At 37.7% G+C, this 72,089-nt stretch overlaps 3 protein-coding genes across 4 annotated transcripts in view; 2 read left to right on the forward strand and 1 right to left on the reverse strand.

The window, feature by feature from the left end:
- Positions 1-4,896, reverse strand: part of LOC104241724 (autophagy-related protein 18f-like) — a 7,780-nt gene extending 2,884 nt beyond the window's left edge. Inside the window, exons 1-4 of one of the 2 annotated variants that reach the window (XM_070150521.1) lie at positions 3,888-3,970; positions 3,624-3,786; positions 447-911; positions 1-371 (exon numbers count right to left, since the gene is read on the reverse strand). The exon at positions 1-371 is cut by the window's left edge and continues 58 nt beyond it. In XM_070150521.1, the coding sequence (XP_070006622.1) occupies positions 1-371; positions 447-689 (614 nt within the window). In that variant the 5' untranslated portion in view covers positions 690-911; positions 3,624-3,786; positions 3,888-3,970. Of the gene's footprint in view, positions 372-446; positions 912-3,623; positions 3,787-3,887 lie in introns of both variants that reach the window. The other variant, XM_070150520.1, reaches the window with a different exon arrangement.
- Positions 4,897-8,648: 3,752 nt separating this feature from the next.
- On the forward strand, positions 8,649-11,386 carry LOC138873327 (uncharacterized). Its single transcript, XM_070151781.1, has 5 exons — positions 8,649-8,685; positions 9,508-9,696; positions 10,108-10,468; positions 10,552-10,702; positions 10,901-11,386. The coding sequence occupies exons 1-5, from the start codon at positions 8,649-8,651 to the stop codon at positions 11,384-11,386; spliced, it is 1,224 nt and encodes a 407-aa protein (XP_070007882.1).
- Positions 11,387-26,123: 14,737 nt separating this feature from the next.
- LOC138873328 (uncharacterized) lies at positions 26,124-26,672 on the forward strand. Its single transcript, XM_070151782.1, has one exon. It carries the CDS (start codon positions 26,124-26,126, stop codon positions 26,670-26,672), a length of 549 nt encoding a protein of 182 aa, XP_070007883.1.
- The last annotated feature ends 45,417 nt before the right edge of the window (positions 26,673-72,089 follow it).

Below are 72,089 nucleotides of genomic sequence, written 5' to 3' on the forward strand. Positions count from 1 at the left end.
CGAGCATTCACAGACTGAGAACTAGTACCATCTGGTCGCAGTTCAGAATAGTACCTCGACAGCTTCTTGTACCCGATGTCGCCTAGAGTCACAATACCAGCAGCAAGTTGCTTGCTTGATTCCTTTGCATAATGAGCAACAAGGCTCCCATTTGGAGCTGGACTTGGGAAACTAGCAGAAGGAGTAAGGTGCTGTGGATTGACTCGACCAGAATTCGAGACTGAAACTGGGTTTCCACTATAAGCTATCCACCTGGGACCTACTGCGAGAGGTCCCACACCTATGTTTCCAGGAGCAGGAAACCCCGTGACAACAGGATTGGTGACAATAGTATATTCCCTCTCTAGAGTTGCAGCATCAAAACAGTGTATCTGCATAAAAGCAATGTAATCCTTATGTCTAGCCAGATAAACCTGAGTAAAACTTTGTGACATCATGTCACATACCTGAGCTGCTTGTAAGATTGCAATCACTCGGGAGCTGCACCTTACCAAGTGAACAACTGATCTGAACTTCAACTGATGCACGTAAGAGTGAGATCTCAGGGAATAAAACCAAACAACAGTAGGCAGAAAAGTGGCACTTGCTTGGTTATGATAATGTTGGAAGGTTCCATTATGAGGAGTTCCTATGCCCTCCCCACTGTTACTACCACCAGAAAAAGATCCATCGGCACAAAGTATCAACATTGGGCGACTAACAGAAAATTTGTCGTCAGGAATCTTCGATGCTATTAGTTTCGGTAACACTTGCACAAAAGAAACAGGACCATCATGCCTGGAAACTAAGTTGCACACATTATCACCATCTTCAACATCCCAAACTTGGAAGCCATAACGACACCCCAGGAGCAAAATTTGCCGAGTTGTGCCTCTCTCACATTCCAACTTGTCAAACCCGGCCCAGAGAACCTGTGTGTGGTAGAAGAGGAATATGAGATACGCTACATTTCCCTTCGCAATAGCATCAAAGTTCCGACCTTATTCACATAGTAATGCAATGAATGTCTTTTAGCACAAGCAACAAAAATATTTGAACTAATATCATAAAATACTATCTAAAAATTAGATGTCCAACAACCTACTTAATACATACATATAAGTGTGTGTGTGTGGGGGGGGGGGGGGGGGAAGGTTATATGCATGTATGTGCAGTTTGACCAAATCAAACAACCCAAGTAAATATTTGCTAGCTTTCAGTATTAGGATAATTGCTCTGGAAATCTTATGGCCCCTTAGCCATATCTTTGAAACCGGATTCAAATTTACAACTGCACAAAAAAAGAATCACAAGTTAATGTTAATTCCTCAACTTATCAAGGTATCAACCTGATCTACACTTAATACTTGAGAATCAGCTCATCAGAAGACAATCATCAGTCTTTTCAGCCTTAAAATAAAGCAACCAATAGTTGTATAAATCCCTCTGATATTCTTCGAGCTTATCACCAACTAGAATTGCCCCAAGAAGGCCCCAGACTTGTAATTAAATCTTCCTTCCAGAGCATCCTGACTCCAGGGGCGAGGGGCAAACTCAGGATTCTTAAAGGATGGGTTCACCACTAGTTTGATTTTATATATAAAAAAAATAAAAAAAAATAGATGAGCTCAACAAGGATCTATCCCTGGTCCCCAGGGAAAATTTTCAACTACTTAACCAGTGAACCAACACAACAAATCTAATCAAGGGTTCACAAAGGTAGTACTTAGACAAATTATATGAATTATACATATAATATACACAATTTTTGTCGAAGACCACGGGTTCGGGTGAACCAAACCCTAAAGCTTTTCCAACAGCAGCATCTAATTTTTAATGTCCAACCTTGCAACTGCCTTCTGAAGTTCGGCATATGTGCCAAAGAACTGCTATACAATTATATTATTGTCCACGAATACCTCTTTTTCTTTTTGTTCTACACATGGAAGGCGAGCCTTGAAGCAACGATAAATTATTTTTGCGTGACCTACAGGTCAAGAGTCCGTGGAATCAGCCACTGACACGCTTGCTTCAGGGTAGGCTTCCTACATTACACCCTCTAGGAGTGCGGCCCTTTCGCGGATCTTGCATGAATGTGGGATGCTTCGTGCACCAAGCAGCCCTTTTTGTTCTACCGACAAAAGCATCTTTGTAATTTGAAGTTAAGTGGAGGGAACGGAAACGTTTGTTTGGACGGAAATTCACCAGCTACAGGCACCAAAACACAAGTCCCTAGCTTGTAATGCAATAAATTACATAGCCGTAGGCGATTTACCTTTCCTTTTGGACTATAAACCTCCATTACTTATCAAAGAAATAAAGCATTAAACCTACATTACTTCGAACTTCTGATTGCCCCAGATGACATAAGCTTTTTCTTTTTTTGCATGGGGTGAGGGAAGTCGGTTAAATTTTTGCATTTATTGGTTAAATCTTTTCATAAAAGCACGTTTAAAGTTTAAAGTCCATGAAGATCTCCTATAATTAAGGCCATAGATCTCCGGCTCCCACTTTCTTTCATTAATGCCATATCTCTTTCACGCACTCTTCCACCCTCCCTGCGCCCCAAAACTTCTCTAAGGTTGGCCAAACTTTCACTACCTTTATTTGACCCAACACTCGAGCCCACTCAAATTACAAGGACATGGTAACATGATTTTTGTGCCATCTGTCTTCAGACCTCCATTCTCTACATATGATTAACACTCCCATTTTTTTGGGTTAAAAAAATATGATTAACACTCCCATTCGTAGTATTAAAGTTCAAGCAACATTAACATGCATTTAAATTCTTAAGTGCAACACTAGTATGCCACATATGGTATGATTCGAGAAATCTGGATACACGACAATGGCAAAAAAATAAAAAGAAAAAAGGTCCAATTATGCATAAGGATCATTCATGTAGAAACAATAACCAGACAAAACCCACGCGGGATCTTAGACCAACACGACAAAACGGAAGTTAGCAGTCCAGAAATAAAGTAAAAAATCAGTAACTTTAACGAACTGTACGAAAAAGCCAAAACACCACATTAAATGAAAAAGGTTATATGCCGTCACATTGCATGAAATCCAAAAAACACTACAAGAACAAAATCTCTGGTATTTTTAGCATGCTTTTCAAAACGAGATAAGAAGAACCCGACAAACTCATTCATGAGTCCCAACTCCCATGATACTATATCGAAGAAAAGGTCATTTCGCAATTATGAATATCCCCTGATCACAAATGCATCCAGAAAATAGTATTCCTAATTCAATAAGCATGCCCGATCAAACAGGTCTCTCCCAAAGAACCTAATGCTACACATATACCAGTTAAGATATGCATATCCTTTCTTTTTTTTATAAGTAAAAGAGGCCATTAGATATGCATATATACACAATATACGGCAAATCAAAAGTGTATTTGCCATTGGAGAGAGAAAGAGAGCATGATAAACTAAATAGGAATGATAGCAGATCAGTCAATGTGGAAGTATCTCACTTCCCCTGCTGATCCATATAATTATGATACATTTCTCTTACTTATATTCACTCTCGCTGTGGCAACAAGAAAAAGTTCACATGATATGCAACCTAAAAAGCTTAACCGACATAAGTTCTACTTGGGAGCTAAATTTTGTGCAAAGAATACTAACCACAAAAGAGGGGAAGAATACACCGTAGCCTGTAAAGTAAACCGATTTTTTGTCATTTTTAGCTGTTACTCTTCAAGGTAAAATTAGTATAACATTCAAAAGCATTAAGGAGTTGCAACCAGAACTGCATTAACCAACTGCTTCCAGAATTCATGACATTCAACTGTAAATATACAAGTAGCAACCCCTGGTTAACAAGTATATAAGTTTCAATCTTTTTACACCTACAAACTACAAAAGGGCATAGGAACACGGGAATAGCACCTGATCATGGCTGGACTCATTATCCCTCTCCACGATGGCCGAAGCAGCTGAAGCGGCTGACTTAACTGTGGAAGCAACAGTTGAGGCACCAGAGGATACAATCTTAGAGAGAGCTCGAAATGAACTCGGGAAAACACCATGCTTGCCCCTCCCTGACCTAGGCACTACTCCACCTTCAAGAGGTGGTTTTTGGTCATCATTCCTCATTCCCATGCCCCAGACCACAAGGGCAAAACAAATACAACAACACTAAAATCAAAAACAACCCTCTGATTCTTGAATCTTCTATTTTCTACTCTTCTGATCATAACCCTTAAGCTTGTTCCTATATATCACCACTTCTTGATAAGCCCTAGGGAAAAAAACGTTACATGGGAAAAGTCTTAAACTTTCATCTCACAGCTGTCTTCGTGTTTTGCTTCCAACACAGGAAAAATCCAAACCCCACAACTGAAAAATCACCGCTTCTTCAAATCACAACAGAATAGCACAAAATAGCTATTGAATCCCAATCTGTCTTCTTCTAAACTTCCTTTACTTTGCAATAAAGAACACAACTACCAAACCCCACAAAATAAAGATAAAAATCAAAACTTTAAACTTCTAGTAAAACACAACAACAAATTTTTCAAAAACTTTCTTTGTTGTATTATGTACTTGACAAATCTTTATCTACCTGTACATCAAATTCATGAATCAAATATATATTTTTTTTTACAATGAATTCACAAAGAATATGTACAAAATTGGATCAGATGACCCTGAAAATTGAATTTTTAGGCTTTCAGTACTTGAGCAGAAACAGAAATAGATTCCTAACTCATATACAAATTTTGTACGTATATGCATACATATTAAGCGTATGAAGAAAGATTTGAAGGATCGGATAATAATGAAGAAAAGATGATTGAAGAAATTATAAAGTCTCTCTCTTTACGTCTCTCTTTCTCTCTCTAATATATAAGTTATATTAAATGCTTTATTTTCTTTCTTTTTTAAAAAAATTTTGTTTTCTTTTTTCAATTGCTAAAGCGTGAGAAATTTGATATGTATTCAACGGAAGAAACCTCCCTTCACGTTTTCGTCCGTCGTCAGTCCTTTTCACCGCCGGTAGCTGCTGTAATAGCAGTAAAAAGTTTACCTCAGTAAAAAGATAACGGTAACGGTAACTTGGGGAGAACGCAAAAGTGCATAGAAAAGTCTTTGTCCTTGCATTTTCCTTGCTTTGACCAACTTGAAAAAATATAGGCCATTGATCATTCGAAATGATGAATCTCATCCGTCAATTCAAAATGAGCATTTTACTAATTGCAATATAACTTCGCAGTCGTAAGTTTGAATAATTACTTCAATGTATATACTTAATTATAAAGAAATGCCACTGCCGTGGGCCAAGAGATATAATTATTTACTACGGTCTAAATAGAAGAGCTCGATTTCAAAGACTTGGTCATACCTCGAGCTCGAGTTCAAAAGCTTGAAGTAAGAATCGAGCCTTGTCGGGATATGCGCACCTCGAGAAGCAAATCGAAGGTCCGTCGTGGCCTGCCACGAGGGCAGTACAATTTCGATGGCACTCAAGAAAGAGCAGGAATTTCTCAAGGACACGTGAATCAAGGCATAAATTAACGGATAAGATTTGTACGAAATGGTACACGTCCGTACTAGGTTGTTATACACCTGTATCAATAGAATTCTTTACCACAATTAGGAATGTCGTACATATTGGGGTTTTCTCCTCCTATATAAAGGGAACCTCAATCATTTGTAAATGGGATATCTCATTCACTGCAATAGAATTTTCTATCTGCTTTTCTCGTTTACTGTGCTCCACAATTGTTCTTCAACCTTATTGTTTTTACTTTATTTCTCTTAACTTACCTCGAGGCCCCCAAGATAATCGAGCTCGAGGTCCTTATTGCTCTAACAACACTGGTTTGGTTCATCAATTCTTCTTACTTAAATCTAATATTACTTGTATATTCACTAGTATTGAAATAAATCACATATCTTTAAAACCACAAATCATATTTAATTATTACTCACATTTTTCAAGGTAAACAGTAGCCATGTAGACTTGAAATATATGCGAATGAATGTGTTAGATTATAATATTTTATGTACTCGCGGTCATATATTTCATAGCCATATAGATTTGTAGGAGTGAGGGCGTAAATTTGCAATATTTTGTATGTTCGCATATATTTCAGGGTGCATTACTGTTAGGAAAAGAACTACTAATATATTCTTATGTAACATTATAAAATGAAAATATGTCACAATTTACAAATAATGTGCAAGATTCACATGTATATACTCGCAAGATGATGTTTGATTAACTAAACAACCTCTTAAGTGTTGGAAAAAAGTTAATAATTTTACGATTGTGAGAAAAACTGCAATAAATATTGATTATTTTCTTATTTTGCAAAAAGTACTATAAGTTACTACTTAACAATAGCTTAGTGATATAAAATTTTAAGAAACATCTTCCTAAGATACTACAGTATATTTTTTTCATTTATGTCATGCTTCCACGTATATGAGTAAATACACACAGTAATATTTATGTAATCAAAAGTGAAATTTAACTTTAACTTAATGAGTAAGTTGTGTGTAAGTTGCAAATAAGTCTATGCTTTTGTGTCGTGTTCAATAAAAAATTGTACAACTCATATAATGGGAAGTACTACAACCATTTTACAACATTTTAATTGGTTTATATTTAGAGTTATGTACCACACTTTAGAGCAAAAGAAACTTGACTCGCAAATGGTTGTCAAACGATACTAGTAGTAATTTGCAGTATTAGTATAATGACTACGTGACTTCACTCAACTCGTCAAAAAATTAAGTAATGTAGTAATTCCATTATAGTCTTACTATATATGCTATTTCAAGTTGAATTGTGCACCTAACTAACATTTATTGTATATCATTCTCAGTGGCGAAACCAGGAATTTACTCAAGGCTGTTCAAATTTGAAAGAAGTGAAAAAAAATCTTCGAGAAAGAGTGTACAATATATGTTATATACTTCTAAAGTCTAATATTTTACCTATATACGTAGTATAATTTTCCGACGAAGGGTGGTCAACACATGTAGCTTCGCCCATGATCATTCCCCATAGAAGACCATTTAATGGCAGTTTTCCTAGTTCCAACTATCAACGACAACAATAGACTTTATATTCATGGGAAGGATATACTTCTTCAAGAAGTGAAATACTTTTTCAAAAAGGTATCAAATTGTTTTAAATTTCAATGTTTTCCAACATCAATAAAAGAGAAATTACCTTTTACAGATTCTTTGGATGGTCGTTGCGTATATCATAATGTATTATTTTTATACCTTTTACGTGGAGAGGTAGAGGGCGGCATAAGAAGTATTGGGAGAGGTGATCAGACAGGACATGACGAGACTTCAGATTTTCGTGGACATGGCCCTCAATAGAAAGTTGTGGAGGTCGAGTATTAGGGTTGTAGGTTAGGAGACAGTTGAGTCTCTTTCTACTTCGTACCTATGTGAGACTAGTCTGATAGGATTTTAGTCTTCGACTGTCAGTGGCTGATGTAATGCCTTACTATCCTTTCGTTTTTCATAGTCGTGTCTTTTTTACTGGCTATCGCTTTTGCATTTCATCTATTTTCTGATCTTTATGATGTTGTCATTATTCATATAGTCTCTATTGGTGATACTGATGAAATTCGTCTTCTTGAGCCGAGGGTGATCTTCGGAAACAACCTCTCTATTCCCTCTCGGGTTAGGGGTAAGGTTTGCGTACACAGTACCCTCTCCAAACCCCATTTATGGGATTTTACTGGGTCGTTATTGTTGTACTTTATAATTTGTGTCATAAAAAGTTGTCTCATATTCATGGTGCTTGCTTGAATATTCCCTTATTCTTTGAAGTTATTTTGGATTAATTTATACAATGATTCATTAATGTTGGGTACATTAGAAAGAAATATATATATATATATATATATATATATATATATATATATATATATATATATAGATTAAGATTGCTGTTTGATTTATGAGAATGAATAATTATTATATCTTACAATAAAAATTCTCACACATGTTTCAGTTGATATAAGATAAATCAATTTGTTTGATTCTTGCTGAACATATACCGACATATGACAAATGTATATTTACCTCTAACAGATTGAATGAATTGTAGTTGTATTTCATGTGAAAATTTCCCAAAATTGATAAACCCAAAACAAAAAGACCAACTCTATTTGGTTTGGTTCGATTTGTATATTTTATTAATTAACTGATATCTCTAGTAAGTTTGCTTTTGGAAAAATCAAATTAAACCATGGCTATCCCTACTCCAAAGTAGAAGACATTTCTAACAATTAACTCCTAATGTAAGTAAAATTAATTGTAATTACAACTTTGCCCGACATGAAATGCACTGACGAAGAGTAAAAAAAAAAAGGTATACTAAAATTTCGTGTTAGAAATTTGTGTTCGTATTTTTTACCCTTGAAAAATCAAGTTAAACTATATTTCCATTGAATTTAATTGTAAATTTGTGATTTTGCCACTCTTAAGTCTTAACCCTAGTTATGATAAAATAAAATAAATCCTTTACTATTAAAAACCAATTCCTATTAGAATTCGTAATCAAAACACTCCTAAAAATAAAATCCTACTCCTACATATACATAGATTAGAAAAGCACACTGCACATCTATAAAAGCACTCAGTTTAACGACAACAATTGTACTTTGCTGCAGTACAATGGCAACTATTACTAATTTTTTCCTAGCAGATATATGTATTGGAAAAAAACTGAATCTAAATATTGAAGATGACATGTCATGACACATGGATTGGTCAAAAGGTCAAAACACAATAAATAGCCAAGAGGTATGGGAGACAACAAATATGAGGAGAAGAAAACAACATAGGTGTGGACCGTTACTCAAATAGGTACGAGTCTCATACCTATTCGAGTCATTTAAAGACCGAAGATCGGAAGAAGTTGAAGATACGAATCTGATGACGTAAAAGAGTCTAAATACAGTATTAAATATCAGATACGTTAGAGAATTTGAATTAAATAGAAATGATTGTGTAACGTTTCTTTTAATGTCATTTATTGCTCATAATTGCCTCATTAAGACAAAGACATTACATCTTCTCCTAGAATCAACTATAAAAGGAGAAGGACTCAACATTTGTAAGGACAAGAAATATTATTGAAATTACACTAAAATACAAAATTACTTATTACTTTGTTATTCTCAAAAGTCTTTTATTATTTTCGTCTCCAGATTATCAGTAACCCGAATTTCTTTATATTTCTAAGCTTTGACCAAAGACTCAGATTTTTGGTTAAGCAAATTGGTTCTGTTACCGGGAATCTGATAATCTTCTCTTTTAAGCTACATTCCAGCCGTTGTTATCATCATGTCAAACAACAATAACAGTGAAAACACCTTGGGAAACCATGAAAATCAAATCCATCAAAATCAAGGAGATTTACAGAACATTGACGTGGTTCCCTCCCCTCAAAATTCACCACGTCAATCTCGTGAAGGCACTCCTGCTCCTGAATCTCGTGTTGATCAACAAGAGCAATCTGAACATTTTGAAGGTGTAGATGAAGCTTTACAAAAAGTAATTGATGCACGGGTTAACAAAGTTCTTCAGGCTCTAGTTAGTCGATTACCTGTTGCACCACCCATACCTACACCTAATAATAATACATTGGAGAATCCTCGTTCTGGCCTTGTTAATTCTGGAAATGGAGGAACCCCCAGTGAACCACAGGAAGAAGAACCAGGTAATTCAAATAATTCTCATTTGCAAAATTTAGTATTAACTTTGCAGAAACGGCTTAAGGAATAAAATGAGCGCATCGAGCAAATCCCTGGAGTTCCCCCTGTAATTAAAGGAGTGGATGTGGATAAATACACACAACAACCTTGGAAACCAAGCGCTGCTCCCCTTCCAATCCCTAAAAAGTTCAAAATGCCTGACATCTCAAAATATGATGGCACAACAGACCCACGTGATCACGTAACTGCATTTACAACAGGCGTGAAAGGCAATGACTTGACCAAACAAGAAATTGAATCAGTACTGGTCAAGAAATTTGGAGAAACACTCACCAAGGGCGCATTAACCTGGTATTCTCTTTTACCCGAAAATTCTATTAATTCTTTTGCTGAGCTTGCAGATTCTTTTATTAAAGCACACTCGGGAGCTCAAAAGGTTGAGAAAAGAATGGAGGATATTTTCAAAATCAAGCAAGGCGACTCCGAGTTGCTCAGGGATTTTGTTGATAGATTCCAACGTGAAAGAATGACTTTACCTCATATACCTGATAACTGGGGTGCAATAGCTTTTGCAAGCAACTTAAATGACAAAAGCTCAGAAGCCACGAGAAGACTTAAAGAAAGCCTTCGAGAGTTTCCTGCAACCACGTGGAATGACGTTTATAACAGGTATAGTACGAAGTTGCGAATTGAGGAAGATACCGTACCTCAGTTTCGTCATGAAGAGAGGAGCAATTCCAGGAGATCAGAAACCGAAAAAAGATCAGGTAAAAATAGGTACGATCCATATATGGGACCTATAGGGAAAGACTCACGTCAAAGCAGGATAGTCAACGATATGATCAAAAATCGAGGAACAGGGAATCTGGTTCTTCATCAAGGTTCAGAAATGACCGAAACCGACAAGAGTCACGAGATAATGACAGTAGTTTAAAGGCAAGGTTCGGCGGATATAACTTTAATGTCACTACCTTGAAGCTCGTAGCTGTTTTGAGGAGCATGGGAGATAAGGTACGATGGCCAAAAGAGATGTGGTCAAATCCAAATAGACGCAATCCAGACCATTGGTGCGAATTCCACAATGATCACGGGCACAAAACTTCAGAATGTAGATTCTTACAAAGTGAAGTGGATCCTCTATTGAAACAAGGGTATCTCACTGAGTTATTTAGTGAGAAAGGTAAGCAAGCCTATATAAAAAATATGCAGGAGCCACCAAAGCCCCCTTCACCCAAGAGAACCGTGAATGTTATAAGTGGGGGTGAAGATATTAACGGTATAACATATACGGCTTCCAACAAAGTTTCTAAAGTAACGATAACGCACGGGAAACGGGTACGACGGGTTTTAGAAAACGAAAGTATTTCTTTTGATGATGCGGATACCGAAGGAGTAATGACTCCACATAACGACGCACTGGTAATATCTTTACTTGTATATGATACTAATGTAAAACGAGTTTTGATTGATCCAGGAAGTTCCGTGAATATTATACTATTAAGGGTATTACGTGAAATGCAAGCTGAAGACAAAATGATACCTAAGGTGCATACCCTATCTGGGTTCGACAATTCAAGCGTGGTAACAAAAGGAGAGGTAATTCTAACAACCTTTGCTGCAGGTGTTATTAAAGAAACTAAATTTCAGGTAGTAGATATGGAAATGACTTACAATATGATCATGGGGAGACCTTGAATCCATGATATGAATGTTGTCCCATCAACTCTACATCAAGTTATTAAATTCCCATCACCGTGGGAAATTTGCCAAATTCGTGGGGATCAGCAGACAGCCAGAAGTATCAACGCTGTAACAGATACGAGCACTGTAAATAAAGAAAAATAGCAATTACAGGAAACAGTTGAAGGTATCAAGAATCAAACCTCAACCGAACAAGAAAAGACAGATTTAGACTCGAGACCTGATACAATTCAGGAACCTGAAGAGAATGAAGATATCAAAACAACAATTGAAGAGCTCGAGGCTGTGATATTATTTGAGCAATGTCCTGAACGGAAGGTTTATGTTTGAGCCAATTTAAGCTCAGACATGTGAGGTATGTTGATTGAATTTTTAAAAGCTAACGTGGACTGTTTTGCTTGGTCCCATGCTGATATGATAGGGATACCACCAGATGTGATGACTCACAAACTAAATGAAGACCCATCCTTCACAGCAGTAAAGCAAAAGAAAAGAAAGCAAGGAGCTTTAAAAAATCAGGTGATTCAAGATGAGGTCCAAAAGCTATTAAAAATTGGGTCAATATGCGAGGTAAAGTATCCTAATTGGTTAGCAAACACAGTTGTTGTACCTAAGAAAAACGGTAAGTGGCGGGTTTGCGTGGATTATACAGATCTTAACAAAGCCTGCCCAAAATATTCTTTCCCTTTACCGCATATAGATCAGTTAATTGATGCAACTGCAGGACATAAACTTTTGAGTTTTTTAGATGCATATTCGGGGTACAACCAAATTAAAATGGACCCCAGTGACGAAGAAAAAACTTCTTTCATCACAGACAGGGGGACTTACTGTTATAAAGTAATGCCCTTTGGTCTCAAAAATGCTGGAGCAACCTATCAAAGGTTGGTCACCAAAATATTCCAAGAACATTTAGGAAAAACCATGGAGGTATATATAGACGATATGCTCGTCAAAACCCAACATTCTCATGATCATATTTCTCATTTATCTGTTACATTTGAAATTTTACGAAAATTTAATATGGAACTCAATCCAGAAAAATGTGCATTTGGGGTTGCCTCAGGCAAATTTTTGGGCTTTCTCGTTTCTAACCGTGGTATTGAGGTAAATCCTTCTCAGATCAAAGCAATAGAGGAGATCCCTGATATCCTTACAAGTAAAAAAGAAGTCCAAAGGTTAACGGGAAGAATTGCAGCCTTGGGGGGATTTATTCCCAAATCTTCAGAAAAATGCTTTAAATTTTTCTCCGCACTCAAAAAACAAGATCATTTTGAATGGAACGAAGATTGCCAACAAGCCCTTAGAAATTTAAAAGCTTACTTGTCAAATCCACCACTATTGGCAAAACCAAAAGAAAGAGAAAATCTACTCATCTATTTGGTCGTGTCAGAAGTTGCGGTAAGTGCTGTTTTAGTCCGTGAGGACCAAGGAAAACAATCTCCTATCTATTGTGTAAGCAAGTCTTTATTAGATGCTGAAACACGATATCCACAACTAGAAAAATTAGCATTAGCTTTGATCATGGCGTCTAGAAAATTAAGACCTTATTTTTAATGTCATCCCATTGTTGTAGTTACTGCTTTTCCATTACGAAACATTTTGCATAAACGTGAATTGTCAGGGAGGTTAGCAAAATGGGCTATAGAATTAAGTGAATATGAAATCATTTATCAACCTAGGACTGCTATAAAATCTCAAGTATTAGCCGATTTCGTAGCTGATTTTAGCCAAGGGATGCATTTAGAAGCAGAAAAAGAATTACAAGTTTTTAATGGTGCAAACCCGGGGACTTGGATTTTATTCACTGATGGTTCATCTAATGTAAAAAGAGCAGGCCTAGGAATAGTTCTCATACCACCTACGGGTGAGACTATTAGATAGGCTATAAAATGTCATTCTATAACTAACAATGAAGCAGAGTATGAGGCTGTAATTGCAGGTCTAGAATTGGCACGAGAACTCAGCATAACACAAATTATAATCAAGAGTGATTCTCAACTCGTGGTCAATCAAATGCTGGGGATTTATACAGCTAGGGAGACACGAATGCAAGAATATCTCGAAAAGGTATGGGAACTAATAAAGCAATTCCAAACTTGGAAAGTAATGCAGATCCCAAGAGATGAGAATGTGGAGGCAGATGTTTTAGCTAATCTCGCATCTACAGCAGACGTAGCAAACGACGCAAATGCTTCAGTCGTACATTTATTTCATTCCGTTCTCGAACCTGATAAGAACGAGGTAAATTTTAATCATTTAACATGGGATTGGAGAAACGAAATTATTGTTTTTTTATAGCGCGGAACCGTGCCTGCTGACAAAAGAAAAGCTTATGCACTTCGCAAAAAAGCTACTCGTTACTGTTTACATGAAGGAAATCTTTATCGAAAGATGTTCGGTGGGCCATTAGCAAGGTGTCTCGGACCTTCCCAAATAGAATATGTGATGAGAGAAGTACATGAAGGACATTGTGGAAATCACGCAAGAGGAAGGTCGCTGGTAAAAACGCTGATTCGAGCAGGGTATTATTGGCCTAAAATGGAAGAAGAAGCAAACGGCTTCGTGTCCAAGTGTGATAAATGTCAAAGATACGGCAATAATATGCATAGACCAGCTGAGCTATTGCACCCTGTTATAGCCCCGTGGCCCTTTATGAAATGGGGAATGGATATCGTAGGTCCATTGCCACAAGCAAAAGGTCAGGTGAAATTTCTACTTGTACTTATAGATTATTTTACTAAATGGGTAGAAGCAGGAGCATTTAAACATGTGCGAGAGAAGGAAGTTAAAGACTTCATTTGGAGAAATATAATATGTCGTTTTGGAGCACCAAAGGAAATTGTGTGTGACAACGGTCCGCAATTCATAGGATCTCAAATCACTAAATTTTTTCAAAGTTGGCAAATTAAAAGGATAACATCTACACCATACCATTCAGTGGGTAATGGACAAGCGGAATCCACAAACAAGGTCATTATCAACAACTTGAAGAAAAGGTTACAGGATTAAAAATTAATTGGCATGAGGTATTACCTGGAGTATTATAGGCTTATCGTACAACGACAAAAACAAGCACGGGAGAAACACCATTTTCAATTGTTTATGGTGCGGAGGCTTTAATTCCAGTTGAAATAGGAGAACCGAGCACACGGTACGTTCAAGCAACGGAGGAATCAAATGGTGAAGAGATGCGGGTGAATCTTGATTTGCTCAAAGGAAGAAGAGAAGCTGCATTAATAGGGATGGCAGCACAAAAGCAAGTAATTGAACGGTATTATAACAGGAAAGCACGCCTCAGATTCTTTAAAATTGGGGACTTCATGCTTAAAAAGGTGTTCCAATCTACAAAAGCTGCTAATTCAGGAAAGTTAAGTCCAACATGGGAAGGACCCTACAGAGTTCGTGACATTGCGGAAAAAGGAGCATACGAGTTGGAGATAATGGATGGCAAGGTTCAACCCTCGCATTGGAATGCTGTCCACCTAAAGCGATATTATTTCTGAGAAAGTACCTACGATCAGGTATCGATGTATTAGAATTTTTTTTTGAATTGTTAAAATTTTACTAACGATTTTAGATGCGAGGCAAAAACCCTAACTCGTGCCAAATGATGAGTCATGACCTGCACGGCAAAATGGAATATTCTAAAATTCCCAGCCCATGGTTACAAATTAATCTGATGGAAATACATACAGGTTAGGCAGTCTTCATCTTTAATCGCACCTCCGAGTCCCGTATGTTTTTCTGTTTTCAGGAAAAATGACCAAATTGTGAAAAACAAACAAGTGCTCGAGACTTCATACTTCAGCGCTCAAACACTTGGGAGACTGCACATTGTACACAAATATGTGCGGTAAGACGGATACGTAAATTGAAACAAGTATCGAGCAGAAGTTACGGAACCTCAGCATTCATCATTGTGTTCTTTCCTATCAAAACAAAGAAAGATGCAAAACATTCATCGTAGTGTTCTTTCCCATGAGAACAACGGAATCACCTTTCAAACCCTTCCTAATACATTAAGATAGGGTCATGACTATGTATTGAAACAGGTTATAAGGAAAAACCTTGTTGAATAGTATTTACTTTATAAAAATCTGTTGCAAGAAAAACAGTTACGAGAAAGTTATAGATGTATCTCAATACATGTAATATTCAAAAACTTGTCCAAGTTCATGAATAAAAACTTGTCAAAGTTGTTTCAAACAAAACATGTGTGTTCATATTTCTTTCATCGTATTATGACACCATTATGAAGTTGAGACGTCTTCTTCATTAAGTATTGATATATAAAAGGGCCTTCTTTTATAAACCTCATGTTAATAAGTCATGAGCAAAAGGCGTCTTATGACACCATTATGAAGTTGAGACGTCTTATGACACTATTATGAAGTTGAGACGTCTTATGCTTTAGAATCATAAAGCATTTTCAAAGGATAAAAATGCTAAACTATTCTATAAGTCCTAAGTAGATAAGGAAAAGGCAAGAATAGAGCACATTGAAGTACTAACAAACTTCTTGATATAATTAAAAAGACTAAGTAAGAACTTAGTCAACAAAAAGTTTATACAAGTGTCCCATTATGATAACTAGGGACTTTCACCAAAAAATCCCTTAAAAAAATAACTAAGGTATAAAACCATCATCCAACAAAGAAAGTAAAAACAAAGTCTGGAAATTTAACTAGTCACTGAAGGGGTTGGCACATCAGAAGTTGCAATATTAATTTCACTTTCAGAAACAGCCACAGGCGCGGTGACAACTTCTGAAGAAGCATCAACAGGAGCGGTTTCAGCTGGGCTTGAAGTATTAGGTTCAACGAGGGAGCAAGAGTCACGGAAGTTTCAGCTTCCATAGACTGAGTCGTAGAAATTTTACCCTCGGAAGCTGGAATTGCAACATCTTCAACTTCAACTGCCACAGCAACGACTTCGTCATTTATAGGTTCCTTAGCCACGGGAGCTTCAATTGTCGGAGAAGGAAAGTCAAATAATTGTTGAGTTCTTTCAATGGTCTCTAAAACTTTGGCCAACTCTGAGTCTAAGTCAAAGTTTTCTTGACTGGCCTCCATTAAAGCATCACGACGAGAGTTTAAGAAAGCCCAACTCACCTCTAAATCAAACTTCTCCTCAAGAAGTCCATACTCTCTTTACCACATAGCAAGATCATTCTTTAACACTTGATGTTCAGCTAAATGAGAATCAAGGGAAGCTTCAAGGGAGGCATGGGAACTTTCTAAGGCATGTACTTTGTCAGAGGAGATCTTTAAATCAGCTTGAACTTGAGTCAAGTTCTGCACTAATTCTCCTGCATATTCTTCTTTCTTGTCCAAGAGTGCCTTAAGTTCTCTGATTTCTTCACTTAACTTTGATAATTGTTCTGAAAAGCAACATTTAAGGCGCTCCTTGTCTTTTTCAAATTGACTTGAAGAAGCTTTGGCAACTGCTAGCTCAGAAGTCAGACTTCGCTTTTGCTGCTCCAGGTGATTTCTACTCTCTTGCAATTCTTCTATGGTTCCCTGAGCATTCTCAAACTGCTCTTTCCAATTATCTGCTTCTAGCTGGGCTCTCTTGGCTATTTCCTCAGCCTCATGGATAGACTTTTCAGACTCATGAGTTTTCTTTTTCAGAAGGGAAATTCTTCTCATCAATTTTGTACCAATAAGGTTAGCCTACAGTGACAACTCGTAGAAATAAGAATTTAGAGATAAAAAAAAAGCTTGTTAGTAAGTAGAGAAAAAAAATACCTTCAAAGTAGAATGAACTATGTCATTCATCAGAGTTAAGCAACTGTGACTGCTCATCTTCTTCTTCTCAATATCTCCAATCAAAGGCCTAAGCCAGGCATCTGCTCCACCAGACTTCCTTAAAAGACTGTTATTAGCAGGAACTTCAAGTGTAACGCTCCTCATAGCCAAGATTCTGCTACTGGAACCCTCCTCTGCATGTTGAACAGAGGGAGGGGGAGCTATAAAAGGAGGAGCGGTAGAAGAAGTGAAAATAACAGGAGTCAAAGGACTCGAAACAGGTAAGGAAGCAGAGACAGGCAAGGGAGCAGAAATAGATAAGGGAGCAGGAACATATAGAATGGGCAAGGAAGCACTTGAAACCAACGGAGGAATAGAAGGAATGAGAACAGAGGAAGAAAAAGGAACTTCATCTAAAACTGGACCTAGTTCTCCACTTTCAAAACCACCAACAAAGAGGCATTAAATAGACTCGTTGGTGTCCCTCGGAGTGGTTTCATCATCAGAAGGAATGCGAACAGGTTCGATATGAGAGGCACAGACAGGAGTAACTTCAGCTTCATCCTCGGAAACGATGCGTCTCCTAACTCTTGGTCTAGCTATTAAAGAGGTGTCTTCATCTTCATCATTCTCAGAATCCTCTTATACAACTTTCCTCTTTGATAGCGTAGCTTGAGTTCTCTCCAAAGAGAGTGAAGTACCAGAAGAGGCTCGAAGGGCAATAGCTACTTCAGCTGTCATTCCTCGAATAGCAAATCCTGACAAAAAGAAGGATGAAAAAAGTTAGAAACAAGAAGGGACTTAACATACAAAAAAAGCATAAAGAGATGCATACCGTGAGTTTTCACTTTCCAACCATGTAAATTGGAAATGGATTTCCAAGCTCTTGCCTCCATAGGCACGACTTTCAAGATTGAATCTACCCAACCACAAAAATTAGGAACGAGTTCCATATCTCCCATAGTTGCTATAGAAAAGCAAAAAGAGACGAATTAGAAAAGAAATTGAAATTCTTAAAGATAGGTACGGTAAGTAAAAAAAAACTTACGTGCAAAGTTCCACTTCTCAGGGAAGGGGATATTTGTTTCACCCACCAAATCAACTGTGCGAACAGCAACATAACGAGTGTACCACCCACGATCCTTGTCATCTTCAGGGCTTACCAAGACCCTTTTACTTCTTGCAGTTAAAGTAAAAACCCCATGGCGGAATAATTTGGGGTGGTAAAGATGAATAAGGTAGGGAAAGTTAAAGCTACATTGGCTTTTACAGACAAATATCTCAAACAAGCCACTGCTCTCCATACAAGGGGCCAATTTGTCCCAAACAAATTTTGAAAAAGCGACAGAAATCAAGTATAACTGGGTCAATAGCAGGAATAAATCCCAAAGTGAAGGGATAAGTATAAACAAAAGAAAATCCAATCCTAAAGGAAGATATTCTTTGGTTTGGATTAGGGATCACTATACGAAGATCACTTCTCCCGTTGCAATCTTTTCGAATAATAGAAATCAAAGGTTCAGTGATTAGAGAAGGAAAAGTGTCAGCTTTCTCTAAATTAGCAACTTGATCACGAAGAGATTTCCTATCATTCTCAAAGGACAAGTCATTGGGTACTATTTCCTCAACTAAAGGCTCTTGAAGAGGCTCAGAAAGTTCTTTACCTTTAGAAGAGGATTTCTTAGTGATAGAACCTCTAGAAATAGTGCTAAAACTAGAAGAAGGAGTGATGGAACCAGAGGAACCACCATGAACGGATCCTAGGCTACGAAGCCTGCCATCTCTACCCCTTCTATGTTTTACAGGGGCGTTGGGGAAGCTATCAAGAATTGGGATTCTCTTAGGGTTAGGATTCGGAGATGCCATTGCAGAGAAAGGATGAACTAAAGGAGAAAGGAACAAAAGTAAAGAGTAAAGTATCTGTTAAGGGTTTATGAAGAAGAAGACAAATGGAAAAAGGTTAAATATGTGTATAATAGCAACCGTCAAACAAAGAAGCGTAATGATGGAAAGCCTATAATATAGGCAACTATCACTTCGTAAATAGAGAGGATGAAGAAGCCTTGGAAAAAGGCTGTAGAATTGCATACATATCAGAAGGTGACACGTGTGCAGAGCATTAAATAGAAAAGACAACTGAAGCGTCAGTACTGACATAGCATTGATTACGGCGAAAATTCCTTTTTCTTGAAAATTCACTTCCCAAATATTTAATTGATAAATAAATGAAAAGTGGGGGAGACTATCTGTATTGGAAAAAAACTGAATTTAAATATTGAAGATGACGTGTCATGACACATGCACTGGTCAAAAGGTCAAAACGCAATAAATAGCCAAGAGGCACGGGAGATAACAGATATGAGGAGAAGAAAACAACATAGGTGTGGACCGTTACTCAAATAGGTACGAGTCTCGTACCTATTCGAGTTATTTAAAGACCGAAGATCAGAAGAAGTTGAAGATACGAATCTGATGACGTAAAAGAGTCTAAATACAGTATTAAATATCAGATACGTTAGAGAATTTGAATTAAATAGAAATGATTGTGTAACGTTTCTTTTAATGTCATTTATTGCTCATAATTGCCTCATTGAGACAAAGACATTACATCTTCTCCTAGAATCAACTATAAAAGGAGAAGGACTCAACATCTGTAAGGACAAGAAATATTATTGAGATTACACTGAAATACAAAATTACTTATTACTTTGTTATTCTCAAAAGTCTTTTATTATTTTCGTCTTCAGATTATCAGTAACCCAAATTTCTTTATATTTCTAAGCTTTGACCGAAGACTTAGATTTTTGGTTAAACAATATAGAGGAAAGGTCCCAAGCTGATATAGAGGAAACTGTTGTTCTCGAATTAGTACAGAGAAATAATATTGCGCCAAATCTTTCTGCAATTGTTGGGACTGCAGTTACGTTGCTGCAAAACTTATAACTTCAGCTGGTGGTCTCTCGTCGTTGGCGAAAATGCATGCCTGCTTGTAATTATATCTTGAATCTTATTAAGGAAGCAAGTCTGTATACTGCTGGCAACAAAATCTCTATATGCGGCTCCTGTAGAGAGGAGACCGGACTGGAATATTTGGAAAGTATCTTAGGGAAGACATCCGTATAAAGATAGAGAAATGGCAAGATCAGGTCTCATGTTCCACTCTGCTCGGATAATTTAATTTCCTGATTTTATCTTGCGCGAGTAGTTTCTTAGGGATTTGATTTTAAATAGTGATCTATAATTAGATATAACTTGTTGTATAATGCTTTATGTTTATGTGAGGCGAAGAAATACTGATTTTATACCGGACGAGTTGTATTTAGTTGTTACATTTTTTATTTTATTTTATTTTGCCAATGAGACATAATGCTTGTTCTCATCTTAGACTACAAACGTTCCTGATTCTATTGCAAATTAAAATAATTCTATTAAACTGCATTTTTTTAGTATGTTTTTTTTTTTTTTTTTGTAAGGGGATCCCTAACATGAATCAGCTAAGTGGAGCAATTTTATTTTGTTAAAAATAACAAAAGGAAAGAAACACGGAAAAGAAGAGGGGACATTAAGGCTTTCCCTACTTATAAAAAAAAGAAGTTTGATATTACTCTTAGCATTCTCTCTTCCTTTAGTTTTTGGTTTTACATTCTTAATGTTACTAGTTTTAGGGTACCCGCTTTGCGCGTGTATCCTATATCAATAAATACATTATTTTAAAAAAAACATAACGTGTTTGACTTATAAAATAAAATTAACGAAAAATATATAAATTCCTGAAAATGACGAATATTGATCCCATTATGCTAGCTTAATAAAAAAAAAAGAAGTCTTCCTCGTAAAAGCCCTCAACTGAAAATAAAAAAAAATACTTGTATTAACAAAAAAAAATTAACATATAAAAAAATTTACAAAATAAATTTCTCTGTTTGTGAATGAAGAGGTTGGTGTTATTGATAACGGACAATGTAACGACTAATGACTAACATTGACTTAATATTATATAGGGAGTTGTCAAAACTTGTTTATAATATATTTGTATTGCACTATTTCATTTGTATTACTTCAAGTTTACAGTTTTACCAGTTTGTAGTACTATACTATAGTCAATTTTACTAGATTTTCTGATTTGTTTCACCATTAATGCTTTTCTTATCAAAGCAAATTATGTATCCTAAGAGGTTTGTCAGCTTAAAAATCATTTTATATATATGAATTTAAAAATTTACTAAATTAAATTATTTTGCTAATTATTTAATTCAAAGACTTAATTATTTATTCTCAGTATTAAAGAAGTACTTTATTTTTGTTGATTCAAGTTCGTCATTGACTTAAATGCAATTATAATATTATCCAATAAGAATTATGTTAACGAAGCGTAAAAAAATAATTTGAATATATGCATAAAGCTAACGTCTACTCTTGGATAGTCTATTTTGACTATATAAAGTCTTTAGGTGAATTCAATTCTTGAATATTAGGAATTAATAATATTTCAAATAAGAAAAAATTATTAATTTATATTTTAGTTGATTGAAATTCCTAAATATTAGTTACACAATTAAATTACAATTATACTTTTATCTAATATGAAATATATTTTAACACATAAAAAGTTGAACGACATTGCGATAGAGACTTTGTGCTTTTAATATGTGCGTGTATTCCGTTTCCAAAAAATCATATTTTAAAAAAATTAGCTAATTACTTTATTAACAATTACGTTTGAGTTATAAAATAAGTTGAAGAAAAACGTGTGAGTTCTTGAAAATGATGATTGTTGATCCTATTTAGCAACTTATTAAATGAAGAAACAATAATAATAAGTCCTCACATCAATATTCTCAGCTTAATATTTATAATTTAATCACTACAATTTTATAAGTTATCATACTTTCTTTTTACTTTTATCAAGAACACATAAATTCTTAAAAATTTAATAGTTTCTAGAAACTTTTTGAAAATTATATATTCTTAAGTTTATTCTTAAACATATCCACAAGGCCTTTTAACTGACAACAAATCTTTTTTTTTCTCGCAAGAAAAATGTAAATTATTGTATTTTTTACCAATAATAAATATTATAAAATTGTAAAACAACTAAAGAAAAAACAAATAAATTTTGAGAATTTGGCCAAACAAGCTCTACGTTGGAGAGATAAGGGCGTCAAATATTATCAATGAGAATAAGTCTTGTATTCAGATGGAAAAGTCATTATACAACATTAAAGTGCATATGATACATTTTAGATCCGTAGTAATTCTAAATGAAATTATATTCCAAAATAATAAATTTTTAGTGACATTCATATTCCTAGCATCTCTAATATGAGGCCAATTTCACCTTCTATATAGTTTTTAGCCATGCATACTATTAATTGTACTTTGTTATATTTTCTATATGAAATTTGATTACTTTTTCATAAAATAGATTGCCTCATGAAATTTGTCTCGTAAATTACTTCTTATTAATTGTACTTGTTATATCTGTAATTTGTATCAATCTAATTACTTTTTTCGAAAAAAAAAATTTATCTCATGAAATTTATGTAAGTTTTTCTCAAAACGACAAATTACATGTTTACAAAAAATAGACATGCTAAACATGAACATTTCTTACGAAATATACAAATACGTTTATATTATAACTTATAAAATATTACAAGAATATTATTTAATTGATAATTAGGACTTGACTTTAGTTGCGTAGAAAATCACAAAAACTTTTGGCACTACAAAATTTTTGAAGATGTTTATTGTCACAAAACTATCAAAACAATCTAAAAGTTAGAAAGTTTACCTCAAAAACTCTTTTTCAGTTTTTAACTAAAGAAAACTTGACCTCTTTATCTATCTATATCTATCAATCAATATCAATCAATCAATCTATATTATATTAAAAGCACGAAGGCCCTTAGCGAAATGTCGTTTGCCTATTTTACTCATTAAAAATAGATTCCACAGTGGATAAATTAGTAATTTAATTATTAGTTTAAAATCAATTAAATTATTAATTATTAATTCTTTCCTTATTTAAACTATGTAGAAAATCTAAATATTTTAGGAATTCAAAATTAACTATGATTTTCTTTACATAAATGCTTTCCTTATTTGAATTATGTAATATAATTTTTATTCCTTCCATATTATTTGACTTGATAGTATAAAAAGACTTGCTAATTTGTAGTACTTTGCCAACGATATGTGATTGCTCCTTAGTAGGTGAGTTCTTTATACTTTTTTCGATCGTTCTATAGAATATTGTTGTTATCTTTGGAGTTTTTTCTTGTTTTAGTTTATTTTTGCTTTTGTTTTAAATGCTTTTATATGGGTTTTGGAAGAATTATTTTTCATTAATGTCTTTTTCTTTTCTTATTGACCATCCAATTCAACTTTTTTAGGAGTAAAAGAATATGCTGATTTTGGATTAAAAGATGTTACACATTTAAAGCCTAATGTAGTTCAATATAGATTTCTGTGACTAATCTGCAGGTTTTCTTTCTTAGTCAGAAGATTCTAAAATTTTTGAGGCTACCTTCTTTCCTGTTCTTACTTTACATCCAATTTAATTTTCGTTTAGTAATAAAAAATTATGCCTTTTGATATTTTGGGTTAAAACTTAAAAGAGAATTTCTCACGTTTGACAAGAAAAAATCCAAACACCATTGTAATTCCTTCTACGCTACAGTCAAATATTTCATACCTAAGATGACTAATATTAAGTTTTTTGATCAATCTATTCATATATATACTATATTAAAAGCAAGAAACCCCTTAGCGAAATATTGTTCGCTTTTTTACCCTTTAAAAACTAATTTCATATTGGATAAAATTGTAATTTTAGTTGTTTTCCTATATTTAGGATTTCTAAATCAAATAAAATTTTAGTTATTAAATTTTTTCTTTTTTGAACTAGGTAAGAAATCCTAATATTTAGAACTTTAAATGAATAATATTATTTTTCCATATTTAGATTTTGCAGAAGTTGTAAAAGTGTGTATAACAACAAATATATTACCAAGCACACTATTATGATGGATAGTGGTACAAAGTTTATGCGTAGAACAATGGCTAACACTTTAAAAATTTATCCCATTTTCAAAATTAACTAAAAATTTGTTATCCTTTGAATCATGTAAGAAATTTTAAACATGAATTTTAAATAAATTAGTATTTTAATTATCTAATATAAATTATTTATTTATTTAGAGAAGATGTAACATAATTGTAATCTATTAATTTTAGACGTAATATAATGGTTAATACTTTAGAGAGTTATCCCTTTTTGAAATTAATTGTAATATTATTTATCAAATCATTCATTAATTAACTATGTAAGAAGTCTTAAAATAGGACTTTAAAATCATTTAATATTTTAATTATCTAATATAAATTATTTATTTATTTATTTGGATAATATAACATTACTGTAATTCTTTGCATGTGTGTGTCTCTCTCTCTATATATATGAACCATAATACACTTGCATATCAAATTTGTGCTACTTTTTAACCCAAAAAATATTTTTATATAATATTTAAATATAAAATTCAATAATTAAAATAAATAACAAAATTTAAAAATATAAAAGAGGTAAGGAAAAAGAGAGTTCATAAAAATAGTAATTATTCTACATATAAAAATTTAAAAGTAAAATATGATCATATTAGTTTTTTAATCCTTTGGAGCATAGAATTCATAGTATATACTTATACTATGAATTATTTTCATTTATATTGAGAATAAATAATTAAATATCTAAATTATATAACTAACTAGCTAAAGAATCCTATTAAATTCTTTTTCAAATTTATCATAAAATAAAAATACATTTTCAAGTTTACAAACTCTTTATTAGGGTACATAAATTTATTTTTATAGACAGTGAAAGAAATAAAAAAATCAATATAATATAGTATGAGGGTCAAATTGATAAAATGCAAATTTGAAGTAAATATGAAATAGTAAAAGAAAAGTCGTATTCTATTTGAGTTGTCATAAATTAACTTTTTCTTTGTTTGCATTTATTCCAGCAAATGACCGGTACATTTTTTTTTATATATTAATTATTTGTTGTAAATTGTTAACTAAACGTTAGTCAATTTTAGATTTTGTATTGTCATGTATCAAATTAATATTTAAGAACTATAAGCTAAACTTCTCATTTCCAAAACTCTAAAGATCAAAGATTAAATTTCTTGATATATATTATTCATCAAATTATTAAATAATAGTTTGAAAAATATATTTATATTATTTATTTTCAGTACAATTTTCTTAAAAGATTCTCATAAAGTCCTCAAAATCACAATAAGGCATTTGCAGAATTTAATGGGATATGATTACTTCCTTTATTGAGCTATAGCTGGATAGGGTCAACATTCATTATTTTTAGGAACTTATAATTTTTTAAAACTTTTATAACTCAAACACATTATTTGATACTCCCTCCGGTCCAATTTAATTAATTTTTTGGCCTTTTTAGTAGTCCATAATATATAATTTTTCAGGTATCAAGAAGGAATTAATTTTTTTTTTTTGAAAATTGCCTTTGTAGTATTTGTTGTATTTGAACAAATTAAGATTAATATGGTCTTAAGATTAATATGGTCATTGTTAATTAATGTTCAAAGGTGAATTTTTTAATATCAAACAATAAAAAAATCAATTAAAATGGACCAAAAGGAGTAATATCTATGTGATTTTTTAAACTTATGTACTTATCAAAAGCTCGTACCCTAACCTTAGCGAAATGTTGTCCGCTTTTTTTTACCCTTTAAAATAGAATTTACACTCGACAAAATCATCATTTAAATTTTCTCCTAATATTTAGGAGTTTTAAATCAACTAAAACTTTGAAGTGCTATATAAGAAGTCCTAATACGTAGGATATTAAAATTAATTAAATCTTTACCTTATATAAATTAAAATATTCACTTATTCTTTTATTTATGTAGACTAAGCAAGGGAAGTTTAGCATCAAGATAATGTATATAGCAGCAAGGTCTCAATTTCAGAAAGTTACATGGAAGAATCTTGTGCTGGGAGATGTTACTATACCAAGGCATCTATTTATTCTGTGGCTATCTCTCAACCAAAGGTTAGCAACAGTGGATAGACTGGAAAAATGGAAGATTGATGTGCCGAAGGAATGTGTGTTATGCACTAGCCAGAAAGAAGAGACACTGGATCACCTTTTCTTTGAATGTACTTATGCTAGATCAATATGGGCTGCATTAGTAGGCTGGTTGAAAGAAAAGCACAATGTTGGAAGCTGGGAACAGGAATTAAAATGGCTGATCAAGAGGACAAACAATAGCAGATCACGAGCTCAAGTTCTCACATTTCTATTTGCAGCAACAGTTTATTACACATGGATGGAGAGGAATAAAAGAAGATTTCAGAACCAGTGTATTACATATGCAGAAAGAGTTCGAGAAATAGCCTTGCTGCTGCATATCAAAGGCCAGAACATGAGCAAATGGAAGTCAATGTTAGAACAGTTAAATAGATATTCTAGCGAAAACAATGTATAAATTACGAAGAGATAATGAAAAGTACATAACTGTAGTTATGCGAATAGAAAAACTGTAAATGATCTAGCTTTAGAGGCCCATGGGCTAGCGGATATAAATATTTCCATTGGTTAAATATAAATTTTAATTTGACCCAAAAAAAAAAAAACAAATTACGAACATACATTTAATATTTAAATTATTGTATGTACACTTCTTTTCAATTGGATGTACACTTCTTTTCTAATATTTAAATATTTAGATTATTGTATATATGTAAAATTATATAATTATTTTCTCAAAAAAACATACTTTTACCGTTAAATATTTAAAGTGTAGTCCATATTTTGATTACCTATAAGTTTAATATTTTCTGGCGGTAAAAAATTATATCGTGCTATGAATAATTGTAAAAGATAATATTTTAAACAATATGGGAGAAAAAGATAAAAAAATAATGAAAAACTATATATACAACCTACTGCAGTCTATCATTAAAAAATTAAACATATAACTTTTAACTTTAATATTTTCTGACGGTAAACATATAACTCTTAACTGACCATAGTTTGACTATCTGTAACTCTTAACTGACCATAACAATTTATACTACTATGAATAATTCTAAAATTTAGTTTTGTGAAAATAATAGAGAAAATAAATGGAATAAATAAGAAACATAAATATACAACTCAATGGAAACAAGATAAGATATTCTTAATTTGGTCATCTATATTTATATAACTAAAATAATGTACAATTTTCTCAATATTCTTCTTAATTCTAACCAAATATAAAGATTTTTTCAACGTTAATTCTAGCAAAATATAAAAGATGAATAAATTATTATTATTATAATCTTATTATTACTTTCTTTATAATTAATCGCACAAAACAAAAGATAATCACTTAACTTGGTGAATTGGAGGTAAAACGTAAATAAGATGTCTGAGGTAGGTGGGCCGAAAGTTATTCTTTTATTAAGATTGCTAAATCGATTAACTTTAACATTGTAAGAAACTTACCCTTATTTATATATGTATTTATTTTATAGCTCAAAATAATATTTAATAATATTTACGTAATCTTTATGGATTGACGTGATACACACGTGCAACGCACGTACACTAAAACTAGTACTATATTAAAAGCACGAAAACCCTTAGCGAAATGTCATTCGCCATTTTTACCCTCTATAACCGTACTTTATAATGGATAAAATTATAAATACAAATAAAATTACTTTTAAAAAAAATAAATATATTATTTTATATAAATGGGTCTCCTACTTGTTATCTTATTCTTTTTCCATATTTAACCTACGAAATTAATTGGTCTTCTAATTATTGTCTTATTGTTTTTCCTTTTTTACCTACGAATTTTTTGACTTTACAATCTTTGTTAGATTATTAGGTATACTAATTTAGGAAGAAGGTTCCTTGTAATGACCCGACCTGTCGTTTTGAGATTTTGTACTTTGATCGCCAGTTCTCGGGCATGACTTGCCCCGTGTAACGTATTATGACTGATGTAGATCGTTGGTTTTGGTTTTCAGGAAAAATCGGAATCAATTTGAAGGAACAGTCTCAGTTGAAAGTTTTGAATTTGAAAGGTTGACTAAGAGTTGACTTATTTGTATATGAGCTCGAATCGAAAATTTTATGATTTGGATAGTTTCGTTGGGTGATTTATGACTTAAGAGCGCGATCGGAATGCATTTTGGAAGTCCGTGGAAGGATTTGGCTTGAATTGGCAAAGTTAATATTTTGGCGAATTCCGGTTGATAGGTGAGATTTTGATCCGAGGGTCGGAATGGAATTCCGAGAGTTGCTGTAGCTTCGTTATGTCATTTGTGATGTGTGTGCGAAATTTCAGGTCATTTGGACGTCGTTTGGTCGACTTTTTGATCGAATTCGAATTTCGGAAGTTTTGGAATTCTTAGGCTTGAATCCGAGGGTGATTTGATGCTTTGATGTTGTTTTGAGCATTCCGAAGGTTGGAACAAGTTTGAATTATGTTATGGGGTGTGTTGGCATGTTTGGTCGGGGTCTCATGAGGCTCGGATATGTTTTGGAAGAGTTTTTGAAAGATTTTGGCATTTTGATTATAAGCATGTAATGATCCAAAGGTCCATTTTTAGTTCTAGAGATCGAAATTTGATTTTGAGACTTCCGAAATTTTGACAATGAATTATAGGACTGATCTGAAAAGTTTGGTCTAATTTCATCAAGTAGCGATTGAGTTTTTGACATGAAACATGAGTTAATTATTTAAAGAGCGAAATGTGTATTGAACTGAGCAAATGAGCTCCGAATTGAGTTTCGACTGAAGGGCTATGTTCGTATTATTATTTGTGACTCGTAGGAACAAGAATTATCAAATTCCGAGTTCGTATGATGGACTTAGAGCCTTTTTAGTGAAAAGAAAAGCTGTTGCAATTTTCTGAGCAATTTCTGCATTTTTCGCACGCGTGAACAGTAATCGCACCTGCGTGAACAATATCCGTGTACAGTACCATGTACAGTAAACATGAACAGTATCCGTGTACAGTACATATGTACATTACATATGAACAGTACCCCATATACAACACCCATGAATAGTACCATGAACAGTACCTATGAATAGTAAAATGCATGAACAGTAACCGCGAAAATTTCTGGACAGTGTATGATTCGGGCAGTCCGAGAGTTTTCTCATTTTTGGAGCTATGGAGCTCGGATTGAAGCGATTTTCAAAGCAATTTTCACCATATGAATTGGGGTAAGTGTTCTATATTCAAAAGTGATTATATTTAATAATTCCATGGTTATTTTCATCAAGAATTAGTGAATCAAATGGAAGAAATTGGAGAAAATTTGTAAACTTTTCAAAAATGAAAATTCTAGATTTGGAGGCCGAATTATTGTCGAATTTTGGTAAAATTTGTATGGTTAAACTCGTGGAAGGATAAGGAACCCGTTGATGTAAAAATTTCTGAGTTTCGAGAAGTGGGCCCGGGGCTCGGGTTTGAGCAATTTCGGGATTTTGATGTTAAATTGGATATTTTCGAGTGGGCTTCGCTCCCTTAGCATATTTTAATGATTATGTACTGATTGTAGCTAGATTTGGAGCATCCGGAGGTCGATTCGTGTGGGCAAGGCATCGCGGGCTAGATTTTGGATCGGACCGAGGTAAGTAATGATTTTAAATACTGTCCTGAGGGTTTGAAACCCCGGATTATACGTCGTTGTGTTACTTTGAGGTGACTTGCATGCTGCATGACGTTCGTAGCACCACTTCCTTCCCCTCATTGTTGTTACTGTATTTAGTAAATTTTTAGACTTTTGTTGTATTCAGACCTTGATAGTTGCTCATGACTAGTGACAACCCGATGTCGGGCTGGTATTTTATTCTGCACTATTAATTCAGGATTTTATTATGAAACATTGTTTAATTTAAAGACTTAAAAATGACTCTTAATGCTTAAAGGGTTAAGGTGAGTGTTGTGTCGGCTGGCCTTGTCTTCACGAGAGGCGCCATCACGACCGGACCGGTTTGGGGTCGTGACAAGTTGTTATTAGAGTCTAGGTTACATAGGTCTCAGGAGTCATGAGCAGGTTTAGTAGAGTCTTGCGGATTGGTATAGAGACGTCTGTATTTATCCTCGAGAGGCTGCAGAACCTTTAGGAAAACTTCACATTCTTGAATTCTTATCATACGTCCTTTGATTCAGCTTGAAATGTAACTCTTTGAATTCTTTCCACGCGTTCATGTGCGCGCATGAGCGCTCAGTATCAGATATGCCTTGATGGCTTGTGATTCCCTAATCGAGGGGCGAGATACAATCTCTGTGTGTTGATGTTGGGCCAATCTGGAGGACTTGAGGCCGGATTTTTGCCTATAGCTTGAGCACCAAGGTGTTGATTGTGTGAGCAAGTATTTTTGAACTTATATGTTCGGTAGTGTCCCTATTAGTGGGAGTGATGGCTGGATAACTATGTGATGAGTATGTTAGCACTGCGAGATATATCCATCGTGATTTGAGGTATAGCCCCGAATTATGGGTGTGCAAAGAGTCTTTTCATGTGTCCTAGTTGAGAGTGAATTAAATTTCATGTTGCAGTATGAGTTCAGACTTAGGATGACTAAGTGACTGCGTAATGGTTATGACGGTGGAAGGTATACATAAATGTTAGTTTAAGGCGAAGAAGGTGGGTTATCCCATGCGAAGTGTTCCAAGGTTGTACGATCCTTATGTGTATGTTAGATGTGCGAGTGAAAGATACGTGTTGCAACTTAAATTGGGTCGCTTAGTGAGTGGGTGTAACTGTTGCGATAGTGGAATGCGAGATTTGCAGAAGAGTTAAAATTCTAGATGATCTGTGTTTTCACAAGCTTATAAAAGATTTGAGTTTAATCTCATTATGGTATCATGGCATCAATAGAGTATAATCGTTATGAGTTATTGAGCGTGTGTTGATCTATGGCTTCGAGCCAAGTGGGGGAGTCCGCTATTGAATAGTTGATTGCACGGTTATGTGCTCTAATGGTTCCAGTTCGAGGCGTATTTGTAAATCAGTTGTGGCTCGAGTAAAGGAAATTTCAATAAAGGCTATGTTATGCTTTATGGGTGTACGAGAATCGGGGAATGACTTGAGTTGTAGTTGGTAACGAATGCTCGGTGCATAGAGAAGGAAGTTGCTTGGTTATATTGGAATGAGGTCACATTCTACAGTGTCGGAGTGCAAATGAAGCACATGTGGTTTGGTTCGTTTAATCAATCTAACTGCAATTTGAGTAGAGTGGATGCCTCTAGAGAATGGTCCTATTGTGTTCAAAATTTTACATGAAATAATTGGAGGCTTTCAAGTTGTACTTATGGATAGAAACTGAGTTTCCTTGGAAGATGTCAAAACTTGTGGTGTTTTCCATATTAATTATGGGATTCTATGTATCAGTATCAGGAGGTAACGGATTTAGATCCGCAGGAAGTTCTTCAGAGCGAAGTATTTCGAATGTGGTGCTTTTGGGAATATTTAAGAGAGAATATCAAGTTGAAGATGAATCAGAAGGAAATTTAGATAGATGGAGTAGGTTGATAGTAGACCGAATCGGTATGGTAAGGATATGATTAATTTCTGGTGTGTGTTCGAGGTAATAAGTTCTTTCAGGTATTTTGCGGTGATGCTCTTAGGTTTTGATGGCTTGCTTAGCTTGATTGAGTTAGAAGGATTCAGTCCTGACAGGTTTGATCTGTGTGCAAAGGGAACTCGGAAAGTTCTTGATGGTTTTACCGCAGTTTGGAGATGTATATTTTCTATGGGCATGCGTACAATGGGATGTATAGTGATTTTCTTCTAGATGGGACCAATGAAAAGTTCTTGACTGGTTGAGTATGTAGATGTTTGTGGCTCGGAAGGGATATGAATTTCTCGTGGTTATCCTAGAGTGGTACGGTTTATACGATATGTTGGGTAAGACTGAGATTTGCATGTGTAAGGTCACAGTTCAGATTTGAATGGAAGGTCATAAATTCTTAAGCAGTGCGGGCAGTTTCAGATAATTAGAGAAATGAACTTAAGATGGTTTGAGAAGGGATCTCCAGATGATTAAGGAAATGGTAATGCTAATTGAGGTGATTGACGAGGGTATATGTTCCCATAAGAGACAATGTGATTAAGTTGATGGTACTTCGGTAGTATTGCAGCACTTTTCGTCAGATCAGCTGCTGATATTCGAATTTGCTTGGCAGCACAGAAAAATCTTAGAGTATCTCCCGTGGGATGATTAGGTACTAGAGGTGAGTTATATATGAGAGTGGCGGAATTGGGATCAGATATGGTAATTCGTGTATTTTATGTACTTGGAGACTGGGAGTTCTCATACACAGGTTAACTTGTGGTTGTGAATGGCAAGATGTGGGTAAGTTAGTCAGATATTAGTATGTACTATGATTCCTTCATTGGTAGACCTATATGGATATGTGTTCTGTATCACGACGACTTGGTTGACTTCGAGTTGCCAATGGTGAGGTGTGTGTTGATTCGTCTGTTATTGAGCATATTAGTAATCTGGGGAGACCTATGAGTTACCTTTCTGTGTTGCGAGGCGTTATGATTTGTTGGTTATAGGAACATATGGTGCAGTTCTATTAGGGTTTCATAATGGAAGTCAAGCGGAAAGAGTAATTTGGTATTGCTCGGTGAATGGCATATTAGTTATGTCCTATCGGGTGTGCGTGGTGTATGTTATTTGTTTCACCGTGGGTGTAATGATTGCTTTGGTTCCAGACATCAAATTATGCGTGGTTGTCGATTTCGAGCATAATGACTTGAGGTGTTTCATGTGGAACAGTGTTGGATAGGATCGCGCATCACAGCGAAGTTATGACCTTGCGGGTTAGATTCGTGTGTTATGTTCCTACAATGCGAGACGGGTTCTCAGCCTTGTGTTGTGGCGGTACTGGTGAGCTTGAGGTACAGCTCTTTCAATTGAGTCATTTTCATGATTTGAGTATGTTCAGACCGTTGCTTATTGGTGCGCGTATTATGCAAGTGGTGTTTTAGGCCTGTACGGATGTGTCATTTCACCAGAGTAGTGTGTTAGATTAGAGGAGATCGTTGGGATCTTTAATGAATACAAACATATTCGATTTCAGCATGTCGGGAGGATAAATATCGAGGTTCCGCTCAGAAATTTGTTATGGTCCTTGCCAAAGGAGAAGTGGCCTTATGAGTGGTTGATCTGAGAAATGGTTATGGTTTATTGCGTGTTTCATGAATCATTGGCAGTATATGGAAGTGTTGGAATGAGACTTTAGTTGATAAGAGGTTTTTTATCGGTATTCGGTTGTTATGTGCAGCTGCTGTGAATAGAAGTTATCGCTACGAGTGTTTGAGTTATGTGGTATATCATATAATTGCACCTGAGGTTGCAGGCATGGGCTATTACAGCTGGTTCGGGCCTATTCAGTGTATGAGTGTGAGGTTTTGATCGTATTGATGGTTTTAGAAGTAAAAATGTGGTTCTATGATTCATGGGCTAGATTGGGTTGTGTAATTTCAGCCTCTATGTGTTATCACACCTATATGATATAGGGTGACGTGGGACCACCCCCGGGTTATGCTTGGTAAAGTTATTCAGCTATTGGTTGGTTTTTAGAACAACTCTGAGTACGTTCGAGGACGAACGTGTGTTTAAGTTGGGGAGGATGTAACGACCCGACCGGTCGTTTTGAGATTTTGTACTTTGATCGCCAGTTCTGGGGCATGACTTGCCCCGTGTAACATATTATGACTGATGTAGATCATTGGTTTTGGTTTTCAGGAAAAATCGGAATGAATTTGAAGGAACAATCTCAGTTGAAAGCTTTGAATTTGAAAGGTTGACTAAGAGTTGACTTATTTGTATATGAGCTCCGATCGGAAATTTTATGATTTGGATAGTTTCATTGGGTGATTTATGACTTAGGAGCGCGATCGGAATGCATTTTGGAAGTCCGTGGAAGGATTTGGCTTGAATTGGCAAAATTAATATTTTGGCGAATTCCGGTTGATAGGTGAGATTTTGATCCGAGGGTCGGAATGGAATTCCGAGAGTTGCTGTAGCTTCGTTATGTCATTTGTGATGTGTGTGCAAAATTTCAGGTCATTTGGACGTCGTTTGGTCGACTTTTTGATCGAATTCGGATTTCGGAAGTTTTGGAATTCTTAGGCTTGAATCCGAGGGTGATTTGATGCTTTGATATTGTTTTGAGCATTCTGAAGGTTGGAACAAGTTTGAATTATGTTATGGGGTGTATTGGCATGTTTGGTCGGGGTCCCATGAGGCTCGGATATGTTTTGGAAGAGTTTTTGGAAGATTTGACATTTTGATTATAAGCATGTAATGATCCAAAGGTCCATTTTTAATTCTAGAGATCAAAATTTGATTTTGAGACTTCCAGAATTTTGATAATGAATTATAGGACTGATATGGAAAGTTTAGTCTAATTTCATCAAGTCGTGATTGGGTTTTTGACACGAAACATGAGTTAATTATTTAACGAGCGAAATGGGTATTGAACTGAGCAAATGAGCTCTGAATTGAGTTTCGACTGAGGAGCTATGTTCGTATTATTATTTGTGACTCATAAGAACCAGAATCATTGAATTCCGAGTTCGTATGATGGAGTTAGAGCCTTTTTAGTGAAAAGAAAAGCTGCTGCAATTTTCTGAGCAGTTTCTGCATTTTTCGCACGTGTGAACAGTAACCGCACCTGCGTGTACAATATCAGTGTACAGTACCATGTACAGTAAACATGAACAGTACCCGTGTACAGTACCTATGTACAGTACATATGAACAGTACCCCATATACAATACCCATGAATAGTCCATGAACAGTACCTATGAACAGTAAAATGCATGAACAGTAACCACGAAAATTTCTGGACAGTGTATGATTCGGGCAGTCCGAGAGTTTTCTCATTTTTGGAGCTATGAAGCTCGGATTGAAGCGATTTTCACCATATGGATTGGGGTAAGTGTTCTATATTCAAAAGTGATTATATTTAATAATTCCATGGTTATTTTCATCAAGAATTAGTGAATCAAATGGAAGAAATTGGAGAAAATTTGTAAACTTTTCAAAAACGAAAATTCTAGATTTGGAGGCCGAATTGTTGTCGGATTTTGGTAAAATTTGTATGGTTAAACTCGTGGAAGGATAAGGAACCCGTTGATGTAAAAATTTCTGAGTTTCGAGAAGTGGACCCGGGGCTCGGGTTTGAGCAATTTCGGGATTTTGATGTTAAATTGGATATTTTCGAGTGGGCTTCGCTCCCTTAGCATATTTTAATGATTATGTACTGATTGTAGCTAGATTTGGATCATCCGGAGGTCGATTCGTGCGGGCGAGGCATCGCGTGCTAGATTTTGGATCGGACCGAGGTAAGTAATGATTGTAAATACTGTCCTGAGGGTTTGAAACCCCGAATTATACGTCGTTGTGTTACTTTGAGGTGACTTGCACGCTGCATGACGTTCGTAGCACCACTTCCTTCCCCTCATTGTTGTTACTGTATTTAGTAAATTTTTAGACTTTTGTTGTATTCAGACCTTGATAGTTGCTCATGACTAGTGACAACCCGATGTCGGGCTGGTATTTTATTCTGCACTATTATTTCAGGATTTTATTATGAAATATTGTTTAATTTAAAGACTTAAAAATGACTCTTAATGCTTAAAGGGTTAAGGTGAGTGTTGTGTCGGCTGGCCTTGTCTTCACGAGAGGCGCCATCACGACCGGACCGGTTTGGGGTCGTGACAAGTTGTTATTAGAGCCTAGGTTACATAGGTCTCAGGAGTCATGAACAGGTTTAGTAGAGTCTTGCGGATTGGTACGGAGACGTCTGTATTTATCCTCGAGAGGCTGCAGAACCTTTAGGAAAACTTCACATTCTTGAATTCTTATCATACGTCCTTTGATTCAGCTTGAAATGTAACTCTTTGAATTCTTTCCACGCGTTCGTGTGCGCGCATGAGCGCTCAGTATCAGATATGCCTTGATGGCTTGTGATTCCCTAATCGAGGGGCGAGATACAATCTCTGTGTGTTGATGTTGGGCCAATCTGGAGGACTTGAGGCCGGATTTTTGCCTATAGCTTGAGCACCGAGGTGTTGATTGTGTGAGCAAGTATTTTTGAACTTATATGTTCGGTAGTGTCCCTATTAGTGGGAGTGATGGCTGGATAACTATGTGATGAGTATGTTAGCACTGCGAGATATATCCATCTTGATTTGAGGTATAGCCCCGAGTTATGGGTGTGCAAAGAGTCTTTTCATGTGTCCTAGTTGGGAGTGAATTAAATTTCATGTTGCAGTATGAGTTCAGACTTAGGAAGACTAAGTGACTGCGTAATGGTTATGACGGTGGAAGGTATACATAAATGTTAGTTTAAGGCGAAGAAGGTGGGTTATCCCATGCGAAATGTTCCAAGGTTGTACGATCCTTATGTGTATGTTAGATGTGCGAGTGAAAGATACATGTTGCAACTTAAATTGGGTCGCTTAGTGAGTGGGTGTAACTGTTGCGAGAGTGGAATGCGAGATTTGCAGAAGAGTTAAAATTCTAGATGATCTGTGTTTTCACAAGCTTATAAAAGATTTGAGTTTAATCTCATTATGGTATCATGGCATCAATAGAGTATAATCGTTATGAGTTATTGAGCGTGTGTTGATCTATGGCTTCGAGCCAAGTGGGGGAGTCCGCTATTGAATAGTTGATTGCACGGTTATGTGCTCTAATGGTTCCAGTTCGAGGCGTATTTGTAAATCAGTTGTGGCTCGAGTAAAGGAAATTTCAATAAAGACTATGTTATGCTTTATGGGTGTACGAGAATCGGGGAATGACTTGAGTTGTGGTTGGTAACGAATGCTCGGTGCATAGAGCAGGAAGTTGCTTGGTTATATTGGAATGAGGTCACATTCTACAGTGTCGGAGTGCAAATGAAGCACATGTGGTTTGGTTCGTTTAATCAATCTAACTGCAATTTGAGTAGAGTGGATGCCTCTAGAGAATGGTCCTATTGTGTTCAAAATTTTACATGAAATAATTGGAGGCTTTCAAGTTGTACTTATGGATAGAAACTGAGTTTCCTTGGAAGATGTCAAAACTTGTGGTGTTTTCCATATTAATTATGGGATTCTATGTATCAGTATCAGGAGGTAACGGATTTAGATCCGCAGGAAGTTCTTCAGAGCGAAGTATTTCGAATGTGGTGCTTTTGGGAATATTTAAGAGAGAATATCAAGTTGAAGATGAATCAGAAGGAAATTTAGATAGATGGAGTAGGTTGATAGTAGACCGAATCGGTATGGTAAGGATATGATTAATTTCTGGTGTGTGTTCGAGGTAATAAGTTCTTTCAGGTATTTTGCGGTGATGCTCTTAGGTTTTGATGGCTTGCTTAGCTTGATTGAGTTAGAAGGATTCAGTCCTGACAGGTTTGATCTGTGTGCAAAGGGAACTCGGAAAGTTCTTGATGGTTTTACCGCAGTTTGGAGATGTATATTTTCTATGGGCATGCGTACAATGGGATGTATAGTGATTTTCTTCTAGATGGGACCAATGAAAAGTTCTTGACTGGTTGAGTATGTAGATGTTTGTGGCTCGGAAGGGATATGAATTTCTCGTGGTTATCCTAGAGTGGTACGGTTTATACGATATGTTGGGTAAGACTGAGATTTGCATGTGTAAGGTCACAGTTCAGATTTGAATGGAAGGTCATAAATTCTTAAGCAGTGCGGGCAGTTTCAGATAATTAGAGAAATGAACTTAAGATGGTTTGAGAAGGGATCTCCAGATGATTAAGGAAATGGTAATGCTAATTGAGGTGATTGACGAGGGTATATGTTCCCATAAGAGACAATGTGATTAAGTTGATGGTACTTCGGTAGTATTGCAGCACTTTTCGTCAGATCAGCTGCTGATATTCGAATTTGCTTGGCAGCACAGAAAAATCTTAGAGTATCTCCCGTGGGATGATTAGGTACTAGAGGTGAGTTATATATGAGAGTGGCGGAATTGGGATCAGATATGGTAATTCGTGTATTTTATGTACTTGGAGACTGGGAGTTCTCATACACAGGTTAACTTGTGGTTGTGAATGGCAAGATGTGGGTAAGTTAGTCAGATATTAGTATGTACTATGATTCCTTCATTGGTAGACCTATATGGATATGTGTTCTGTATCACGACGACTTGGTTGACTTCGAGTTGCCAATGGTGAGGTGTGTGTTGATTCGTCTGTTATTGAGCTTATTAGTAATCTGGGGAGACCTATGAGTTACCTTTCTGTGTTGCGAGGCGTTATGATTTGTTGGTTATAGGAACATATGGTGCAGTTCTATTAGGGTTTCATAATGGAAGTCAAGCGGAAAGAGTAATTTGGTATTGCTCGATGAATGGCGTATTAGTTATGTCCTATCGGGTGTGCGTGGTGTATGTTATTTGTTTCACCGTGGGTGTAATGATTGCTTTGGTTCCAGACATCAAATTATGCGTGGTTGTCGATTTCGAGCATAATGACTTGAGGTGTTTCATGTGGAACAGTGTTAGATATGATCGCGCATCACAACGAAGTTATGACCTTGCGGGTTAGATTCGTGTGTTATGTTCCTACAATGCGAGACGGGTTCTCAGCCTTGTGTTGTGGCGGTACTGGTGAGCTTGAGGTACAGCTCTTTCAATTGAGTCATTTTCATGATTTGAGTATGATCAGACCGTTGCTTATTGGTGCGTGTATTATGCAAGTGGTGTTTTAGGCCTGTACGGATGTGTCATTTCACCAGAGTAGTGTGTTGGATTAGAGGAGATCGTTGGGATCTTTAATGAATACAAACATATTCGATTTCAGCATGTCAGGAGGATAAATATCGAGGTTCCGCTCAGAAATTTGTTATGGTCCTTGCCAAAGGAGAAGTGGCCTTATGAGTGGTTGATCTGAGAAATGGTTATGGTTTATTGCGTGTTTCATGAATCATTGGCAGTATATGGAAGTGTTGGAATGAGACTTTAGTTGATAAGAGGTTTTCTATCGGTATTCGGTTGTTATGTGCAGCTGCTGTGAATAGAAGTTATCGCTACGAGTGTTTGAGTTATGTGGTATATCATATAATTGCACCTGAGGTTGTAGGCATGGGCTATTACAGCTGGTTCGGGCCTATTCAGTGTATGAGTGTGAGGTTTTGATTGTATTGATGGTTTTAGAAGTAAAAATGTGGTTCTATGATTCATGGGCTAGATTGGGTTGTGTAATTTCAGCCTCTATGTGTTATCACACCTATATGATATAGGGTGACGTGGGACCACCCCCGGGTTATGCATGGTAAAGTTATTCAGCTATTGGTTGGTTTTTAGAACAACTCTGAGTACGTTCGAGGACGAACGTGTGTTTAAGTTGGGGAGGATGTAACGACCCGACCGGTCGTTTTGAGATTTTGTACTTTGATCGCCAGTTCTGGGGCATGACTTGCCCCGTGTAACATATTATGACTGATGTAGATCATTGGTTTTGGTTTTCAGGAAAAATCGGAATGAATTTGAAGGAACAATCTCAGTTGAAAGCTTTGAATTTGAAAGGTTGACTAAGAGTTGACTTATTTGTATATGAGCTCCGATCAGAAATTTTATGATTTGGATAGTTTCATTGGGTGATTTATGACTTAGGAGCGCGATCGGAATGCATTTTGGAAGTCCGTGGAAGGATTTGGCTTGAATTGGCAAAATTAATATTTTGGCGAATTCCGGTTGATAGGTGAGATTTTGATCCGAGGGTCGGAATGGAATTCCGAGAGTTGCTGTAGCTTCGTTATGTCATTTGTGATGTGTGTGCAAAATTTCAGGTCATTTGGACGTCGTTTGGTCGACTTTTTGATCGAATTCGGATTTCGGAAGTTTTGGAATTCTTAGGCTTGAATCCGAGGGTGATTTGATGCTTTGATATTGTTTTGAGCGTTCTGAAGGTTGGAACAAGTTTGAATTATGTTATGGGGTGTATTGGCATGTTTGGTCGGGGTCCCATGAGGCTCGGATATGTTTTGGAAGAGTTTTTGGAAGATTTGACATTTTGATTATAAGCATGTAATGATCCAAAGGTCCATTTTTAATTCTAGAGATCAAAATTTGATTTTGAGACTTCCGGAATTTTGATAATGAATTATAGGATTGATATGGAAAGTTTAGTCTAATTTCATCAAGTCGCGATTGGGTTTTTGACACGAAACATGAGTTAATTATTTAACGAGCGAAATGGGTATTGAACTGAGCAAATGAGCTCTGAATTGAGTTTCGACTGAAGAGTTATGTTCGTATTATTATTTATGACTCATAAGAATAAGAATCATTGAATTCCGAGTTCGTATGATAGAGTTAGAGCCTTTTTAGTGAAAAGAAAAGCTGCTGCAATTTTCTGAGCAGTTTCTGCATTTTTCGCACGTGTGAACAGTAACCGCACCTGCGTGTACAGTATCAGTGTACAGTACCATGTACAGTAAACGTGAACAGTACCCGTGTACAGTACCTATGTACAGTACATATGAACAATACCTCATATACAGTACCCATGAATAGTCCATGAACAGTACCTATGAACAGTAAAATGCATGAACAGTAACCACGAAAATTTCTGGACAGTGTATGATTCGGGCAGTCCGAGAGTTTTCTCATTTTTGGAGCTATGGAGCTCGGATTGAAGCGATTTTCACCATATGGATTGGGGTAAGTGTTCTATATTCAAAAGTGATTATATTTAATAATTCCATGGTTATTTTCATCAAGAATTAGTGAATCAAATGGAAGAAATTGGAGAAAATTTGTAAACATTTCAAAAACGAAAATTCCAGATTTGGAGGCCGAATTATTATCGGATTTTGGTAAAATTTGTATGGTTAAACTCGTGGAAGGATAAGGAACCCGTTGATGTAAAAATTTCTGAGTTTCGAGAAGTGGACCCGGGGCTCGGGTTTGAGCAATTTCGGGATTTTGATGTTAAATTGGATATTTTCGAGTGGGCTTCGCTCCCTTAGCATATTTTAATGATTATGTACTGATTGTAGCTAGATTTGGATCATCCGGAGGTCGATTCGTGCGGGCGAGGCACCGCGGGCTAGATTTTGGATCGGATCGAGGTAAGTAATGATTGTAAATACTGTCCTGAGAGTTTGAAACCCCGAATTATACGTCGTTGTGTTACTTTGAGGTGACTTGCACGCTGCATGACGTTCGCAGCACCTCTTCCTTCCCCTAATTGTTGTTACTGTATTTAGTAAAATTTTAGACTTTTGTTGTATTCAGACCTTGATAGTTGCTCATGACTAGTGACACCCCGATGTCGGGCTGGTATTTTATTCTGCACTGTTATTCCAGGATTTTATTATGAAACATTGTTTAATTTAAAGACTTAAAAATGACTCTTAATGCTTAAAGGGTTAAGGTAAGTGTTGTGTCGGCTGACCTTGTTTTCACGAGAGGCGCCATCACGACCGGGCCGGTTTGGGGTCGTGACATTCCTACTTCTACTCTTCTTCTTAATTATTATTTCTTTTTATTCTACGGCTATATCTTTTTTTTAAAGGTAATTTATTTGTATTTACAATTTTATCCATTATAAAGTACACTTATAGAGGATAAAAATGGCGAACGATATTTCGCTAAGGGCCTTCGTGCTTTTAATATAGTATAGATTTGATATTGATTAATGTTTCTTTGAATAACTGGATTACCAGATAGGAAAAAATGTTGGCCTGACTAAGTTTGTTTTGATGATTGACAAAGAAACAAAGGCATGCACGTGAAGGGAATAAGTACAAGTAGTTATATTTGATATCTCTTGAACGAAAAGGTTGCATAATTGATAAGGAGCAGGACTCCTTACTTGAAGAAAACTCTATCCTAGATAAGGAAGGAGTTAAAAGTTGAAGATAACTAGAACTCTTCCACCAAGGAAGGGTAAAACATTAGACTTCTAGTTACTCTTTATTTACTAACTCTCTATATATAAGTTGTATTCTCTTTTACAAGTGACACACAAATACAGAAGTGAAAGCACGAATTGAGAGCAAAATGCGCAAGGCATTTTGTGAGCAATTCCTGTGAGATTCAAGAGTGTAATCCTGAAGCTACACAAACCAGATTTAAGAACTAGTTCCATAAAGAGTTTTATGTGTCCTTTATTTCTAGTTCAAAGTGTAGTAGGCGTTTTGAGTTGTACCTTTCTTCTTTCTTTAGAAGCAAAGTGTACTAGGTATCTGAGTTGTTTTATTTAAGTGAGAGTTAACTTGAAGTAGTCGCAACAGCCTGTGGCATGTTGCTACAAGGGTTAGAGTTAATCCTTATGTTTGCAAGAGGTATAAACTCGAGTTGTATTGTTAAAGTCAGAGTTAACTTGAAACAGTAGCAACAACCTGTTGCTGGTTGCTACAAGGGTTAGAGGTAATCCTTAGGTTTGCAAGAGTTTGTAAACTTTGTTGTTGGCAAAGAGTTGTAGTGAAGTGTTTGGAGAAAATACTATTGAGTAGCAGGTCGTGGTCTTTTCACCTTTTGAGTCGGGTGTCTTCCACATAAAAATCTTTGTGTTATTTACTTTCTGCATTATTTATTCCGCAACTATGGTGTAAGGAATGCATGGAAGAACCAAAGTCCTTCGTAATCTAGTGCACACAAAACTGGACACCGCACAAATCACCTCCCCTCTAATGTGGTATTGAAGTATAAAACATTAGAAAAGAAAAGTAAAAGTTGCTATCTTTTCGAACTCGTAGGCTAACATATTTTTAGTGTTCCAACTTTTGAGTTAATCTGATACCTTATTATTGGTTTCACTAGATCAGATGCTATTTGATTCCTGATTGTGATTGTTTGGCTGGTTTTGAATGTTAAGAAAATTGAAGAGGTGTTCTGTTTGATCTGGTGTACATCATCCATGCTGTTTTGATGATATTAGTTGCATGTGACTTGTGAGACTGAGATCTAATTGTTGCTATAAGAAAATAGTTAATTTTTGTCGCTTGAGAACAACATTTATATTATTCATTTGTGGAGCCAATCTGCAGCACAAGTTATTGTGGGTAGGGGAATATATTATTTGATGAAGATAGCCATTGCATAAACAACTTGATATATCACCAGAAAAGGAAAAGATAATAGCTCAAAAGTATATGCATGCAACTGAAGGACATTTTGAGTACTTGTTATGATTAATACAAACAAGTAATTATTCCTTGTCAGTTGTTACTGTACAATGAGATCTTGAATTCAGTACTAGAGTATCCTGCTAACTATTCAAGTAAAATTTTGTAACGCTAATAATCCTCACGTAAGACCTGCCACTTTGTACTTGACATCGGACATCTAATTTACAGCTGAAGTTAGCGTTCTAAAAATTAGTAGAAGAAATTGTTGTGTTCGCATAATCAGTTCCATTCATGTTTTAAAAAGGCTAGAGGATGGCTGCTCAAATTCAAAAAATCAAAACTGAAGATAACCACAATCAAACCAAGAAAATCTCTATATATCGTGAATGCTTCTTCACATGTGGTTGCAAGTTATTGAATCCATAGTCCATAACGCATACTTGAAATCACAGATTGAAGAAATTTATATACTGTGTATCTGTTGGTGAAATTGCCTGGACAATAAATATAGTTTGTTCAGGATAATTTTTTGATGAGAATGCATGAAGATTAATTCCATCCTATTGCAGACTCTACACAATGTGACAGGAGGATAATTTAAGATGCTCATGGATTTTCTGAAAATTTTGGGCATATTTGGAGATAAAGTTAGCGCGTGCAATAACAGATTGAGATCATTGTTAAGTTGATCTAGATTCACAATTTTAATGTAAGTGTTTGTTCCATTTTAGAATGTAGAGATTTCTGGTTTCATGTTCTTCTCACGGTCAAAAAGCAAATCATACTAAGGTAGTTGATTGGGACCAAGGAACACAACAACACTTGAGTCGGTAGAAGCCTGTCCGAGCAGTAGGCGAGTGCCCGTGTGGGCGAGCTTACCAGAAATTCCAACTGAGTACTACGACTACGAAATATTGCATAAAATAGGCAACAAACTAGGAAAACTGTTACGCATAGATGCTTGTACATCGTTAAACACAAGAGGCAAATATGCTAGGGTCTGTGTTCTTGTCCCAATAGAGAGCCCTCTAAAAACTCATATTATCATAGGTCAGCACTACCAGAAGATTGCTTATGAGGTTTTTAACTTATTGTGTGCCTACTATGGGAGGCTGGGCCATACACAGTTAAAGTGCCCGCACAGAAAAACAAACAATGGTAATGATGAGGTGATTAATACAAGCGGACACCAGAAAAACCAAGAACTAGAAACCCTAACGAAAGAAGTGGACAAATGGACCATCATTACCCACCAAAGAAAGACAAAGAAAAAGGTAGAGCAACTAGAGACAAGCAAACTAGGTTTAGGTCAACAAAAAGTAGATCCTAAACAATTAGGGAAAACTCTGGTAGTTGTTGGGATAAAATAAATAATTCCGCCCATGAATAATATCCACAACAAATAATAATAACACAAGAGAGTAACAATGACACCAAATATTTTAGCGGGATAAAATACAATATCCGAGTGTAGCAATATTACCACTATAATATTACAACTCAGTAGTGTCAAGAGACTACTACAACTTTAAAAGAAATAACACTCTTTATATAAAATATCTCACTACAATATTACTACCACTTACTAGTTATCTCACAGACAACAACCTGTGGATTACTCTCTCTAACTTCTATTGTTTCTCTCTTATTTTGGTGTGATTCAAATGAAGAAACGAGGCTGCTATTTATAGGAAAAGTTTCCTTATTTTTAGTCAATCATGGCATGCTTTGAAAGTTTGTTTTCAGTCAATCATGGCATGCTTTGACAACTTGCAATTGCAAATTGGATTTGCAAATTGCATCAGAAATGTAGGCGCCTACCTTTGCCTTTCTCTTATCCAATCACGTTTTTTTCTCTTTTTCATTTGTTATTTTTCTTTAGGGACCCTACAAATCTCTCCCTTAATTTTGATTTTTCTTCTTCATTCCAAGTCTTGATCTCAATCTTTGAAAATCTTCAAACTTAAGAGGCTTTGTGAAAATATCTGCAACTTGATCATGAGACTTCACATATTTGAGCCCGACTTCCTTCTTGGCAATGCACTCTCTGATGAAATGATACCTTGTATCTATATGCTTGCTTCGATCATGATATACCGGATTCTTGGCGAGTGCCTGTGCAGATTTGTTATCAATACAAATCTCTGTAGCTTCCATTTGTGGCAAATTGAGCTCCTTTAATAATCTCCTTAGCAAAATAGCATGACAGGTACATGATGTTGCTGCTATATATTCGGCTTCACAAGTCGAGAGAGTAACAATGGACTATTTCTTTGAACTCCAAGAAATAACAGAATCACCCAAGAAAAATACAAAATCAGTTGTACTTTTTCTATCATCAATATCTCCCGCATAATCACTATCACAAAATCCCACAAGATTGAAATCATTAGAAGAAGAATAAAATAGTCCAAAGTCAATCGTACCTTTTAGGTAGCAAAGAATTCTTCTAGTGACCTTTAAGTGAGTAGAGGTAGGAGCCTTTATGAAGCGGCTTACTACTCCAACTGCAAAAAGTATATCTGGTCTGGTACAAGTCAAGTACCTCAAACTTCCCACAAGACTTTTGAAGAATGTGGGATCCATTTTTTCTCCTTCATCAAACTTGGACAATTTTGTTCCACTCTCCATCGGTGTGTTCACAGGGTTGCAATCGAGCATGTTGAACTTCTTCAATATCTCCTTTGTATAGCTTTCTTGAGAGATAAAAATTCCATCCTCCATTTGCTTCACTTCTAGGCCCAAGTAGTATGACATGAGCCCTACATCTGTCATCTCGAACTCACGGGACATATCTTTCTTAAAAGCTTTAAACAAACTTGGATTATTACCCGTGAAAATAAGATCATCAACATAAAGACAAACAAGTAAGATATCTCCATTAGTATGAACTTTAAGGTAAAGAGCATATTCATGGAGACAATGAGTAAACCCATTGTCTTGAAAATACTTGTCGATGCAACTATTCCATGCTCGTGGGGCTTGCTTTAATCCATATAAATCTTTCTTCAACCGCAACACTTTATCTTCATGGTTTTTTACCACGAAGCCTAATGGTTGTTCAACATAGACTTCTTCTTCAAGATATCCATTCAAGAAGGCTGACTTGACATCTAGTTGATGAATCTTCCACTTCATTTGCGCCACCAAAGAGATCAGCAAACGAATAGTCTCCATGCGGGCAACAAGTGCATAGACTTCTTCATAGTCAATGCCTTGCCTTTGCTTGTAGCCTTTAGCCATAAGTCGTGCCTTGTATCTCTCCACATCTCCATCAGCATTCTTCTTTGTCTTGTATACCCATTTCACTCCAATTGCTCGATGACCCTTGGGAAGAGTTGTTAACTCCCAAGTGTTGTTCTTCTCTATTGACTTGATCTCTTCCTCCATGGCTTGTCTCCACCTTTTGTCTGTAACAGCTTCATCAAAGTTCATTGGTTCACTGTCAGCAAAGAGACAATATAAAAAATCAAAATTAGTAACTTCTTCAGTGTTATCATAGAGCTCTTGAATGCTCCTTGTCTTTTGCGGCTGTTCATTTGAACCTTCTTGAGAAGAGGGAGATGCAAACATTTGTTGGATAAGAAAGTGGAGTTGTGTCCTGCACAGGTTCCACGGTCTCCGGTTCTTCTTCATCACCAAAGTATGGAAGAAAATCATATGAAGTTTCTTCCTCAGCTTCCCAATTCCATGCCAGTTCTTCATCAAATTCAACATCACAACTTACCACCACCTTACTGCTGCTTGGGTTGTATAGCTTGTAGCCTTTTGAACTCGTATCATAGCCAACAAACACATGCTTGACACTTCGATCGTCAAGCTTTGCTCTCCCTTGATGTGGCACATGAGCATAGGCTATGCTCCCAAAGATTCTCAAGTGCTTGACACTTGGCTTTCTTCCACTCCATGCTTCTTGAGGTGTTTGATCTCTAACATTTCTTGTTGGAGACCTGTTATTCAAATAAACTGCACAAGAAATAGCTTCAGCCCAAAATTCCTTAGGCATACTTTTAGCCTTCAACATACATCTAGCCATATTAAGAATGGTTCGATTCTTTCTCTCTGCAACACCATTTTGTTGAGGTGAATAAGGTACCGTTAGAGGGCGACAAATTCCATGAAGTTGACAGAAGTTATTAAATTCGTTTGAGGTGAATTCGCCTCCTCTATCGGACCTTAGAGCTTTAATTTCATAGCCACTTTCTTTCTCCACAAGTACTTTGAAATTTTTAAAAGCAGCATAAGCTTCAGATTTTTGGTTCAAGAAATAAACCCAAGTCTTTCTACTGAAGTCATCAATGAAAAATAGAAAGTATTTTCTTTTACCAAAAGAAGGTGGATTGATTGGTCCACACACATCAATGTGGACAAGCTGGAGCGGCTTGGTTGATCTTGACATGGCCTCCTTTGGAAAAACTCCTCCTTGCATGCTTTCCAAGAAGAAAAGCTTCACACAATTGATTGGGATGGTTAATTGATGGTATCCCATGCACCATGTTCTTTTCTCCCATTGATTTGAGCGTTTCAAAATTTAAGTGCCCAAATCGCATGTGCCAACACCATGATTCATCTTGCACATTAGCCTTCAAACACTTTGCATCAATTGTTTTAAGATTCAGAGAAAACAATCTATTCTTTGCCATATGCACTTTAGCAATTAGAATTCCACTTGAATCTCTAAGCCAAAGATGCATATTTTTCATGTGGATGTCATATTCCTTTTCAAGAAGTTGGCCCAAACTTAAAATATTACTTTTTAATTTTGGCACATAATAAACATCTTGAATTAACTTGTGACTACCATCTTTACAGGAGATCAGAATCGTACCTATCCCTTCGATTTGAACCTTTGAGGTATCTCCAAAGGACACATTACCTCTCACTGTTTTATTGATCTCCACAAACTTCTCTTTGCATCCACACATATGATTGCTTGCTCCATTGTCCAAATACCACGAGCTGCAATCATCTCTATCTTCTTCCTTGAGTGCCATCAACAACGTTGACTCATTTTCTTCTTTCTTGTCGTCAACAAGGTTAGCCTTTTCTTCAACATTGCTACGACATTCCCAAGAGTAATGGCCAAATTTATGACAATTATAACATTCAATTTTTGATTTGTCATACCTTTGTCCATTATTTTCTTGGTAGTATCCACGTCCTCTTCCTCCTCTTTGTCCACGACCACGACCTCTGAATGTTTGGTGGATTTTAACTTCATTGTTGAAGTTGTTACCATTACTTCTTTCTCTTCCATGACCTCCTCGGCCTCGTCCGTTTCCTCGATAGCTTGTTTCACCTCCATAATCCTTGAAGGATGCCTGAGTTTTAAGAAGTTGCTCCGATGACACTTCTTGTCTCTTTTTGATCTTTTCTTCGTGGGCCTGTAAAGAACCTTCCAATTTCTCTACCATCATAGAGTCTAAATCTTTAGATTCCTCAATAGCACACACCACAAAATCAAATTTAGGTGTTAAAGTGCGAATGATCTTTTCTACCACACGGACATCTTCTATGCCCTCCCCGTATATTCTTAGTTGATTTACAACAGCCTTCACTTTTGAAAAATAATCTGAGATGCATTAGGATTCTTTCATTTTTAAAACTTCAAAATCATCCCTTAGAGTTTGAAGTTTTAACTTTTTCACCTTGTCAACTCCTTGAAGAGAATTTTGTAAAATCTCCCAAGCTTCCTTTGAGGTGGTAGCATCTGCCACCTTCTCAAACATGGCATCATCCAAACATTGGTGGATGAGCGTGAGGGCTTGTTGATCCTTCTTCCTTGTCTTTGCCAAGACCTCTTTTTCATTTTAGGGTAAAGCTTCCTCATTATCGGGTTTTGCATACCCTCTGTCTACGATTTCCCATACATCCTGAGAGCCAAGGATGACTTTCATACGTAGACACCATTTCTCATAATTATCTTTTATCAGACGGGGGTACTGAAAAGATAGCGGACCATTATTTGTCATGGCTCTGATACCACGTTGTTGGGATAAAATAAATAATCCCACCCAGGAATAATATCCACAGCAAATAATAATAACACAAGAGAGTAACAATGACACCAAATATTTTAGCGGGATAAAATACAATATCCGAGTGTAGCAATATTACCACTATAATATTACAACTCAGTAGTGTCAAGAGACTACTACAACTTTGAAAGAAATAACACTCTTTATATAAAATACCTCACTACAATAATTTGGGGTTGGTTGGTGTAAGAAATATTTGCCTGGTATTAATTCCTAATTGTAAGAAATAAAAATCCTAAGTGCACATGCCACATATTTATTATTATTTCAATTAAATATAACAGGATAAACATTCACAGACAAAAACACAAATAATTATCCAAAAATGCCGCGCAAATCCTAAAAATTGTACACCAAAAAAATTTTGTTTTATTTTTTGATTTCTTTTGGAGTAGTTTTCGTGAAGCAAAAATCACGTGGTCACAACTGCCCCTCTTTGTCCGAAAACACAAAGAATTTTCGTGCAAAGATAAAGTGAGCGGATACGAGCGATTTTTGCCCGTTGGAATACTCCGTGTGAAGCATTTTTTGAAAAGGTTTAACCGAACCTTTGCTTCAAAGGTTTCCGACATATCCCTGGCTATAAGAGAATCAGGTTAATGTAGTTCGGGAAGTTTTGGTAGCTGGGACTACCATGGGACTGCAATTTTGTTGTTACTGCTACTGCATGTTGTTACTACTGCTTACCGATCTCCTGGTTACACTGTGCTCAAAAGAAAACAAGAGGCTAGACTAAACTAGGAATTACAAAATCTTATCTATCTTCCACTCGCTCTGGTTGCCTTGCTTTCTTGTCGGCTTGTGTTTCCTCTGGTGCTTTTCTTCCGAAAACTGCTGGGGATGACACTGGCCTTTTGCTTTTCTGAACACAAGTTTTATCATTTCGTTCTATCTGTTGGGGACACCGCTTCCTACATTAAAGCTTGTTATGCTGGGGATTTTTCTTGTAACCCTCCGCATTACTGACTTCTGATTTGATCTTGAAATGTATTCCTTTGTTCTGCAGGCGGGCTCCTGACTCCAACTTGACTTTTGAAAGATGACACAACCTCCATTCTTCAGGCAGGCTCCTGACTTCAACAGTAATTCAAAAATATAACAAACTCCATTCTACAGGCGGGCTCCTGACTCCAACTTTAAATTTAACAACCTCCATTCTCCAGGCGGGCTACTGACTCCTTCTTAAAATTTAACAACCTCCATTCTCCAGGCGGGCTCCTGACTCCAACTTAAAATTTAACAACCTCCATTCTCCAGGCGGGCTCCTGCCTCCAACTTAAAATTTAACAACCTCTATTCTCCAGGCGGGCTCCTGACTCCAACTTAAAATTTATCAACCTCCATTCTACAGGCGGGCTCCTGACTCCTTCAATTTTTTAAAATAAACAATCTCCATTCTACAGGCGGGCTCCTGACTCCAACTTAAAATTTAACAACCTCTATTCTCCAGGCGGGCTCCTGACTCCAACTTAAAATTTATCAACCTCCATTCTACAGGCGGGCTCCTGACTTCTCCAACTTAAAATATAACAACCTCCGTTCTACAGGAGGGCTCCTGACTTCAACAATTTCTTAAAATGTAACACCTCCATTCTCCAGGCGGGCTCCTGACTTCAACAACATTTTCAAAATTTTAACATCCCCATTCTCCAGGCGGGCTCCTGACTTCAACAACTTCTTAAAAATTTTAACACCTCCATTCTCCAGGCGGGCTCCTGACTTCAACAGCTTCTTAAAACGTAACACCTTCATTCTCCAGGCGGGCTCCTGACTCCTTTAACTTGAATCATCTTCTTTCAACTGCTTCCCTCAAAACTGGTGTTTTATTCCTCTAAAAACTGCTGGGGATAACACCGATATTTTATTCACAGATATGTCATTTTCCTTCTTCAAAGACTACTTCCTTTAAAGCTGGTGCTTTCACTTCCCTGAAATCTGCCGGGAATAACACTGCTGGGGAATTAGCTTCCTCCTATAAGACCAGTTGCTCTCCTCCTTTTAACAATGGTGGGGATGATACTGATTCAAAGGCCACTACTTTTAAAACTTTAGGTTATCTTGCTTCTTCCAAGATTGCTTTTCTTTAAAACTTGTATCTCCCTTCTCGTATACTGCTGGGGATTTTAATTCCTTCAAAACTTGTTTTTTTTTTTTCCAAATGGCTATCTTATTTCAAGAAAATTTTTGTAATGAGAGAAAATTTTCTGCCCCATGTAAGCACGTGATTTTCGCCCTATATGAGAATCACTCCCAAAAAATTCAAATTAAAATGATTTTCCTTGGTGTGCAATTTTGAGAATTTTTGTGACATTTTTGGATAATTATTTATATTTTTCTGTGCATTTTTATTTGTTAAATTAATAAAAATACAAAAATATGTCGCATTTGCATTTAGGATTTAATCCTACAATTGTTAGTAATTAAGTTTGTTTTACAAAAATTGAAAATCACAAAAATAGGCATCTTTCACATTTTTTTTAATTGTGTGAGATTACTTCTAATTATTGTTTAATATTATGTGGTAATACTTATTAGGAATTAATGAGCATTTTAATTAATTTTAATTGGTTTTATTAATTAGTGAAAATGAAGAAAAGAACAAAAATAGGAAGGAAATTGGACTAGGCCATTTTAATTGACAAATATCAGGCCCAAAATAAAGCATTTATCTGGCCCAGGTCTGTCAACCCAAAGACCATCAAACGACGTAGTATAGGGCAAATACTACGTCGTTTGATGGTGCCCTGTCAGTTATTTTCAAAGACAAACCATACGACGCCGTATGGTTGAATTTGATCGGGGTCGTTCGTTTGTTTCTGATCCAATGGCTCCCAGGATTTTGACCAAACCCGATTCCACAACCCGGTCCACGTTACTCGGTGAACCCAGTCTCTCAAAGAGACCAAACGACACTGTTTGTTTAAATGAATTAATCCAGGCCATTGATCTCAATTGATCAAACGGCCATGATCTAATCTTTCCCCTCGTATATAAGCCTAACCCATCACCCCACACCCCCTAGGCCATACCCCATCATTCCACCTTCGTCTCTAAGCTTTAGAGACCAGATGAACCTCCACCGTTAGCCACTGTGCACCGCCCACCGGAAATCGCCTCATGGCGGTTCCGGTGGTCCAAATGACCCCATCTTAACACCATAGCTTCCCCACGACCTCCTCTTTCCAGATCTGATGTTAGTTTCCCTTGAATCAGGCCCCAATATCTCGAATCCGATCTAAGTTTGGTCTAAAAACCCAACTTTCTCCGATGGCTTCCAAATCGACACCGTGGTTTCTCTTAACCATCCTCGTTATGGATACAGTAGTAGTTTAGGTCGAATCTTCCTGGAATTGCTCGAATTTTCATTCGAAGATTCGAGCAAAACCTAAAACTACCCCAATCCACCCTAAACTCACACCCTGGCATCACCTGACCTCTCTTATACCTAAGACACACTGGTTTACTTTTGAACCTGGTTGGAACCATTCGAACCCTAAAATCAAACCAAGAACCCTAGAAAACCAAAGCTGGAACCAGTCCGAAAGGGAGAAATTTGGGTGTCTAATGGACCTTAGTCGATGTGTTCTCAGTCGAGAACACTCGATTAAGGTCCCTTCGACCTTAAAAGAGTCGAGTCAAGTGTTCAACCTGGTTTCGTCTAGTCTTGTATTTGTTTAAGGTACTCCTTTCCTCCTCTCTTGTTCTTAGTATTACGTCTAATTGTTGTTTAGATGGTTATAATTTAGCCTCGTTTGATTGATCCCATTGTGCCCCGTCAGACTTTTTTATTGGATCCAATTTTATTATCATTTTTCTGTTTATTGTCATTTGTTGTACGCTGTAATGTGTTATCGATTAGTCTGATATGTTTGAATGTTAGAGTAGCATAAGAATTAGTCTGATGTTTAATTCATTCTTGGTTGTGACCCCTCATGCTTCGTTTGTGTTCTGAATGATGTGTTAACATGTTTTCCTGGGTAATATTTGAGTCCAGATTTGAGCATGTGGTCATTTTCAGTTCATTGAGCTTAACTTATGATTCGTTTTGTTCAGCCTGATTTAGTGAACCCCCCCCCCCTTTTTTGAAACTCTGTTGTTTGTTCCCTACTTTTGTACTCCAAATCTGTTTAGGGAATGTGCTGGTCAAGTTGCTCTCAGTCCATCTTGTCTTGCTGAGTTTAAATATGTTTGTTTTCCCATTTATAGCTAGTTCAATATATGTTGCCCTGAACTCTTAGGTTTCATTCTAAATGCCATCTGATTTAGTATTTTTGAATTACTAGCTGATTTGAATTGATTGTAGCTGTTGTAACTAGTTGGTTTCAGTTTAGTGAATGAGTAGGTTTGAATAGGTCATTGATCAAAGTCTGTATCCAGCACTTAAGGGTTTTGGGTTAGGGCAGTAATATTAAGGGGTTTTCAGGGGCAACTTGGGAATGAAACAGTTAGGATAGTATTTTAGTGTTAGTGCTTTGATAATGGAGGTGTTAATTAATACATTAATGGGGAACAAAAGGAAATGGGGGCTGATTAATTGGAAAAGGCAATCTTAGTGGCAGAATTAATGGAAATTTCTGATTTTTCAAAAGAGGGGGGTCGGGCATGCACTAAGTTTGAAAAGGGGCAGACTTGTATAAAGAGAGAGAGGATCAGAAGAAATAAAACAACTTGGAAATAATTTTAGGATTAGAGGGAAAGGAAAGGGAGAACAAGTTTAGAACCAAAGAGAGATTCGAGAACCAAGAAAGGAAGCTGAAAACTCTTCTTCTCTTGCTTTTGTTTTGAAATCAGCATTAACCTGCTATTACTTTCTGTTGAAACTCAGGTTTTTTCCTTTAAGTATCCGAAAATCAGAAACTGTATTCCATTGTTGTTTCGAATTCACCTATCATTGCCTGTTGATTAAACATTGGTATTTTCGGGTCTCAGCTGAGTCTGCTGGTTCTGTTTGTTTGGGTGTTGAGTACTGTGTCATTGGGTTATTTCTGGTTTGTTCACTGGGGTTTATTCTGCTCTGCTATTGCTGCTGCCATTTTTATTACTGCCATCTCTTTTGCTGTTACTGACTCTTCTACTTTCTTCTTCTTGTTGTTTCAACATCCAGGTACACGCTCGAACTTCACACTGATGTAGTAGTAACAATGAATATGAAATGAAAGAAGCAAAGGATTTTAATCATTTGGTTCTGTAATTATAAGTCTTGTAAAGTGTTGGTAGAATATACGATTCTTTAAAGTTATAAGTCAACGGAAAATGCATTAGTTTGTTTGTGCTTAATTGAAACTTAGTTCGTTTAACGCTGTGATATATAGTTTGTTTAGTAGTATACAAGATATAGCTATGAAATTCATGGAATGCACAAGTAGTTAGTATATTGACAATTAGACTTTATCTCCCGTTGTGTTTTGTACATATAGGGCGGGGACTTTTAACTTTGCCAAATGCAACGCAGTTTTAATCTTTTGAGTGTTAACCTTATCGGACTCCGTTAGGCAATTTATAAGACAAGGTTCGAATCCCATTAGTAGCATCTTCTAGTAATTAATTCCATTGATTTCGCTTGAATGAGTTAGTTTGAATTCAACTTAAAGAATGAGTAGCATGAATTTAGAATTTTATTAATCTTGTATGCAATTTTCTTTAGCAAATTAATAGCATGTTCGCCCACGGAATAAGGCACGAAACAATTCCACCTTGTAAATAATTAATCTGGTAATTAACAAGAATCCAAAGTTGGCCAAGCATGTAATTTAATTAGCATGTATTTTCTTTCTTCCATTTTTAGAGACAAAGATAATAGAAAAATGTAGTTGTTGCAGGTTTATCCTTTCAAAAAATGAGACGAGCCTCACCAAGTATAAATACAAATTACGGGGCCTTCAATAATTAGTTGTAATAAATATTTAAATTTCTTGGGATGGGATGTTTAGTGAATTTCACTGTCTTCCCCAAAGATAATAACGCGTTAGACTCTTTAGGCGCGACTTAATTAAATTACATTCTTAAATTCGGGTGCGCATTTATGTGACCCAAATTCAAATCTCAACGGAGTTGAAATGTGTTAACAACTACGGGTGCATTGATTGTGACGTGGTTCGAGATGCATTTTCACGACGTTGCAATTCTATAAAAAATAAATGATAATAATAAAAGCGGTTTAAACTTAATAAAAGCACATAAGTCACAACATGTATTTAAATCAGATATTTAGCCATTATAACAATTTAAGTGACCGTGCTAGAACCACGGGATTCGAGGGTGCCTAACACCTTCCCTCAGGTCAACAGAATTCCTTACTTAGAATTTCTGGTTCGCAGACTTCATTTGGAAAGTCGAAAATTTCCTCGATTGGGATTCAAGATAAACCGGCGACTTGGGACACCAAAAGCCAAACCTTTCCCAAGTGGCGACTCTGAATTAAATAAATAATCTCATTTCGAATATTGTCACTTAAAATGGAAAAACTCCCCCTCGCGCATTTTACCCTTCGGGGCTGGGCGCGCAAAAAGGAGGTGTGACACCCCAGTTTGATAATCTTCTTTGTGGCCATGTCTTCCTACTGTCAATAATATTTCCTTTCCCTGCTTCAAATCAACGGAAAATTTGTTAGTTTAAAACGTGGTGAGTGGTCGTGCCACTCCTGCCAGGGATGGTTTTTTTTCTTCTCCCTTTCCCTGCTTTGCGTTTTATTACAAAACTTGCTGGGGATGATATTATTTGCTGAGGATGATACTCCTACTGGGGATGGTTATTTGCCTTTTTCCTTGCTCTGTGTTATCCGACCATTGCGGAACTTGGTCAAGAATCTGTCGGAGTTGTTCCTGTATCTCGCAAATCTGCTGGGGATCCTCATAACCTTTTAACTGTTGCCTTTCCATTTTTCTCCAACTTCCCCTGGAAATTTGTTCCTCTTGGGATCTAGACCCACTCATCATTTGGTCTTTCGACCAACTTCTTTTCGCTTTGTCGCCTTATCTTTGGCCTGTCCTATTCGTATTTTGCTTTGCACCACTTTGGCAACCGGTAGTACGCTCTGAGAATCCTTTTCAAAAACAAACTGCTAGGGAGGTAAAGTCTTTAAACCAAGACATGAAAAAGTGATGATTTCAAAAAATAGAAAAAGAAGAAGTCTTTCTGAACAAATGCTGGGGAAAAAGAAAGAAAAGGACTTATCTGAATGATATAACCGATCCCAAACGATCATGTCGTGCATTTCGGACTAATCAACCCAGTCTATTTGTATCAATCAATCTTTCGGACGGCCTCATCTTGCTGGGGATAAACAAGCACTCAACTCTTTGCCAAATGTGGACCCTTTCCGCCAATCTTGCCTTGTCGCCTCATAGTGCCCTTCGAGGGGTTTTCACTAATAAGACTCTCTCATTTCTCTCAACTCTCGTCTCCTTATGGTGCCTGTGAAGGTTTTTACCAATAAGACTCTCTCATTTTATTTTATTTTTCAGCTGGGGATTGGAGTGCTACCGATGTGATTCTCTCTGCTGGGGATTCTTTCCGGCTATCAATTCATTTCTAGTCCATGATCCTCTTCTCTGCCGGGAATCGGGGTACTATCCCCGACTTCCGTATGCATAACTTGGCACTTCTCGAATACTGATCGGGAGGTCTTTTTTGGACATCAATATGGGTTTTCATGATGGTAAAACAGTACAACTCTTGGAATCAAACTTTCTTTCCAAAATTACAAACACAACCTTCTGCCCCGGTTTTTTCTTGCTTAGGGATTTTTATTTTTTGTTACATTATGCACACTATGTTACACTATGACCGAGCCGTGAGGCGTCTACGTATCCTTCTTTGAGGAATCAGGTCAAACGTAGTTCCCAATTCCTTTGTTTTTCTTGTTACATTTCTTTTGTCTTTATTATCATTATTTTTCTCTTCTCTTTTCTTTCATTTTCATTAATGATTCCAAAAGAGGGGTATGAAAAAACAAATAAGGCTCAAAAGGGGAAGCAAAAGTTAAAGTGTTTGGATAGAAGAAAGAATTGCCTCCGTCATTTCATTCTCCGATAAATGCCAAGTACAAGCAAACAACAATTACAATCAAAAGAAATCATACATAATATCTCTTAAATGCGTCAGAATTGATAGCCATGTCGATGCATTTACCTTCGATATCTTTTAAACATAAAGCGCCATTGTACAACACTCTGGTTACAATGAATGGCCCTTGCCAATTCGGGGCGAACTTGCCCTTTGCCTCAACCTGATGTGGGAGGATGCGTTTCAGCACTTGCTGGCCCACTTCAAACTTCCGGGGACGCACCTTTTTGTTGTATGCTCTTGCCATTCTCTTTTGATACAACTGGCCATGACACACAACTGCCAATCTCTTTTCATCAATCAGGTTCAACTGCTCCAAATGGGTTTTGACCCACTCGTCGTCATCAATCTCAGCTTCAGTGACAATCCGAAGGGATGGAATTTCAACTTCCGCCGGTATTACTGCTTCAGTTCCATATACCAACAAATAAGGAGTTTCCCCTACCGAAGTACGGACAGTAGTGCGATAACCCAACAATGCAAATGGTAATTTTTCATGCCATTGCCTTGAACCTTCTACCATTTTCCGAAGTATCTTCTTTATGTTTTTGTTGGCTGCTTCAACTACTCTATTCGCCTTGGGACGATATGGGGTAGAATTGCGGTGTGTAATCTTGAACTGCTGACATACTTCTTTCATCAAACCGTTGTTAAGATTAACACCATTGTCCGTGATGATCACTTTTGGGATCCCAAATCTACATATGATATGAGAATGAACAAAATCTACCACTGCCTTCTTGGTTACCGACTTGAAAGTTTTAGCTTCAACCCACTTAGTGAAATAATCAATGGTCACCAGAATGAAACTATGACCGTTGGTAGCTGTCGGCTCAATAGGTCCAATGACATCCATGCCCCAGGCAACAAATGGCCATGGTGCTGACATTGTATGCAATTCTGTCGGCGGAGAATGAATCAGATCTCCGTGTATCTGACACTGATGGCATTTCCGCAAGAAACTGATATAATCACGCTCGATAGTGAGCCAATAGTACCCTGCTCGGACAATCTTCTTCCCCAACACATATCCGCTCATATGTGGCCCACAAACTCTAGCATGTACCTCTGTCATAACTGTCGTGGCTTGACTAGCATCTATACATCTCAGCAATCCCAAATCTGGGGTTCTTTTGTACAACACTCCTCCACTAAGGAAGAAACCATTTGCCAATCGCCGAATGGCTCTCTTTTGATCTCCGGTGGCCTGCTCCGGGTATATCCCCATCCTAAGGTACTCCTTGACATCATAAAACCATGGTTCACCATCCATTTCTTCCTCTATCATATTACAATAAGCATGTTGATCATGAACCTAAATATGCAATAGGTCGACATGAATTTTGTCTGGGTGATGCAACATCGATGCCAAAGTGGCCAAAGCATCGGCAACCTCATTATGAACTCTTGGGATATTTCTGAACTCCACTGATCGAAATCGCTTGCTCAGATCATGCAAACATTGTCGATATGGTATAAGCTTTAATTCCCATTTTTCCCATTCACCCTGAATCTGATGCACCAGGAGGTCCAAGTCTCCCAAGACCAAGACGTCCTGGACATCCATGTCTGCAGCTAACCTTAAACCCAAAATGCATGCCTTATATTCAGCCATGTTATTGGTACAATAGAAATGTAGTTGTGCCGTAACAGGATAATGATGACCTATTTTAGAGATAAGTACCGCTCCTATTCCAACTCCTTTCGCATTTGCGGCTCCATTAAAGAAGAGCTTCCAACCTGGTTCCTTGGTCATTTCCAACTCATCTATATACATCACTTCTTCATCAGGAAAATATGTCCTCAATGGCTCGTATTCTTCATCGACCGGGTTCTCATCCAAATGATCGGCCAATGCCTGAGCTTTAATCGCAGTCCGAGTCACATAGATTATGTCAAACTCTGTGAGCAAAATCTGCCATTTTGCTAGTCTGTCTGTCGGTATAGGCTTTTGAAAGATATACTTCAATGGATCCAAGCGTGAAATGAGGTAAGTAGTGTAGGATGACAAATAATGTTTCAACTTCTATGCTACCCAAGTTAAGGCGCAACATGTCCTTTCCAGGTGAGTGTACTTAACCTCATAAGCTGTGAACTTCTTGGTAAGATAATAGATGGCCTGCTCCTTCCTGCCGGTGACATCATGCTGCCCCAGTACACATCCAAATGCATTTTCCAAGACTGTCAAGTAAAGAATCAAAGGCCTCTCTGGTTCTGGCGGAACCATCACAGGTGGGTTTGTCAAGTAACCTTTTATCTTGTCAAACGCTTCTTGACACTCATCAGTCCACTTGATCGCAACGTCCTTCCTCAACAACTTGAAAATAGGCTCACAAGTCGTCATGAGCTGAGCAATAAATCTGTTGATGTAGTTCAGCCTTCCTAACAGACTCATCACTTCAGTCTTGTTCCTCGGAGGGGGCAAATCTTGTATGGCTTTGATTTTTGATGGGTCCAGCTCGATGCCTCGCTGACTGACTATGAATCCCAACAGTTTTCCGGATGGAACACCAAATGCACATTTGGCGGGGTTGAGCTTGAGGTTGTACTTGCGAAGCCTCTGGAAGAATTTCCTCAAATCCCTGACGTGGTCGGATTGATGCTTTGATTTTATGATCACATCATCTACATTTACCTCAATCTCCTTGTGTATCATATCATGAAACACAGTAGTCATTGCCCTCATATAGGTTGTCCCAGCATTCTTTAAACCAAATGGCATTACCCGGTAGCAATAAGTTCCCCAGGGTGTGATGGATGTCGTCTTTTCTGCATCTTCTTCATCCATTAGAACCTGATGATACCCAACATAGCAATCCATAAAAGATCCGATCTCACGCTTGGCGCAATTATCGATCAAAATATGGATATTGGGCAGTGGAAAGTTATCCTTCGGACTTGCTTTGTTGAGATTGCGGTAATCGACGCATACTCTGATCTTGCCGTCCTTCTTCAGCACAGGCACGACATTAGCCAACCAAACAGGATATCGGGTGACCCGGATAACCTTTGCATCCAACTGTTTGGTAACCTCTTCTTTAATCTTCACACTCATATCAGTTTTGAATTTCCTCAACTTTTGCTTGATGGGAGGGAACGCTGGATCAGTGGGCAATTTGTGGACCACTAAATCAGTGCTTAACCCTGGCATGTTGTCATATGACCATCCAAAAACATCTTTGTACTCAATGCGTGTTTTGATTAACTATTCCCGAATTTTTAGCTCGAGGTGGACACTTATTTTAGTCTCTCGGATATTGTCTGTGTCCCCTAAATTGACGGCTTCTGTGTCATTCAGATTGGGTTTGGGTTTCTCTTCGAAGTAAATTAACTCCTTACTAATTTCTTCGAACGCTTCATCCTCATCATCATACTCTGATTCGTAATCACAATCTACTTCTTGAACTATCATTTAAGAATCAGATTGATTTTTAAGACTGGGCTGAGAATTCCTTATGCACGCCATGTCATTAAGACCAGTATGAAGAGAACTGTACAGAAAAAGAAAAGAAGAAGACCAATAATTAAAATAAAATAAGGAATGAAGAAGAAACCTTTTCAATTTTATTTAATTACGGGATAACAAGGTTTCACACTTTGATGAACACAATAAAAATAAATCTGGATTACAACCCTGGAATAATCCAAAGGCAAGAAGAAAAATCAGAGTCCACTACCAAGACTCCCTCCGAGCAGGAAGGGGAGTAGCCATCCAATTGTTGATATTGGCCCTAGGCCCCACAAACTGTATGTCTGCCTTACTGGAACCTTCTCCAGCTTCTATCATGTTGACATCAGCGAACAGCCTTTCAAAGCCTTCATTCAAATCTCCATACGGCCCAATCAGTGGTCCGAAAACTTTGGACAGCAATTGCTTTTTGATGCTTGGCCTGACAAAAGATCTGGACAGGCATGGGATTGGCTTGGGAAGGACCCAGCCTCTTTTCTTCAACTTGCGGGCTCGTCTCACATCCGCCGTTGTAGGCTTGAACCCCAACCCAAAAGTGTCCAGATTTTTAGGCAAAGAAACCGGCTGAACAATACCCTGAAGATCAGCCCCTAAACCTTTTCCTGGTACAAACCCGTTGTTTAACATTTCAGAGGCTATCATGAAGGCTGTAGCTGCTATTCTGGTAAATGGAAGGCCCCCGCCCTCGGGAATTTTGTCTACTGAGACTGCGTCAAAAACCTGGTAAACCCATGGGCCCTTGTCATCGTCGGTTTCTATGAAGGGCACAATGGCATCACTAACGGCGCCTGTACCATCATCCCCGTGTACCACAATCTCTTGTCTATCCCATTCAAATTTGACCACCTGATGAAGTGTAGAAGGTACTGCTTTGGCGGCGTGGATCCAGGGTCGTCTCAACAGAAGATTATATGACGCTGCCACGTCTAACACTTGAAACTCCATGGTGAACTCGACTGGACCAATTGTTAACTCTAGTATGATGTCACCCACTGTGTTTGTACCACCACCATCAAACCCTCGAACACAGATGTTGTTCTTGTGAATCCGGTCACCATCGACCTTCAGTTTGTTCAATGTGGCCAAAGGATAGATATTGGCACTGGAGCCATTATCAATCAATACTCGGGTGACTACTGAGTCTTCATACTTCACAGTCAAATAGAGGGCCCTATTATGTTCTATACCTTCCACGGGCAACTCATCGTCTGAAAAAGTGATCCTGTTGACCTCAAAAATTTTGCTTGCTATTTTCTCCAGATGGTTCACAGAGATCTTATCCGGAACGTGGGCTTCGTTCAGGATTTTCATCAATACCTGGCGATGCTCATCTGAATGGATCAACAAGGATAACAATGAGATCTGTGTCGGGGTCTTCCTCAACTGCTCCACGATGGAGTAGTCTTGCGCCTTCATCTTCTTCAAAAACTCCTCTGTTTCTTCATCCGTCACTGGCTTCTTTGTTGGTATAGGATTGGCCCTTCTCAATTCTGTGGGAACAAAACACCTTCCCGAACGAGTTAACCCCTGGGCCTCGCATACTTGTTCCACAACCTCCTTCCCCTTATGCATCACCGTCACTTGACTGTAGCTCTATGGCACAGCTTTCTTACTTGTTATCGGCAACTGCATTACCGGCCTGATAACAACTGGTTCTACGCGGGCCGCCTTCACAACTAACACTGGTGTGCTTGGTACTCCCTACAGCACTACCCTAACTGGCTCCGGCTTCTTCGCAACAACAGACGCACCTTTCCCCATTACCACAACTGGCTTGTCATCTACCCTTCCCAACTGTGACACTGCCCTTTCCACTAGTCGGTTTTTCGTTTGGCCTGGCACGAATCATCATCACCGTTTATGAGGGTTTCTTGGGCTTCCCTCCTTCGTGCACTAGTTCGATCATGTGGGCCTCATGGTGCACCGGCAGCGGGTTCTCATTGATGTTGGGTGCCTCTGGTGCCTGAACCTCGATCCTATTTTTGTCAATAAGATCTTGTACGACAGTCTTCAACTTCTATCACTTCTCAGTATCATGCCCGGGATCCCCCAAACAATATTCACAGCTTACCGAGTGGTCCAGATTTTTGGGAAGAGGATTTGGCAATTTGGGCTCAACCGGACTCAATAGGCCTAATTGCCTCAATTTGTGGAACAGAGTAGTATAGGTTTCTCCCAGCGGAGTGAATGTTCTCTGCCTGTGCACCCTTTCATTCCTAAAAGCCTGATTTCCACGGAACCCTGGCCCCGAAGGAATCCTGTAGGCCCTTAGTGGTGGATATGTGCTTTGAGGAGGTGGGTATGTGTTTTGTGGAGGTGGATATGTATTCTGAGGAAACGACGCACGCCATTGTGGGCGAGCCGAAGGCTGGGTGTAAGTTTGGGTGTGATGGATGGAGAAATGTGGTTCTTATGGTGGATAATAGGGTTGTTGAGGGTTGTATGGAGTGTGTGGGTAATTTGGGTAATGGGGTCTGGGTTGGTAGTGAGGGGAAGGACCTCTGGATCTGGACCAAGTACCTGCTTCGACTGTTGTGACCTCCTCTCTCTTCTTTTTCCCGAGCGCAGCTCCCGTGCCGCTTTGGATAGCCTGAGTTATGGCCTTGATTGCCGAATAGCTCATTATCTTGTTGGACTTGAGTCCCTCTTCAACCATACCGCCCATTTTTACTACTTCATTGAAAGATTTACCAACTGACGTCACCAGGTGACCAAAGTAAGTTGGCTCCAAAGTTTGTAAGAAGTAGTCCACCATTTCACCTTCCCTCATTGGTGGATCGACTCTTGCTGCTTGTTCTCTCCAACGGAATTCGAATTCCCTGAAGCTCTCTCCAGGCTTTTTCTCAAGTTTTAACAGTGTGAGACGGTCGGGGATGATCTCAAGGTTATACTGAAAATGACCTGCAAACACTTGTGCTAGATCGTCCCAGGTATACCACCTGCTAGGATCCTGCCTCGTGTACCATTCTAGTGCGGACCCGCTTAAACTTTGACCAAAATAAGCTATCAGCAGCTCATCCTTTCCACCTGCCCCTCTCATCTTACTACAGAAACCTCGTAGATGCGCCATGGGATCACCATGTCCCTCATATAGATCAAACTTTGGCATCTTAAAACCTGCCGGTAATTGAACATTGGGGAAGGGACGCAGATCTTTGTAGGCCACACTAACTTGGCTGCCCAATCCATGCATATTCCTGAAGGATTTCTCCAGACTTTTCACTTTAAGAAGCACTTCGTCTTGCTCTGGATCCTTAGCCAGCCTCTCAGTTTCTGCCGGGAGCTGAAGGTGAGGGGTGTAAGTGTATGGCTCGGGTGCTTTGAAGGTGAGTTCGGGAGGATAGTATTGGTTGTCGTGAACCTGAAACACTAGTTCATCGGCTAATTTTTGCAACGTGGCGGGTGGAGGTGCCACGAAAACAGGAACAGTTGGTGGAGGAGGATTTTGTTTGGGTGGTGGAGCTTGGGGATTATAGGAAGTTTCCCCTTGATAGTATTGGGCAATGGGGAAACTCGTTGATGGACCAGTGGGAGGGTGTTCTGGAGTCCAAGCCGGTGAGAGGGTAGGAGTAGGGGGAAGGATTGATGATGTTTGTCTCCTAGACCAGGCTAGGTGCATCCCAGCTATCTCTTGTCTCAACCTGTCTACTTCCTCCTTCATCATTTGCATCTTTGTCTTTTCCTCCTCAACACTTTTGTCCGAACCAGACATATTTTCCGGAATTGGCCTTTTAGATCTTGTGTGGTAATGGTAATCTGCCAGAACGTTCTAATGAGCTAACTGTTTCGAAATCTCTGGATCAACAACAAACTTGTTAGCGTTAGAGTTTAACACATATTGCAATTTCACGTTGGGGATGCAATGTTCCTAGGCAGTTTAACCATTTTCAACATGTCTTTGCTTCGACTGCATGCGTCATTCCGTCTTACTTTCTTTATCTCTCTTTTTATGTCCTTCTTTTCCTTTCTTTTATTCACTTTGCCTTTTCTTTTTTCTTTTTAGTGGTGGTCGAATCTTATGTGGATTGCCTACGTATCATGTCCCCGCATGACTCAGACCGAGCGTAGTTCTGCCCCAAGTGCGGAAAATAAAGACACCATTTTTGGATTTTTCAACCTTTACTAGCAAAACGTTTTATTACAAGATAAAACATTTTTGAAAGGAAATTGACAAACTTGATACAGACTACAGACTTTTATGCCAAAAAGGGAAATACAAACTCTGACGGACAACAGACTCTGAAGACAAGGAAAATACATACTCAAACTATGAATGTTTTAGAGTTTTGAATTTTGGCGCCTGCGGGGCGTCGTTTTGCCTCGCCACGGGTTTTGGTGGAAGGACCCTTTGCAGATCTTTCAAATCTTCCATGATCTGGTGGACATAAATCATTATTGAAGCAAGGAAGGTGGTGCGGGACATATCTTCACAAGCTAGGCACTTTATGGTGATGTAGTGCCCGATATCGTCGATTCTTCCCTTGATTCTGTCCCTTTCCATAAGCAATCGCTCTATTTGTTGATTCCGCATCCCCATCATTTGAGCGTTGTAAAGGAGTTGATCCTGAAACTCATTCATTTGTTTCTCCATTCGGGCCATTAGATCATAGTAGCGCTTCCTATCTGCTCTGGCATCTCGGGCTTGTCTGAAGATCCGCTCTTCGAGAGTGGATATTGTTTCTCTCAATAGAGCGATGCTCCTTTCGTAGTCCCTCTTTATTTGTTGCATAGACCGTGCTCGCTGTTCTGCCTTCTTTATCCATTTCACCTGGATTCTTGCTAGACCAGCTTTAGATTTTTCCAGGTCTTCTTGATACTCGAGGTCTTTCTTCTTCAGACCGTTTATGAGCTTTTCATCAGCCCGGCTTCTTTTCGGGTTTCTGGCAACTATTTTCATTTCTCGGATTTGAGCTTTGAGGATCTCGCTTTCCCGAGCTAATTTGTTCTTCTCTCCTTCATCAGCAGCAACTTGCACCTTGTTCTCAAATTTCAGATCCTTAATCTATTGTTTCAGCTTGCCTATTTCGGCCCGGTATTCGCGCTCTTTGGCCAACCAGTCCCACGGTTCTTGCGATGCCTCAACGAACTCTTGAATGTGAGGTTTTTTGGCTGGTCGTTCTGGCTCATCTCTTACAACATCTCTCTTCCTGTACCAAGCGATATAAGCCGGTGAGACATCACCTCTGAATAGGTCGCGCACTCGAGTGTTTACCGTTAAATATTGGCATTCATTCCATATAGAACGAACGTCTTCTTCATGAAATTGGCCGTTGGTACCAACCTCGATTGCATAAATATTGAGATCCTCATCTGGGTGTACCACCTGACACCTCCCTAACTGCCTCATCACCCGGTAAGGCGCATAAGGCTGAATGCCTCGGAGTCCCATTAAGAGGAAGTAAGGACCCGTGGCGGGCATGTACACAATTTCTTCAACAGGAAGCCAACCCAATGTCCACCCTATTCGTGCTGTTGTGATGGCGCGAAGGCAAGATACCCAGTCTTCAGACCCTTCTGGCAATTTGAGCCCTGAAACCCTCGTGTTATATCCTTCAATGCAACCTTCATTTGTAGATCTATAGCTCATATACTGAGGATGATGGCACAAGTGCTCGATCATCCACATCTGCAATAACAAATTGCATCCTTCGAAAAAATCTGCCCCATCTTTGCAGGCTGTGAGAGCTCGGTATACCTCGGACACTATCATAGGGGCAAGCGTGCTTTTGTTTTTGGTAATTAGCACCTTGACGACTCCAGCCACCTTCAAATCAATATTTCTGTCTTTCCGAGGAAACACCACAATGCCCAAGAATGCTACCATGAAGGCGAACCGCCTATGTTCATCCCATTTTGTCTGATTCCCTCTGCTGCAAACCCCATTTTCCAGATTGTCGAACCCTCCTATATGCCCATACCTCTGGTATATGAACTGCAAAGTAGAAAAACCCCTATCCAATTCAGAGTACGGGACTCCCTTGCTTATTTTCAGCAGATCCATGAACTTGTGCGAATTGACGGCTCTTGGAGCAATCAGATATTTGTGTCTTAGCCCCTTAGTAATGTACATATAACCTGCTACCTCTTCTAAGGTTGGGGTGAGTTCAAAATCCGAGAAGTGGAATACGTTGTGGGCCAGCTCTTGGAGCTTTCTTCTTCAGACCGTTTATGAGCTTTTCATCAGCCCGACTTCTTTTCGGGTTTCTGGCAACTATTTTTATTTCTCGGATTTGAGCTTTGAGGATCTCGCTTTCCCGAGCTAATTTGTTCTTCTCTCCTTCATCAGCAGCAACTTGCACCTTGTTCTCAAATTTCAGATCCTTAATCTGTTGTTTCAGCTTGCCTATTTCGGTCCGGTATTCGCGCTCTTTGGCCAACCAGTCCCACGGTTCTTGCGACGCCTCAACGAACTCTTGAATGTGAGGTTTTTTGGCTGGTCGTTCTGGCTCATCTCTTACAACATCTCTCTTCCTGTACCAGGCGATATAAGCCGGTGAGACTTCACCTCTGAATAGGTCGCGCACTCGAGTGTTTACCGTTAAATACTGGCATTCATTCCATATAGAATGAATGGCTTCTTCATGAAATTGGCCATTGGTACCAACCTCGATTGCATAAATACTGAGATCCTCATCTGGGTGTACCACCTGACACCTCCCTAACTGCCTCATCACCCGGTAAGGCGCATAAGGCTAACTGCCTCGGAGTCCCATTAAGAGGAAGTAAGGACCCGTGGTGGGCATGTACACAATTTCTTCAACAGGAAGCCAACCCAATGTCCACCCTATTCGTGCTGCTGTGATGGCGCGAAGGCAAGATACCCATTCTTCAGACCCTTCTGGCAATTTGAGCCCTGAAACCCTCGTGTTATATCCTTCAATGCAACCTTCGTTTGTAGATCTATAGCTCATATACTGAGGATGATGGCACAAGTGTTCGATCATCCACATCTGCAATAACAAATTGCATCCTTCAAAAAAATCTGCCCCAGCTTTGCAGGCTGTGAGAGCTCGGTATACCTCGGACACTATCATATGGGCAAGCGTGCTTTTGTTGTTGGTAATTAGGACCTTGACAACTCCATCCACCTTCAAATCAATATTTCTGTCTTTCCAAGGAAACACCACAATGCCCAAGAATGCTACCATGAAGGCGAACCGCCTATGTTCATCTTATTTTGTCCGATTCCCTCTGCTGCAAACCCCGCTTTCCAGATCGTCGAACCTCCTATATGCCCATACCTCTGGTATATGAACTGCAAAGTAGAAAAACCCTATCCAATTCAGAGTACGAGACTCCCTTGCTTATTTTCAGCAGATCCATGAACTTGTGCGAATTACGGCTCTTGGAGCAATAAGATATTTGTGTCTTAGCCCCTCAGTAATGTCCATATAACCTGCTACCTCTTCTAAGGTTGGGGTGAGTTCAAAATCCGAGAAGTGGAATACGTTGTGGGCCAGGTCCCAAAATGTAACCAAAGCCTTTATGATGTCACATCTGGGTCTGACGTTCAACAAACTGGTGAGACCTCCCAGATGTAGTTTGATCTTATCTCGCTCTGACTTTTCCAAATCCTCCCACCACAAGCGCAACTCCAAAGGGATCTTGCTCTTAACTGTTACCGGCAAACTTGGACCCGGGCTCATTCTGTATGTTTGATTAGGGTGATTAACACTCATTGGACTAAAAAAAAAACTAAAATTGACACACATTTAAATAAAACTCCGGTCTTGTCAATATGGCCTTTCAGCCCTTCGAAGAAGATTTAAAGGTTGTGTTTTACCAACCGGACAAAACCTTGAAAATGACCAAAAGTGGCTATTTTCGCAAACACAGCCTTCCGGCATCTTTTTAGGGACATTCGGCTATTTTTACAAGAATGGAATCACCCGACTTATTTATGACGAAAGATTTAAAAATTTTGACATTTTTTGGCTATTTTTGCAAAAGGGGAGGTTGGACCCGATGAGGGCTGCCAACGTATCTCACATCCTGTGAGAATCAAACCGGCGTAGTTCGGGCCACGACAATGAACTAATTCTGACAACAAGACACTAAAAAAACATTTATTTTTTTTTCAAAATTTTGGCAGCGTTCGCCGGTAACTCAGAATTATCTCTCTACACTGCTATTTTCTCTTTTTTTTTCAATATTCCAGTATTTTCAGAAGCCGGTCAGCATGCGAGTCTGGAGCAAATAAATGCGTAAAACAAACAAGATGCAGCATGATGGTCTTTTTCATTTCAGGTCGCTTGTCCTAGACGGACCCAACCCTTGTGTTGAGTCCCCTAAGTCAAGTGCACATGATGCAAATAAGCGTTCCTACTAGGGATCCAGCATGAGGTTTTGTTATACTAGGTTTATCCTGGGTGTTCGTTCTAGACCTGGCTTACCCGAGCGGACAACTCTAGCTGAGGATGGGAACTGCGTACCGGTAACCAAAAGATCATCCGGTTTTGCAACTCCTCCGAATCCTCGTTCTATTTTGGGATAGGACACTAACAGAAAGAAGTCACGACCAGCGTGCACTCCTCAAAAGAGAGAAGAGAGGGATTTTGTAGCAGTTTATATATACAGTTCAGATAATATCAAAGTGGTAAAAAGTAACATTTTAGCACATTAGGACAAAACATGTAATAAAATCAGATGATAAATAAAGCCAAATATAACAATTCATCTAAGCTCGAATTCTGAACCCTGAACCAGAGATTCTAGGTTCGATCCCCAACAGAGTCGCCAGAGCTGTCACACCTCCTTTTTCCGCTACACCCCCCCTCCCCCCCGCTATGGGACGTAAAGGGAGTTTTTTCAATAAAGGACAATCGAAACGGGATTTATTTATTTATTTCAGAGTCGCCACTTGGGAGATTTATGGTGTCCCAAGTCACCGGTTTTAATCCCGAATCGAGGAAAAGAATGACTCTATTTTAACAGTCTGTGCACCAGAAATCCGGATAAGGAATTCTGTTAACCCGGGAGAAGGTGTTAGGCATTCTCGAGTTTCGTGGTTCTAGCACGGTCGCTCAACTGTCATATTCGGCTTAATTATCTGATTTTTATACAATTATGAACCTATGTGCAAATTTTAACTGTTTACCACTTTTGTTATTATTTATCGAAAAATTGCAACGCCGTGAGAATGCATCTCGAATTGCGTCACATATATGTACCCGGAATTTTCGATACGTTCCAACTTTGTTGAAATTTGGATTTGGGTCATATAAATGTGCACTCGGGTTTAGGAAGATAAAATTATTAAATACGCGCCTAAAGATATTAACGCGTTGTTATTTTGAGAAAAAGCTGTAAAGTTTGCTATGCGGCCTGTCTCGAAATCTAAGCATTTAAAATAACTGTCCGTTGAGGACCCTGCAGTTTGTGTGTTTTGTTTTGAGAGGCTCATCTCATTTTATTAATTACAGGATGAACCTAAAGCAACTACGATTTTCTATATTTTTGTTCCTAAGAATAAAGGAAAAGAGGCTTTAAATAACTGGAGTTACTTAAACAAAACATATTAATAAGGACCCTTTAGTAATTCTGGGCTCAAGTAATTGGTCCAATCCCTGCTGAATTGAAACCAACCAGTGAGTTGGGCCTTGAGAACATGCTGCCCAGTCTGAGTTCCCATTGCAGAGCGCGAGCCATACCTTGTGCTCAGCTGGGCCCATTAGCAACATGAGGCGAGATCAACACCAGCATTATTGTATCCGTGTTATAATTCAGGGTCTAATTTTGTGTTAACATACACGTGATGCACTTAACATGCTGAGTTTGAAATTCTACATTAACTCTATGCTAATAACGTTCAACCCAGTTTTGCTTCAGTTTCTAGTTAATAATACTTCCTAACTCATGTTGAAATTAACCTTAACTAATTATCCACAATCATTCAAATATCCAATTATCAACTAAAAATGCACATCCAGAATCAATTTTTAAAATTATGTCTTTTAACAGAGTTAATCAACAAACTATTCTAGGCTAATTAGTGATAAGCAAACCCAACAGTTAAATTACACGTCCAGCTCTACACTAACTCACAATTACCATTACTAAATGTGAGCACGTGATTTTTGCTTCGCGGAAACTACTCCAAAAGAAATCGAAAAAGTAAAACAAGTTACCTTCGGGTACAATTTTGAGAATTTGCGTGACGTTTTGATAATTATTCTGTCCGTAAATGCTCGTCTTGCTATAGTTAAAAATACAAAAATACATGTTGCATGCATTTAGTAATAAATGGTACGTTTAGGAATTAATTAACCATAATTTGGTTTTTAAAAGCGAAAATCACAAAAATATGCATTTTTATTCTATTTTGTTGTCATGGTGATTTTATTAAATGTTTTAATTCGTGTGATAACTGTTGTTAGGTGTTAATTAATATTTGTGTAGTTTAATTTTGGTTTTTATTTGATTAGGAATTTTTGTTTAATTATAAGGAAAGAAAATACCCGATTTGGGCCAAAAATTCAACTGAAAATCAGGCCCAAACCAATTACAATGACCCAGTCCAAACCAGATCTTCTAGGGACACCCCCCCCAAACGACGCCGCATAGGGCGTTTGATCTGAGTCGTCCGTCCAATCATATCTAACGATCCCATGGCTTTCCCCAGCACTCGACCCGTTTAAACCTTAGACCGACCCAGTCTCATTTAATGGAGACGATGCCGTTTCCTATTACAAAATAGATCCTGGCCATAGATCCAACTCGATCCAACGCCCCCAAACCAAATCCCCCCTCGCCTACTGTGCACCATCGTCTCAGACACAAACTCAGCAACCCCCATTCAAACCCTAGCCGCCACCCTTCACTTTCACCATAAACCCGGCAACCACGACGCCGGTGACCACCAAGATAACACCCCTGATGCACCCAACCACCCTGAACACGAATCCGTTAGACTCTTACCTCGAATCATTCCCCATTGTCTCGAATCTTCGTTTGAAGGTTCGAGCAAAACCTCGATCTACACCAACCTACCCCAGATTCACACCGGTCATTACCCTGGCCTCACTCGTGACCAAACCAAGTTTGGTTTGGTTCGAATCTAACCAGAAACCGTCGAACCCCAAAAACACCCGTATGAACCCTAAAAGTCCAAGAAGTTAGGGGTCTGTCCAAATAAATGGAGGGTTGGGGTTTAATAGACCTTAATCGAGGTGTTCTCGGTTGATAACACCTCGATTAAAGTCCGTTCGACCTC

Source organism: Nicotiana sylvestris, chromosome 7 (genome assembly GCF_000393655.2).
Source record: "Nicotiana sylvestris chromosome 7, ASM39365v2, whole genome shotgun sequence".
In the NCBI taxonomy this organism is placed as follows: domain Eukaryota; kingdom Viridiplantae; phylum Streptophyta; class Magnoliopsida; order Solanales; family Solanaceae; genus Nicotiana; species Nicotiana sylvestris.

Coding starts and splice junctions, on each gene's coding strand:
- LOC138873327 (XM_070151781.1), top strand. CDS start 8,649: ATGGCAACTATTACTAATTTTTTCCTAGCAGATATAT. Junction 10,469..10,551: donor AAAAGATCAGGTAAAAATAG/GTACGATCCATA, acceptor ATCGAGGAACAG/GGAATCTGGTTCTTCATCAA. Junction 10,703..10,900: donor TGAGGAGCATGGGAGATAAG/GTACGATGGCCA, acceptor AAAAATATGCAG/GAGCCACCAAAGCCCCCTTC.
- LOC138873328 (XM_070151782.1), top strand. CDS start 26,124: ATGTATATAGCAGCAAGGTCTCAATTTCAGAAAGTTACATGGAAGAAT.